The sequence below is a fragment of the Cavia porcellus genome, unplaced genomic scaffold (assembly GCF_034190915.1).
Source record: "Cavia porcellus strain 051 isolate PalLab524CR breed Dunkin Hartley unplaced genomic scaffold, mCavPor4.1 scaffold_19, whole genome shotgun sequence".
NCBI lineage: Eukaryota > Metazoa > Chordata > Mammalia > Rodentia > Caviidae > Cavia > Cavia porcellus.
In genome coordinates this window covers 62,929,459-63,001,547 of record NW_026947502.1, presented here as the reverse complement: position 1 = coordinate 63,001,547, position 72,089 = coordinate 62,929,459, and the positions used below count along the sequence as shown (strand labels likewise).

General features: G+C 37.5%; 1 pseudogene; it reads left to right on the top strand.

Annotated features, from left to right (window-relative positions):
* The first annotated feature begins 30,624 nt into the window (after positions 1-30,624).
* On the top strand, positions 30,625-40,566 carry LOC106026195 (olfactory receptor 5AL1-like; annotated as a pseudogene).
* The last annotated feature ends 31,523 nt before the right edge of the window (positions 40,567-72,089 follow it).

Here is a 72,089-nt window from a genome sequence, read left to right as displayed (position 1 = left end):
GTTATGACCAGAGGCCTAGACACAAGTTCAGCATTTCTGCTGGAAAAGCCATCATCATCCTTCTCTAAAGTTGCCTCAGATCACAAAACATTCTTAATTTAAGCAAAGAAGTGTAATTGTGCTCCCAGGCTCCTCTTCCCAGCATACAAACAAATCACTAAGTTGGAAGAAAAACAGTTCTAATGATAATTGTTCTGCGAGAAATCAGAGCCCAGCTGGACTTTGCAGTCATTGTTAATTTGTGTCCTATTTCTGATTGCCTTGCCTTGTTAACTAGACACCTGCAAAAAATTATTGGCTAAATAATAATGTTAGTGAAAGAGTAAACTTTTCAAGTCATGCAGGGCATAATCATTTGATGTTGAGACTTTTCATACATGCTATTTTGAACAATCTCATAATATAATGATGACAACTGTACAGCTGAGGAAAGCCTCCGACAGGTTACAGATATTACAGTGTCAGAAAGGGAAGTACAGTTTAATTTTAGTATCCTCCTGCTATCCTGTGTTGCCCAGGGCAGCATGGTGTCACTGAATGTTCATTTTCCACGCTCAGAGCTGCCAAGGCGACAGGAAGGAGTGACAAGGAGGAAAGAGTTGCCAAGGTTGGCTTCAAACTCCTGGTTTATCTCAGTTTACAAGTAGCTGGGCCTACAGTAATGTGCCACCATGCACAGATTTAATTCTTTTTTAATGGTCCTAAGGGATCATTAATGTTCAGCTTTCATCTATATTGTTCTGAAATTTAAGTGGGACAGGGGATCAACAGTACATGAAGACATGATGATTGTATTATAAAGCCTCAGCATGTGTCTTCATCACATTCTGGAATTTCTCATTTAAAATTGTAATGTGACAGAAGCCCACAATTAATGTTCAGAGACATCTCTTTGTCACCCCAAAGGCCCAATGCAGTGCACTGAGATGATGTTTTTATGTAAAAAGAGCATCTTGTGAAAAATCATGGCAATTACACTGTACTTGCAAGGCTTACTTAAAGTAAAAGACAAGGTCAAAAGCAGGGCCACTTAGCAAAACATCTGAACACTCACTTCCAAAATGTTCAAGGTTATTAAGTTTCTGTGTGCAGGTTCATTAGAAAGAAATCTCATGACTATGGCATGAGTATTCATGGCACATTATTGAGTATGCATGAGACACTTTGTGCTGCTCTGACAAGATTGCACACTCTTTAGATTCACTTGGTCTCCCACATTTAAAGATTCATGTTTCTTTATTTTTTACCTCACTGCTGCTAAGAATATCAGCACTTCATAAAAAAGCCAAGTGAGCCTGAGGACTGGGCACTGATGTGGAGCTGGGCACCCATTAGAAAATGACTCACCATGACAGAGATTTATAAGAGTGCTGGGAGGGGCATGATACAAATTTAAAATACTCTTTCCATAGATGGACCTTAGTATCAAACGAACTGATGATGTAACATTATTTATGTACCTCCAATTATAATTTCTGATGTGATAAAGTGAAATTGCACTATCTGCAAAGTGTAATGAATGTACTAATCCACAGTTAAGTATTTCTCTGTATATTCCTGGATTAAAATGACGACATAAGAATGGAGCTTAATTGTAAATTTCACTTTAAAATAATAAGCAGACTGGTGAAGATGCCACAGTTTGCTTCTTTGTAGGATAGGATTGTGAGAGTCACTTAGATGAAGGGCTTTACCTTGGACTTTCATGTAGCAAGCAGACATTTAGTATCATGTGGTTTACTTTAAAATTTTCCTTAAACTTGGAGATTTCTTGAAAAATAATTATTGTTTGATACATGCCCTATGAAAGCTTCCTTTTCTGTGCTATTTCCAAAAAAGCACTTATTGCGTAAATATTGTGGGAATCTAATTGTGTGTATTGATAAGTATAAGTAAGCAAACAGTACCTTTGGCACTTCTTGAGTGATGTATCACTTTATTTCACTTGCTGTAAAATGGCCATATCTAAAGTTTCAGTATCAGTGACTGAAGAAATTACTCACTTTAATCTTAGGAAATACTCATTTGAAAGAATTCCACATTTTCTTAGATTTTTAAAATAGACTTTAATTTGACAAAAATATTTTTACTTTTATTTATTTGAATGTTTACATTAATATTTATTTTTCTGACCCTATCATATACAGTAAGCAAAAAAAAGCCTAGTGGTCCCTTACTAAGATCATCTTCTTCCAGCACAGTGAGTTATGGGGACTCTTCCCATATGAAACTGCCAAAATGGTAGGCCTTTGTTAGCTGGAGAACTCTGAATCTACACTTGGCTATAAGTATTTCTGTCTCCTCACTATCAATATGCTCATATAATGGTATAGGTGAAGCCAGGGACCTCAGGTGAGGACATTTGGGAAAACAACCATAGTGAAAGTTCTTTAGTTCCTTTGTGATCAAGGTGCTCATGGCATCTGGTATAGATGTACAGGAATTTTCAGATGTCTTGGAGCTTGGAGGACTTCATATTCTGTCTTATTTCTTTTTTATGATGTGTTGTTCTATTGGTCAAACACAATACAGTGGTATTGAATTTAGTTTTCTCTGCTGCTGAAAACTTAGGTGCTACTAAAATCCTGTCCATGCAAAGTCTGACAAATTAAAGGCATACTGTAAAATTTGAGTTTTGTCAACTATTTTCTAAAAAGCTTTTTGTAAATGAAGTGCTTAAAAAGGAGCAACAAGTATCTCCATTCATAGAATTTAACTGGTACTACACTTTAACTCTGATACTGTAGTTTAGTCAACACACTTCTTGCTATTGCTTCTAATTTTCTTTTCATTATAGGTTACTTTCAGTTCTTCTGATACTATGCTTTAAGACAATGCCAAGTTTCCTTCTATCATGTAACTAAAAAGGACACACTTTTAGCCCTTGACGTGGTCTTGTTCATGATTCATTTCAGGTGGGCCTGTGTTGGACTTCTCATTAGAAAACATAAAAGTCTTCAATCTCTCTAAATATAAAAGCAAAAATGGAGAGAAATGGCACCTGTGTTTAATTTCTAGAAATGATTTCAAATCCTTTTAGGTCATATGCCTCAAATATGCAGCATCGAAATAGCCTGTTCAAGGAACCAATATCAGTAAATGTGGTTAGTATTTACTATGATAGTGATGGTATAAATGAAGTCAATATTGATATCTAGGAATATTTAGTGACTAGGGGAATCTGGATGACAGTCTCCCAATGGTATTCTGAAATTACTGCGAGAATTTACATCCTAGACTTCTTTACACTTTCATTTTTTAAAAACACCATGTTATTCATAGTTTCAAAAATTTTGTACAGACATCTAATCCTTCCAAACACCCAAAAGATACTTAACTCACTATGTTTTGCTCCAGAAATTCCATTACTTTTTCTCAGATTATGATTGTGAACTGAAGGACTGTACACCCAATGCCTTTTTTGGTAAAGCTGCATGTGAATCATTTTGACATAGCCATGAGTGCTAGGGTCTACAATATATACAATGTGTATGCCATACTTAATGCTCTCCATGAGATGCTTCTACTTCAAGGAAAAGGCCACTGAGGGGAACTACAGAAGCAATGGTGTTTTCTCCTTGGGAGGTAATGTGTCTTTCATTAAATGTCATATAATTAACATCAATGTACCTTACTTACATTATTACACATGTGCTCCACCCAAGGAGTTTAAAATCTTTCTTCAAGGGTAGAAGAGATTATGTACCAGTCTGATTTACTCATTCCTCAAAATCTTGTGTTTGGAAGGTGACTACATTGCAGAGCCCTATGTTCATCAGTAGACTGACTCCCACAGAAATTTAGTTATCAGGTGAGGTCTGGCTGGAGGTGGTTTGAGTGGGACTTAACTGAAAAGCTATGTCCTTGTCTCTAGGTCCCCATTATCTCTTTCCTTCCTCACTACCATGGTTGAAGAGATTTTTGCTTCCATTCTGGGTCTCTGCATCAGAACATGCTGATATTTAACTGAATCCATGAGACAGATTAAATCTCTCTTGTAAGTTGCCAGTGTTCAGTATTTTGTCTAAGCAATGAAGATGTGATTGAGACAGCTTTTGATACCAGAGAATTGGAGTGATTCATCTCACTGTATTTGATTGCATTGTTTGAAAACACTTGGAACTTGTTTGTGGGATGAATTTGGAAAGGATCGAAGGTGCCAGATACAGATGCCCTAGAATATAGAAACACAGAAAATAGAAACATAGTAAATAAGCTAAAAACCCAGGTGATTAAGAATTTATTTTAACAGATGAATCAGTCAAACCTGCAGCTGGAGCTCGATGCAGTTGAGGAGAACAAAAGGAGGGCAGTTGTATTTCCATAAGTTTGTTTCAGATGGTACAATGACAAGCTATTTTAAATATATTGAGATTTTCATGGAATATGTTGGAAGCATCTGAAGACAGCAGCAAAAGAATAAAATTCTCCAACTCTGCACCTTACTTTTGTGTTTACTCCCTCTATCTGCTTCTCTTTTTACTCCCATATATGTATTTATGAATTTTGTTTCTCCTTTTCTGTGTTTAATACCATTTGCCACTCATCCATTTGTGCTTCCTTCCAACCATCTTTATAACCAGTCTTTCAATTTGTTCAGTTATGGAAGTTCTTTTATTGCATATGCATACTCAAAAATCCAAAACTTAGGAGAAATATTTTCATTTTTTGAAAATAGATGGCAGATACTGTATTCAAATATACTCTCAACAGTGTCAAAGATCTGCACCAGGAGACCAATTAAAGTTTTACTCGCCAATAAGAAATCAACATGATTAATGAGATTCTTCAGTTTAAAAATTTAAATTGAAGTGGCTGGGGATTTAGTTCAGCGCCATAAGCGCCTGCCTTGCAAGCAGGCAGTCGTGAGTTCAATTCCCGGTACCGATAAAAAGGAAAAAGACAAAAAAAAAATTAAATTGAAAATGATAACTTAGAGAAGGAAAATGTGCTCCAAAAGATACAACAGTGTTTAGGGGTGTTAAATAGCTGACCATATTAATGTTTTTGGTTGGATCATTGAACACAACTGTTTGCAGTCTCACTGTTTGAATGTCCACTTTGTATGCTTTGATACTGTGACTTGAGAAACAATCTCTAAGATGATAATATGTAATTTATTGACTGGTGATTTCTCACTGTTTTTTTTTTTTTGTAGTTCTGTATTACTTGGACCCTTACACCGCTTTGTTTTGTTTTGTTTTTTTCTCTTTTTCCTTTTAAATAAAATTTAAAAAAAAAAGAAAAAGAAAAGAAAATGATAACTCAGAAGCCAAAAACTAGCCAAAGACTGGGCACACAGTGATCTATATCTATCAATTTACTTAATATTTTCCAACAGATGGGCACACAGTGTGCTATATCTATCAATTTACTTAATATTCATATTAAGAGAGACACTTGTTAATTCTGAAAGAATCCCAGGTTGTGCTCAAACTTCCAGTATCCAACTTCACTATCCCATATTCTAGGTTCACATGTGTGTACCACTGTGTCCAGAAAAAATTAATGTATATGCATTAATATGAATCTATAGCTACATAGAAAATTAGATAAGGTGTACAGCTGGGTTAGAGATAAACATCAGCTGTGGATTCAAATCTTCTAAACCCCAAAATCTTATTTTCTGACTATTACTTTAGTATATATCAGCAATATGAGTTCAAAAATACCTAAAGTACTTGCAGTGTTAAATAAAAATTTAGAATATATTCTGTTGGATTTATCACGGTTTATCTTAGTAAGTGAGTACAGGTTTTCCAAGTGTCCTTTAAGGGAATAGTGAAACATATTTACATAGGTAAAATATTGACATCCTATAGACAGAAGCAGGGAGCTTGCCTCTTATCTCCTTTTTCTTGTCATTTCAACTCAGCTCAAGAAATACCTAGCTAACAATAAGTATTGACACATAATATCTTGTATTTTGTAGAAATGATTACAATATTCTTTGGTAAGTCACATAGAACAATTGGACTGAGGCACATTGGTGACACTGCATGCCATCCAAAAGAACACATATTACTTGCGAGGGGGAAACATCATCTTGTCTATTTCTCAATTAAGGGCTTTGTATTTCTTCAGAAAGCATCACATGGAAGGTATAGGCCACAGCATACACATCATTGTGTATATTGTAGCTTCTATCACTCATGGCTGTCTCAAAACTATTTGGAGGCAGCCAAGCCAGAGGGGCATTAGGTGTACAGTTCTCCAATGCACGGTCAGATTCAGAGAAGGAGCAACAGAAATACTTGTATTGATACATAACAAAAAATTGTCTTCAGAGTATTTAAATGTGGTAGCTTTTGTACAAAAGTTTTAAAATTTAAAATCTCTTCATGCTGGTGTGAAAAAGTAAGAACATGGAATGGATCGTGTATGAAATTTCATCCATCCATGTCAGCTTGCCATTGTGAGTTTGTTATCCAGATTTTCCATGACTCTAAATGTTGCACTATATGTATCTCACATCACTTGGATTATCACTGTCATAGTAAATAACCACTACATTGACTGAAGATGTATCTGCAGGCAGGATACTATGATTCTGTATGCCTGAGAGATATGACACAGCCATAGTTGAGATCATTTTACAAAGGCTATCCAAATTCTGTTCTTATTAATCTCAGTTCTCATATCTGAGAGAAACTGAAGACCCTTATGGCCTTCTGTAATGAGCAGCCCCACCCATGTCCAGCAGAAATGAAGCATCAAGGACACCTTTCCAATGACCAAATGTGTATCCTTTGGGGCCACCTGATAGAGCAAAGAAAATTATCCATTTACAGTCATTGCAGATTAAAATGAGCCAAAGATAACCTTAAAGGAAAAGAAATCTGATCAATACCCTGAAGTGTTGGTGGGAAGCACATTGGTAGTGCTGAAGTGCACTGAGTAATATCTACAAGTTGTAGAAGGAGACACGTGTTCTTTCCATCATTCTAAACATCTCCCTCAGGAGGATTTTTTAAAATGAATTTCTTAGACATTCCCATCAACATACTTTTTTTCTTTTTTTTCCTTCTTAATTGATCCAAAAAAAAAAAAAAAAAAGAAAAGAAAAATAAAAGAAGTGTGCAAGCCAGGAAATTTGTGTACAGATTCTGGTTCATTACAACCTGTGAAAGATGCTAATAATCCAAATCATATTTAACTCTTTTGTTCCTTTGACTTGAAGCACTATGGATGTACTTCCATCATTTTCTATCCTACTGCGCCTTACCTGTGGAAATCTGTAGAGGTCTAGCAGTGGTCTCCTCTGAGCTGAGGTTCCTGGTGGTGTTTCTGTCAGTGCTGCTGCACACTTGCTTTTTCTCCTTTATGTGTAATTAGGGATCTCTTGTTGTCCTGTGAACAAAATAAAGTAATAGTCTAGTATCCTCCAGTAACTATAAATAAAATTATGGAACTCTTAGCCCAGAAAAATTTTAGGTAAAAGCTGAGGATTCCTGTTGATGTCTTCCATGGAAAAAGTGAACTCCAGGTAGTTCTGATAGTTTCTGGGTGTACACCTACATGCAGAGTACAGAGGTCCTTAAGGAAAAGACTGCATCAATGACTGTGTTCTTATCCAGTCAGTGCCATGTATGACTTGCATGCTTGAGTTCTTTCCACACCTTCATATAATTAGAAACTATGCATGAAAATGGCGTTAGAAGATTAACTTTTTAGAAGGTAATTGGAATTAGATGATTCATGGTTGTGAGTTTCACATGATAGACTTTAGTGGCCATACATGATTTTCTGGTGACTTGCTTCATCATTTTTTTTGTATTTGTTATGTTTCTCTTTCTCTTTCCCTTACCCTTTCCTATCCCCTTCCCCTTCCCCTGCTCCTTCTCCTTCTCCTTCTCCTTCTTCTCCTTCTCCTTCTATTTTTCCTTCTCCTTCTCCTTCTCCTTCTCCTTCTATTTCTCCTTCTTCTCCTTCTCTTTCTTCTTTTGTACCAGGGAATGACCTCGTGACCTTGCACTTGCCAGGCAGGCATTTATGCTGCTGAGCTAAATTCCTGCAAGAATGAAGCTTGTTTTTTAAAACTTTTTAAAAAAGAAAAATAAGTCTGAATACAAAAATGAAAGTGAAAAGAGACAATAACAACAAATCTAAAACAATCACAATATAGGCTTTCAAAACTGAAAGACATTTAAAATGTTTGTTATATTGCTTATTGTTATCTTTTTTCAAAGAAAAAAAGGGGGAAAAGGTAGGACACTACAAAATCCAAACAAAAGATACCATCATAAAATTTCTGGTTGATAATTTTTACATTATAATCTTAAAATCAGTTGCCAAATTCACAAAATCAAAGCATAAAGAGTTGTTAGACAACCAAACATTGACAATGCAAACTCTTCTGTTTATTGATCTAACAAAAATTTACTAACACGGTCACCTATCTTACAAAGTATACATACCACAATACCATTTAGAGCACTTTCCTTCCCTTTCTCTTTTATAATATCTATTGTACTTTTGGATCCCACTAGTCTGTCACTTTTTATTATTTTTTACACTAGAGAGACAATGTGATATTTATCAATGTGATTCTTTATTTCACTTATGAGGATATTCTCGTTTCCTCCATTTACCTATAAAGGTGTCTCAGTTACTTTTTTACTCATTGCTGAGACAAAATACCTGATGCTCAAAGTTGGGAAACAAAAGGTTTATTTCATATAATTTTTGGAGGTTTCAGTCCATACTCAGTTGACTCCAAGGCAGTGTGGCATGGTGGGTCCACAGTTCATGGTGGCTGCAAACATCAAGGCAGAAACCAGTAAGAGAGAGAGAGAGAGAGAGAGAGAGAGAGAGAGAGAGAGAGAAGAGAGAGAGACCTTCTTCCTGCTATTATGTTGTATGCTGGTTCCACTTCTAGGTGAGTGTAACACTGACACCATCAATCCAAGTGCTAGACAATGAACCAATCACAATGCACAATGGAAATGCATGAGGCTTGGGGGCCACTGACAAACCATGACATTCCACTTCTGGCCTCCGGGAATACCATGTATTCCAAGTTTCTATCAAGTCTTATAATCAACAGGTGTAGCTTTTTCTGCATCTATTGAGAAGATCATGTGATTTTTATTTTTGGTTCTGTTGATGTGTGTATTTTATTTATTGATATTTATTTATTGATATTTATCATTTATTGATATGTTGAACCAGTCCTGCATTATTGGGATGAATCCCATTTGGGCATGGTGTATAATCTTCTTGATGATTTGCTACATTCTATTTGCCAATATTTTATTGAGCATCTTTACATCAATATTCTTTAGTGATATTGGTCTATAGTACTGCTTTTTGGTTGGAGGTTACTTTGATTTTGTTATCAGAGTGATACTTGCTTCCAAGAATGATTTAGGGAGTATTGCTTTTCTTTCAATTTCATCAAGTGTTTAAGGAGTATTGGCATTTAAACTTCTTAAAGAATTTGTTTGTGATTCATTTAGGCCTGGACTTTTCTTTGTTGGTAAGTTTTTAATCATGTTTTTGATTTTAGCATCTGATATCGGGTTATTCAAAATTGTTATAGCTTTTTGATTGAGCGTTGGTAGTTCATATGTTTATAAAATCTTTATTTACTCTGGGATTCCCACCCTATGTGAGTAGAGTCTTTCAAAGTAGGTATTCATGATCTTTGGAATTTTCATGGGACCTGTAGTTATTTTCCTCTTTTTCAGTAACTATAGTGTGTATTAGAGTTTTTGTCTCTTTTTTCAAGGTTGGACAGAGGTTTGTCAATTTGGCTCATTCTCTCAAAAAGCCAGCTCTTTGATTCATTCATCCTGTGTATTATTTTGTGTTCAGTTGCATTAAATTCTACTCTAGTTTTTACAATTTCCTCTCCTCTATGAGCTTTGGCCTTGACTTGCTCTTCATTTTCTAGAAGCTTGAGATGTACCATTAGGTTATTTATTTTTGCTCATTCCATTTTCTTTATTATTTATTGCTATATATTTCCCTCAGTACTGATTTCATTTGTGTCCCATAGATTATGGTAAGTTGCACCTGCATTTCCATTGTATTGTAGGTATTATTTTACTTATTCTTTAATTTTATATGTAACTTACTTGTTCAGAATGTTGTTAATTTAATTTCCATGTATTTAGGCAGGTTTTGTAGTTGTTTTTCACTGATTTCCAAGTTCAAAGAGCTATAGTCAGACATTATGCATGGGATAATTTCACACTCTTTGCATTTACTTAAGCATGTTTTATGAGTTAATATGTGGGTTGTTTTGCTGAATGTCCCATCTGCAGCTGAGAACCATGTGCATTCTGACGTGGTTGGGGGGAGCACTCTGTAAACTTCCACTAAGTCCATTCTCTCACAGGAATGATTGAGTTCTCTTATTTCTTTGCTGACTTTTTGCCTAGTTGATCTATCTGTTTGTGACAGTGGGGTGTTATTGCATCCTATTACAATTGTGTTCTTGTCTCTTTGGTTTTACGTGTCCATTAGTATTTGTTTTATATAGTTGGGTTCTCCTGTATTTGGTGTGTATATATATATATTTATAATTATTAATTCTCCCTCTTTTAGTTTTCCACTTACAAGTATGTAGTTGTCTTCCTTACCTCTTTTAATCATTTTTTATTCAAAGTTCACTTTGTCTTCAAATAGAATAGCAACACCTGCTTTTTTCTGGGTTCCAATTACATGGAATATGGTTTTATCCTTCCATTTTTAGTCTATGACTTTTTATTCCGATGTCTTTCTTGTATACAGCATATTGTGGGTTCCTGTTTCTTGATCCATTCTCTCAACTTGCTTCTTTTGATGGTGAATTGAGCCCATTCACATTTATTGATATCATGGATATATACCGGCTTGATTTTGCCATGTTGTGTTCCTGCTGTTTATTTCCAGCTTTTCTCTCTTGTTTAATTTCTTTTCCAGCCTTCTGGTTTCTTTCTGTTGTTTTCCTAGAGATTTTGTTTATCTTTATCTCTATCTAGGCATGTCTTTCAGTACTCTATCTAGGGTTGTTGTAGTGGACATGAATTTCTTCAGTTGTTCTTTGTCATGGAAGTATTTTGCTTCTCCATTAAATTTGAAAGACAGTTTTTCTGGGTACCTCAGCCTGGGTTGAAAGTTGTTTACTTTTAGGGCTGAAATACTTCGCTCCAAGCTCATTTTCATCTGAAGGTTTGTGCTGAAAAGTCTGCCATGATTCTAATACTCTTTCCTTCATAAGTGAGCTGTGTCTTTTCTCTAACAGTTGTTACTATTTTGTTTTTATGTTGTATGTTTGGGACCTAAAAAAAAAAAAAGATATATACATATATGTGTGTGTGTGTGTGTGTGTGTGTGTGTGTGTGTGTGTGTGCAGTTTCACATTGGTTGTAGCTGTTTGGCATTCTTTATGCCTCATTTATTTGTATATCACATTTTTCCCAATATTTGGGAAATTTTCTGCTACTGCTTCTCTGAATAGTTATGTTATTTGAATTGACTTCTGCACCTTCACTGATGCCTAGAAGTCTTATATTGTTTCTCTTGGCATCATCTTGAAGCTGCTGGATTGTCATTTCATGCTGCTTTCTTGTTATTAAAATTTCTACCCTTTCATGATTGCTATCTGTTATCTTGTCCTTAAGGTCTGTATTTCTATCCTCAGTTTCACTTAAACAATTTTGCCAGTTTTCATTAGAAAATTTTGTTTCTTGGATTGCTCTTTGAATTTGTTTCATGGATTCTGCTTGTTTTCTTCTTTGGTCATTCAAAGTTTCAATCAATTTCTCATACTCCTGTATTTTTTAAATCTGTTTCATCTCTAACTATGTTGAGCAACACATTTACTAAGATTATTTCTGTCTTTTCATAAGATATTATTTCTAATTGGATTTGCTCTATATCCCCATGGATTTCTTTCTTTACTTTATTTGATATCTTTTTATAGATTTCTGGTGTATGATTTTTCTGTAACTGGTTCTTTCTCCTAATGGGCTAGACATTTGAGATTGCATTTTGCTTTTTCACTTTGTCATTTTACCTTCTGTGCAAATATCTGGTTATTCAATCCCAATAGGCATAACGATTGACATTGTATTTCTTAAGGTCCTACCATGTGGTTGATGTCCATCTGATTGTTGGATACATAGTGACCAGAATCTGCCAGAGTCCTCTGTCTTGACAGGGGTCCACCAAGTCTCCCATCAAACCAGCATGGCCAATCCACTGCAGTTCAAGGTTCTGGAAGAGAGAGTGGGAGCCAAACGTTCATAGCAGTGCTTGTGTAACAAATGAAGAGGGTAGTTGAGTAAAGAACCATGGTGAGTATGGTGCCAAGCTGGGGTGGATATGGTGAGCTGGGGTGGTATGGTGCTCTTCTGGTCTGGAGAGTGGAAGGAACACAACAGATCACAGTCATGGTGGTGATCAGAGCTGGGGAGGGGCATGGTGGTCATTCTCCTGGCTGGCATACATTTACAGCACTCAGGTGAAGGTGTGACAAGGTATCCATTGTTAGGGTGTGGCACAGATATGGTTTTCTGGTCCACAGTGTGTGGAGAATACTGGGGCCTGAGCCGGTTTGGGGTGAGGCAGTCATCCTCAAGGCTGATGTGCAGGGGGTTGCACCAGGTCACAGGCACAGCACTGAGGCCCAAGCCAGGGTGAGGCATGGTGGTAGTCCTTAGGTCCCAAGTGTGTGGGGGACATGCCTGGGTACAGGAGTGTCACAGTGGCGTGAGTTGGAGTGGGGCATGGCAGTGGTGGTCAACATGGAGCATGTTAGAGAAGATGTATAACAAGTGCATTTCATTCAAAAATTGTCAAACAGTATTTCATTTTAGCATATGAATGACTTAGTATTATTCTGGAATTTTTAAGTCATAGAATAAATATTCAGCAAGTTTGGAAAGAAAAAAAGAAGAAGCAAATGGCATTAATATATCATTAGGCATACAGTTATTCACCTACAAAATAAAATAAAATTGTGGTATGGGCCCCAAAATAAGACTGAGTCAATGAGAATAAAAAATGATTTCCAATGTAAAATTGGTAAATGAAAATCTTTGAGAAAAAGATATGTAGTGTAGCAATGGTCTTAACACCACTTAAAATTAGATATTTTAAAAAGCCATAAAGTCTAGAAAAGTGATAAAATAACTAAAAATTATTTAATAAATATTAATGTTAAACTACTATCAGCTTTGCCATTAAAACATCAAAAGAGATTATTTTTATGACAAATATTACACAAGTATCCTAAAATTTTCAAAATGTATAAAAGTAGTAAAACTTTCAGAACACAAAAAGTGCATGTTATTTAGAGAAAAATTCATTAAAGGTTTAGATGCATCAATAAGACAGAACAAAAAAAGTAAACTCAATATTTATCTATATATATTTTTCAATCTTTCTACCTGTCTGATAGTAACATATCATTTTTATTTTAAGATTTCTCCAGGAATTCACTGAAGATTAAATTACTTTATTCATAATGAAAAATAGCCTACACTATAGAAAAAGTGGCACTATGGAAACTATTGATGCATCAATCCATGGCCATCTCACCATTATCTACCTTGATTTCCAGGAAGAAAGCAAATAAATGAAGAAAACACTTACTGAAGAAAAAAGAATTCTCCAGTAGACTCTATACTAAAGGTACCGATATAGTACACGTAGTAATACAGAAATAAAAAACACCCCATAATCACATCTCCATCACACTGGTGCTCATTTGCTGAAGGCAGGATTCATTATCAGAAGTACACACAAAGGCAGGAAGTTACAATGGAAGGAAGAGTATAATCAAAGGAAACATCTTAGATGTATACGAAAGCTTTAGGTTAGAGAAGAGGAAACTTGCAGTGACTTCCAGGTAATGAATATGTTATTTCTATGTGATTCAGCACATTGTTTTTAACTCAGATGGACAATCTGATGCCCTTGCCTTTGTCAGTAGTTTCTATTCCATGGAGTAGTTTGTCACCATTGCCCCCTGAGCTCTACATTTGAGGTCTGATATCCAGGACAAAAGCACAAAATTGAAATTATTCTTGAGCATTATTTTCTCCACCTGTTGCTACCAAAATTTAATCCAGTTCCACTGATAGCAACATCACAGTGGTCACTTCCTCTTGGGTAAATTTCCTCCAAGTCTTTACAAATAAGCCTTTGTTATAGATGCTTTTAGATGTGCTGCTAAATAGATTGCACTAGGGTGTTTAATATTAGGGTATTTTTGAAATAGTCTGAAAAGCTTCAAGCTCAGATATTTTTTTAAAAAGCCATTTGGCATTGTACTTTCCAAAGTGGGAGATTAAGAGCTATGATATGACAGGCTCATGATCGAGAGTTGGATCCACAGAACATTTGCCGTATAGCTGTGTTGTCTGCATAACAGTCATGTGTTGAAACTCACAGCCACACATGCCATACATTTATTTGGCTGCAAATAGTTACACTATTGCCAGGAAATCATAAGCAGTTACTAAAGATCACTGAAGAAATCTAATGCCCTTTTGAGATGTACAGTATAGTCGACTTCTCTCTTGCTTAGCTCTTTTAAGCATCATTATTCTATGATTTAATACATTGTCCTAGTCAATTTATACTCCTAAAATCTTCAGGATCAGTATATTATTCTGAATAACATTTTATTAGTTCAATCCTTGTCATCTTGTATGTGAAAAGATGTATATATTCAGCACTAAGTATGAGCATCATGATGAATTTAAACTTGACTTGTTATACAGGTGTAAATATTGGCTTATAAACTGTGGAAAGTTAGTAATGTGATTTTTTTAAAGATACAAAGGGTCGTTGATTTTTGAAAGGATAATCTTTAAAATTTAAAGTGTATACATTATGAGATGTTGGTCTCATGTCACCCATAGCATTACTAAGTAGCTAGTGAATTCTTCCTTTGACCTAAGTGTGTGTTGCTGGCAAGAGGTGTAAGTCTGCAGTCTGCACCTATTCCATTGTGCTCAGGGCAGTAATGCTGGTGAAAAGAATGTGAGTCTGCATTCTGTGCCTGCTCCATTCTCCTGGTATTGAGGAAAGTTTAGATCTTTACTCTTCACTTTCTCCATTGTCCTCAGGACAGGGGTTTAGATGAGCAGAGTCTAGGTCCTTATTCTGCACTACATCCATCACCCTGGGACAGCACTGCCAGTCAGTGGAGTGCTGTCTGTGCCTTCTCCATTGCACCAAATTTGTTGTTATGCTGACAAAATCAATGTGAGTCCACAGTTCGCAATACCCTGTTGACCTAGGAGGGTTAGAGAAGACATCCCTACATTACATACTGATAAGGTTATCTAACATCAGAAATCAAAATTCAAGCATCAAAATAGTCTACTTAGAAAATGACAAAACAAAAGAGAAAACCTCATCCACCCAGGACAAGTCCAGAACACAAAAAGATTGAGGAAATTGGAAGCCGACAAATGGAACTTTCTGAAATTATAACAGTAGAAATGAAAGAAAATGGAAGAGGACATTGAAAAATAATTTTTAAAGTGCAAAAAGAATTAAACATTAAAATACAAGATATCAAAACAAGCACTGATGAGCAAATGGAGGATGTAAGGTGAATGATGGAAACGAAGAATGCCAAGCATGAAAAAGAATTGGAATTCACAAAGCAGAAACAAACAAAAATACAGGAGATTAGAAACTCCATGTAATTATACACAGCATATTGAATGATGGAAAATATAGGATATCTTATCTAGAAAACAGGAATGTGACTATATTTTAAAGAGTAAGAGACCATAAAAATCAATCCAAAAGCTACAAGATGACACAAAGAAGAAAAACACAAGATGATTGGAATCAGTGAGAAAACTGGAGACAGTGCAAAAACCATTGAAAAAATTATTTATAAAAACAATTGCAGAAAATTTCCTAAACATAGAAAAAATTGACATACAAATTAGTGAAGCATATAGGACTTCAAATAGTCACAACTAAAATAAATCTACATCAAGGTATATAACAATCAAGATTTCATAAATTCAACACAAAAACAAAATATTAAAAGCAGCTTGAGAAAATAAGCTTATCACTTAAAAAGTTAAACCTATATAATCACAGTAGACTTACCAACACAAACCCTAAAGTCAAGACAAATTTGTAGTGAAATATTTCAAGCTTTAAGGGAAAGCAATCTTCAGCCATAACTGATGTGCCTTCAAAAACTATTTTTCAAGAATTAGAGAACTAAGATACTTCCATGACAAAGAACAACAGAAGAAATTCATGACCGCCAAACTAGCTCTACGTAATGCTCTAAAAGACATGTTAGAAAGAGAAAGTGATGATCTCAAACACAGAAACACCAACAGAAAAAAGTCACCAGGCAAGACAAACAACTAGTAGAACAGAAAGACAGGGAACTATCCTGTTAGAAATAGTTGTTCAAATTACAAAATGAAAGCATACAAAGTGGACATTCAAACACTGAGACTGCAAATAGTTATGCTCAACAATCCAACAAAAACTTAGTAATAGGGCTATCAATTCTACACCCTTAAGTATACATGCAATTATATCATTAGAGTACTTTCTTTTCCTCTCTTTTTTACAATGGCTATGACACATTTTGGGTTCCATTACTCCCATAGTTCTTATTACTTTCCTTGGAAGAGAGTAAAACCAAATGTTACATAACAGAACAGAATCAGTCAAATCAAAAGGGTGGACATAATAGATAATGTAAAAACATAATAAAGGTGATAAACAATGGTTACCACAATGCCTCTTGCTATCTTAAAAAGAATTGCCTATATCATCAGTTATAATAAAATTGAAAAAAGCAGTAAAGAATGAAACCAACAAAACCAAAACATTGGAGACATTACAGGTCTTCAAAAGTAGATAATAGTCAACCAGAATGGGCATCATAATGAATCCCACTATCTTCAGAGCTGTTGCCTAAACTTTCAAACCTGATACTATCAAGTAAAACAAAATAGAGGAACATCATTCAAAACAAGAGGGTGAGAGCAATACAAGGCATCAAATCAAGTTAATAGAAAATCAAAGTGGGTTACTATAATATATCCTGCTATTTTTTATTTATTTTTCCCATAATTAAAAGGATAAAAATAAAAAAGTAAATAATGAAATGGAGATTGAGATAAAAGAGGGCATAACAACAGAAAAGTGCAGATCAAAACATAACCATTTAAGCAAAATAGTGTTTCACCACAGGAAATCCCGACATAAAAGTAGTTACCATATTGTCTCTTTCCTTGAAATCTTTGAATATAACTTCATACACTGTACTATCAAATATATCCAAACAATGTAAAACCATTCAAGAGAATGAAAGTGTTATAGGGTATTTAGAATCAACTAACAAAATGAACAATAGTTTCTGCATAATCTCCTTGTCTATAAAAGTTTTTGATTATATTATCACATATAATAAAATACAATAAGATACAACATGTTAAGATATATGGAGACAGAAGAACAAAAGCTTGATGGTACTTCAAAACAAGATGATATTAAATCAGCATTACCTATTATGACATCGTTTTCTCCAAAATAGCTGTTCCTACCATCCAATCTTCTCTGCCTCATTTCTGTTGAGATCTTTTTCTGTCATTAGTTGTCAGTTTGTCTTCTTCATTTTGTTTTCTGCTCCATTCATTGTAGCCTCCCTGCCTCTATTTCTGGAACCTTGGTATTATTCTTCTTTAGAATATCCTGCAATATTCTCTGTAGAGTTGAATTGGTGGTTGCATACTCCCCTAGTTCCTCTTTATCCTGGAAGCACCTTGTTTTACCATCAATTTCCTGGGAAGGTTGTGCAGGATATATCAATCTTGGCTGGAGGTTATTATCTTTCAAAGCTTGAATTATTTCCCCCACATGCTCTTTGTGATTTGATGGTTTGTGCCAAGAAGTCTGCTGTAATTCTGATGAGTGTTCCCTTGTAAGTGATCTGTTTCTTGTCTCTGATGGCTTTTAATATTCTGTTTTTATATTGGATTTCTGGTATTTTGATTATTGTATGCCTGGGTATAGCTCTGTTTGGGTTGTAGGTGGCTGGGGTCCTGTATGCTTCATACATCTGAGTATCTTTACCTTTTGCTAAATTTCAGGAAATTCTCCTGCATTATTTCTGTGAGTAGCTTTTGTAGTTCATTTGTTTGTGTCCCTACCTCTTCTTTTATGCTAATTCTTAAGTTATAGATCCTCTTATCATCTTCTAGCCTTTGTATTATTGCTGTTTGTTTCTTTGTTATTTTTAAGAAGTTTTTCATTTCATGCTCCCATATTACAAATCTTCCCTCCAGTTCAGATAATCTATCCTTAGTTTCTTTCAAGCTGTTATGCCAGCTTTCAATAGAGTTTTTAGTTTCCTGATAATCTCTTTGAACCTGCTTCATGTATTCTATGTTTTCTCTATTTTCTCCATCAAACAATTCTCCCCTTTTTTTTTCTGTTCTTCCATTCCACCATCTGTTTTTTCTTGGGCGGTGCTTAGCATTTCTCGAACTATTCTGCTTATGTCTTGCTTCATGTCATTAATAACTTCATTCCTGAACTCGCCTATGAGGCTCTGGAGATAGCGCTTTATGTCTATTGGTGCTGTGTCTTCAATTGCATGTTTCTCAGGATTGGGGGACAAGGACCCTTTCTTGTTGCTCCCTTTTCCCATATTCTTTGTTCCTTATATATAAACATATATAGGAGGCCCAGCTTCCTTCCCTATCGGCCACAGTCTGTTTGAATTGCACCAGCTAGGTGTTCCTGCCCACAGCAGTGCACTAGAGAGATCCATACCAGGCAGTCTATGTGGGCCCCACCCCTCCAGGTCAACCTACCAAAGGCTTCACTGCTAGGGTGCACCTCCAGGTGCTGGGACCTGGATTGGGCTAGCCTATTGGGTCTCAGCCAGTGGTGTCATGCACCTGGGGAGGCCAGGCACTCCCCATCAATCCTGCTTGAGAGGGAGATATGTGACTAAAGTCACTGCAGCATCTCATTCCGGGAAGTCTGCCCTGTCCAACTATGTCCTCCGCTGAAGCCAACTTCTCTATGGAAGGATCCTGGTAGGTTGATGCAGAGCACCCAGCCTGTCCTGCTCCCAACTGCATTCAACGCTTCCCACTCTCAGAGACTTTGCGCCTCTCTCCCCACCATGCTGACTAGGGTGCAGCAGCAGCTGCAGGAAATTCAATCACAGCTTCCAGTGGCGCAGGATCCAGCTTCTGTGCTGAGACCTTATCTGTTCCTGCTGTATCGCTGAGATTGCATTTCCAGTTGGTTTTTCTTAATTTAGTTCATCCTTGGGTCGGCAAAGAATATCCCCCCTTGCCTAGGACTTCCTGCCCGGCACCATTCCTGGATTTCAAGTGCGGTTTCTCAGAGAGCCTCCGAAGCTGCTGCTATCTATCCACCATGTTCTTCTGGAAGTCCCTTCAGTTCATCCAACTTTTTAAATGTGTCTTCTTTAGATATGTTCAGCATCTCTTTCATTGCTTTTATCATTTCTTTTTTTTTACCTGGGAGATTGTTTCTAGTTTGAATTCCTTTAATGCTTACTGGAGTTGCTTCTTTATTTAAGTTGCTATTATTTCAGGTGTATGGCATATATTTTCTTCCATTTACATGTCTCCTAAGGTTTCTTGGCATGGGTTGGAGGTTTGAGCTTGCATTTTGGTCTTTCATTTGGTCATTTTCCTATATTTTTGTTTTTCAAGTATTGTTCCAAGGCTTCCCTGAATGTGTTGGAAATCGTCTCTTGTGCCCAGGTATACTGGGACTGAATGGAGGTTGCTAAGCCTGATCCAGTTAGGCCCTCAGGCCCTCCCATGCCACCTTCAATGTTCTAGGTAGCTGGGCAGGGACCTAACCACTGTGGATGATGGACTAATGCTCTCCCCGGGTGAAGACCAATGCCCTGGAACTCACTTCTACTCTCAAATCCTGTAATTGAAGAAGGTCATTGGGCATAATATAGTTGGTCCACAATACCTACCATGGCTAGTTTAGTGTGTCTGGGCTCTGTACCGGTCCTTGAGCTCCAAAAGAGATGATCTTAAAGTCTCCTGGGGGTTCAGGGTGGCACACAGACTTACTCCAGCTGTTGGCTTAGTTTCCCATTTGAGATAAGGTCACTGGGCATGTCCTGGGCCTAAGAGCATATTTCAAATTTGAGCTGAAAGAAAGCATTTGCTATTTGAAGTAGAACAGAACAGTATTTAGGGTAAAATCAAAATATGTGGTATTTTCCAAAATAAAGCTAAGTAAGATTTCTTTTAATTTTATCTCAGTTGCATGTGTATAGTTTACTATGTAAAGATTTGAAAATTTCTGGAGAAAAAATCTATCAAATTTTTAGGAAAAATTAAAGACCTAATTGACTGGACAGAATAAAATCCATGATAAAACTGCCCTCAGTTCTGCAAATCTGGATACTGTATACTGTATAAAAAGCTCATCAAAACTAAGTAATTACTATGCCAACTTAATATGTTTCATATAAGAGCAGTAATTCTTGCAAAAATTCATTGGGTATTTTCCATTATGAAATATTGTGAAGGCTCTGCACCATGATATAGTTGAAAAAGTCATGATTTCTGTGCATGCAGTCTGCTGTGTGGCAAGACAAAAAATGGAATCAGGGGACTGCCATGTGTGTGACGTGATATCTAAATGAGTTATGCTGAAAATAGTCACATAACACACAGGTGAAATGCGGTAGCATGGCTTAAGAGTTAAGAATCAGAAAGGACCTGCAGTATAAACAGGGGTTTTCCGTCCAACTCTCTTTTCACCATTCACCTGGTAGAGATCAAAATAAGAAAAAAACACATGTAAAAGCAGGGAAGGCAGCTGGGGATATAACTCAGTGCAGAGGGCTTGCCTAGCATTCTGAAACCCTGGTATCTACACACAGTGTTCAGCAAATGAACAGGTAGTTCAGAGACATACATAGATGATAGATAGATTGATAGATAGGCAGACAGACAGACAGACAGACAGACAGACAGACAGATAGATAGATAAAAACTGATATTTTCCAAGTTTCTCTGAGTTTATGCAGTTTCTAAGCACCTCCTGACTATATTTCAAAGTATTGCCTATATGTTTTTGAGACTTGCAAATAGATTCTTAAAAGCTTAACAGTCTACCTATCTCCTGTCATAAGCAACGGCACTGACCAACACTTTTCTCCATAGAAAATCATAGAACCAGACACACATGCATTCTCAAAAGTTTGTGTTGATACCCTCTGTGTGGTCTAAGAACATCTGACTTCTGATATAATTTTTCTTTCACTTCATGATGTAATAAAATATATTTTAAAGCTATAGATTTGATTTAAATTAACTTGTTTTTAGCTTGTATTATGTTTTAGAACTGAAAGTTGTTAATAATCTCATGTCTTCAAATTAAAAGACATTTTGCTATGAAACTTTGTATCTACTGCCTTAGTGAAATATTGTCTGTGCTCTTACTGCTGACTGACCTCTACATTCAACTGCTGGAGGTATCTTACCCTCAAGCCAATCTCATTAGTATTCACAATTCTCCTGTAAGTTTTAAAAGTGATTTTATTTATTTAAGTGTCCACCTACCTTTTAAGATATCAGTTGTTGAAGTTTTCCACAGTTTAAGAGACCAAAAAACAAACTGAACTTTTAATGTGCTGAAGTTTATGTAAGTAGTGCATGACAGAAATAAACTCAATCCAGATCAATCACTTCTAAGTACATGGTCAATGATTTTATAACCTGATTGCTTAAATATCAATCAGATACTATCTTTCAATAGATATCTATTATTAGAAAAGTGATTGTTTATTGCAATGCTTGAAATTCCACAGTCTGTACTTTCTCATAGATGTAATTAGTAGAGAGAGGAGATAGTTCAAGGCCAGCAGCTGCCTAGCAAGCCTGAGGCCATGGGATCAACTGTCTCCAGTACAAAGAAAAAAGAAAGAGAAGCATGTAAGAAGGGACAGAGGGGAAAAAGAAGGGAATAAATAGAAAGGGAAAGGAAGAGTGAGGGAGAGAAGGATGGAAACTGTATATAATGATATGCATCAAGCCAAAAGGAAATATTATATTTACTATTTTTGAAGCATCATATGTCTATTTGATATTAAATCACATAAGCCAAGAAAGTGTTTTAACTAAGAAGCACAATTACCAATCCATGTTGCCACTGTGAAAGTTCTACAATCATATGTCTTAATACTACTGTAAAATTTTTTATCATAGTGATGAATGTTTAATGTAATTTTCAAAGCAAAGAATTCGGGGTAGGAGGACTATGTTGCATGTTATATTGTAACTGATGATGAGAGATGTACAGTATTAGGACACTTGATTGATCTGATTCAGAATTTTCTAAACCCTATTGAACACTTAGCTATGTCCTAGGGAATAAAAAAATTTCCATTACACAAAGACAATCATGTTTCATATTTTGATTCAATGTTAAATAGTAGTTGACCTTCAGATCAACATCTCTGTGCACTGAATGTATACAGGTGCATAACACATTTCTAAAACACTCCTGTATTTATTCTGAAGTCAATAATACTATAGGAAATGTCAAATGCATAATATCTCATGTGGGAGAAACTCTTGAAATAGTATTTTTAAGTGATTCATTAATCAACCGAGGAAGGAAAACCATTCTTCTTAAAAATCCTAGAAGGTAATCTTCCCTTTTAATAAGAATGTGGGTTAAAATTGGTTACTAAAGGTATTAAGTGCAAGTAAAGTCATGCTTTCCACCAGCAAAGGAATGGAAGAAATCATCATGTGTAACCAGAGGTTTTCTGCTGGGAGTGGTTGTAGGGAAGCAGTGTGTGTTTGAATTTCTGAAGTTGGTGGCAAAACTGGAAGGCATAGGATAGGGAAAGGAATGGAGCTGATCTGTACTTTAAAAAGTCTCCATGTGGTGAATGCCCTACATTTTTAATGATTTCTTTAAAAATAAATATGGTGCATGTTAGTAGCATTTCTAAATGTGGATAGCATATGTCTAGAGATGAGAGTATCATTCTGGATACATATTAATATCAGCATCCAAATTGTGAAGAAAGTCTAAAACAATAAGTAAAAATAAGAAGATACTCCAGATTAAATGAAGCAAGAATGAAAAAGATTAGATAATAAATGTAAAATAAAATTATAAATGTCATGCTTTTAAGCAAATGGCAACATCAGGATCCATGCAAATTGATGTAAATTTATTGGATGAGAAACGTTAGTTTTATTTTTAATAAAGTAGTTTTGAAGTGTTGCTATTCATTTTATTTGATTGGATAAGTTTATTTTTTACATATGCAGATTAATACACTTGTGGCAATATTTAGATATACAGTGATCCAGTACAGTGGTTACTCAGACAATGTAACAACGCAGTGCAGAGAATCCTGAATCAGAGCTTAGACTTATGTTCTAGCCGTCTCATCTTGATTCCTGTATTTCACCTGTTTGAAGCTTTTCTTGCTCATCTGTAACATGGACATAAAAAAATGAACTAAACCAATGCCAGCAGGGCATACTAGAATGTGTTTTAGAGTCTTACCATTTTCAATGTCTGCAGGATGAAAGATGTGCAGAGAGCCACAGTGGCCTTGCGTGGTAAGCAATGAGTGTAAAGTTATAGACCACTGTGAGGGAGTCATTTCAGTAATGTGTTCAGTGTTCTGGGATATCTAATGGAGAGTGATTTCAGTAAAGCAGGTTCATTTTCACTCATGTTAGTAATGTCAGCATTTTCAGTAAAGCTACAGCTTTACCTATTTTTAAAGTTTAACATTATTATTTTTTTATCGATACCAAGAATTGAACTCACAGCCATGCACTTGCGATGCAGGCATTTATGCCACTGAGCTAAATCCCCAGCCACAAAATTAAATATTTTAAAACGCCCAAAGCTTTTAAATATGGACCAAGTCCATATGGACTAACTCTTATCCTACAAGTCCTATTTTTACAAATATGATTTGGGAGGACAAAAAATGTATTTTCCACAAAATATCTCCTTTGATCTTCTTTAGATGTAAAGGGCAAAAAACTTGTTAATATTAGATCACTATATTCATAATAACAATAAATTATACAAAAAGGAAACGTGATTAGACTCTACTCTTTACCTAGATGCATTGAAGCCACATGGCTCAGACAAATTGCTCACAGGTGACAGAGTTTGTACTCATTGGTGTCATGGAACAGTAGGCACTGAAGATGCCCCTCTTTCTGGCCTTCTTATCCATCTACATCTTCATGGTCATGGGCAACCTAGGTTTGATCCTGGTCATCAGAACAGATGCAAGACTCAACACTCCCATGAACTTCTTCTTGAGCAACCTGACTTTCATTGACTTCTGCTATTCATCCATCATCACTCCCAAAATGCTGGGGAACTTTCTGTAGCAACAAATATTATATCCTTCCATGCCTGTGCTGCTCAGCTAGGCAGTTTCCTGGCCTTCAGGACAGCTGAGTGCTTGTTACTGGCCTCCATGGCCTATGATACATGGCCATTTGTAACCCTCTGCTTTATATGGTCTACAGTTCCTGGCCATCTGTGTGCAGCTTGTAGCTGCCCACTATGGCTACAGCTTCCTGGTTTCATTATTCCATGCCACCCTGACCTTCTGCTTCTGCTGTTGCCACTCCAACATCATCAATTCCTTCTACTGTGTTGACATGCCTCTGCTCAGGCTCGCGTGCTCAGACACTCTTTCCAAACAGCTGTGTTTCTTTGCCTATGCATGCATCATATTCTTCTCCTGACCTCTGATCATCTTCGGATTCTATATGTTCATTGTCTCTGCCATCCTGAGGATGTGCTCAGCTGAGGGAAGGCAAAAAGCCTACTCCACCTGCTGCTCCCACATGCTGGTGGTGACCATATTCAGAGACCCTGATTTCATGTACCTGCAGCCAGCTCTGCCCTTTCCCTGGACATGGACAAGGTGGCCTTGGTCTTCTATACAGTGTTCATTCCCATGCTGAACTCTATTTATAGCCTCAGGAACAGGGAGGTCAAGGAGGCACTGAAGAATGCTGTGGGCAGCAGCAGCCAGGCTTATGTGCTTGTGAGATTTCAAAAAGGGCTTTAATAAATAAAAAAATGGACAGTTTTGTGTACCTATTGTTAGCACTCAAATACTGTCTGTGTGCCTTGTATACAATGTCTTTTATCTCTGAACATTTTCTCAAACTTCCATGTACAAAGTCATTTTGGACATAAAGATAATTGTAAGATTTTATGCTTCTCTCATGTTTCAACTGGAACATGTATGAAAATAATTATCTGAATTTATACCAGCTTTTCCATTTCTTAGATGGAAATTCATTTAAAAGAGTATGTACAAAGATATACAAAGCTATGTGCAGAGCAGTTTTAAAAGTTCAGAATCTGTTAGTCCCTAAGTCTAACTTGCAGATTCAAGGAATCCACCAATAAAGTACCAAGTGTAAAACAAAGTGCACACCTTAGTTTTCTGATTTTTAAATTTTTTAACAAATATAAAAGCTGCTTATATTGATATATTTCACATATTGTTTATGTTACCTAGACAGCTCTCATTTCATTAATCCAACGCAGCCTCCTGCTGCCCTAGGGTCTTTTCAGAGATAGGAATTCTGATACTTCTCTATCAAATTGCAACACAATTTTCAGATTATCTGTTGAAAAGAAGTAATTCAGAGATAAACTCCTTAAGTGTAGATGGAGTCACATTCTAAAGAAATACATTCACAATAATTGAAACATCCTTTTGCAAGTATCAAGAATTATAGGCAGTTGTTGAAGACAAGTTGTGCTTGCATGAAGTGATTATAATTTATCAAACTGTAGGTTAGAACGTACTGCCTAGTAGGTGATGTAGCTTGGTGAAAATTGACTGTGCCTTGAAGTCCAATGCACCTGTATTGTCTCAGCCACTTTTCATTAATAATGAAAATTACATGGTACTCAATCATAATCTTTTATGATCTCATAAGCCATAATAGTGACTCGTATACTGTCTCCTATGTCTGAGAGCCTAAAGAATTGATTTTAGTTCCAAATATACTTAATTATAATCAGTGTGAGATTGAGCAGCAATTTGATGTTGGTACACACCTGTATTTCTAAGACTCAAAGCCAGCCTGAGGCTGAGCAGTTTCCAGATGCATGACATCTAAAGACAAATTGTACCAAATGCGAGGGGCACATTTTGCACTCAGAGTGATCATATTCACTCCAGGGTACTTTTTCTCACTGCTCCATTCATGGTAGTTTCACTTGCAAGACACCTTGTCAATCTGAGTTGTTGCTTTCTGAAAGAAAGAGAGAGAAGAGAAGAAAATGAAGAGATTATGGCTGCTTGCAATCCTCACTAAAACATCTATCTTCCTAAAACTTCTAGAAAAAGTACTGGGAAACAGAGTTCTCAGATGAACTCTGTACAATAATCAGAAGTCTTGGTTACTCTGAAATAAGTCAACATATGATTTGTTATTTTCCAATTAGCTACATAGATAAATATGCAGATGTATCAAAACTTTACAGCAGCATTTTAGTTTTTTAAAACAATAGATAATTACCCCAACTCTTCATTCAGTGATAAAGGACTGCATGATCTCTTAAGGTTGTGTAGTTACAGATCCCGTAAGAGGACAAATCGCTGGAAGCACTTCACACCATTACTTCTCACTAAGTGTTTTACACAACTGTGTGTTTGAGACTACCTTGCATACCAAGTTTGTAAGAAAAAGCTCTAATCTCAGTGAATGACCCTTTTTTTTTCTCCATCCCATTTGCCTCACCTGCAGAAATCAGTAAATATTCCTTTTTGCTGAACTAAAAGTGAGGTTAAAGAAGATCACGCAAGTAAAGGATATGATCTAGTTTCCAGCAGGTAATAAGCACTTCATAAGTGGTGCCTTTAACATTTATTTAATCTTGTTTTATCAATAATGTATTAAATAATTAATTGTTTTAAAGTAACTGACAATATGTGAAATAATTGGTAACATGTTCTTCACTTTAAATTCAACAACGTGAGATTTAAAAAGTCATTTTATTATGATTTTAAGTAATTTATTTTTTGGAAAAAATTTGCAAATGTGTTCATCAGTGTATTTTAACATTAATTTTATAGGTTCTCCTGCACCATTATTAAATGTATGCAGATTTTTCAAAAAAATATGACTCTGTTTCAATTAGTAAAGATTTGATTAATGTTATGAACTTACTTATTTCTAAACTTCAAGGTGAACTTAACCTGCTGCTTACTGAATACTTTTCATGTGCCAAGCACTGGATAAAGAAGTGTCTTAATGTAACTGAGAAAGTAAATGGCTCTTACAGACTAGAACTTTTTTCTTAGAAAGAAAATCTAGTTCTCTAAACTTCTTCATGATGAAAGTGCATACAGCACATCATCCTTGCCTCAGTTCAAATCAATTAACAATTCCTCAGAAAATTAGGACACCCACTTACAAAGAATGTGACCATGTTGGTCTTACAGGTCAGTATTCAGATTGGTTTTCACAAAAAGAGAAGGAACCACTGATGGCTAAGGGGTAAAACAGATTGAAAATGTCTTGTCTATTATCTCTTTGTATTCTTCCCCTCTCACTCTTTCAATAAAAGCCAGAGACATGTGAACAAGTATTTTAACAAACTTTGATGTTCAAATATATACTAATATCTTTACTGTCATGCAAATCATTTCTTGATAATATTTCAAATCCCAGTAGCAAGTTAATTTATCTTAATCAAATATATACAATGATTTCTTACTAAAATTTAAAAACATAACAGTCTATAATAAATACATAAAACAAAGTTAAAAGCAGCCAAAATATTTTGTTCCACATATAAATTCTTCACTACAAGTACAGTCCCTACTTTTACTGATTACTTTTCACATGCCAAGCACTGGATGAAGAAGTGTCTTAATGTAACTGAGAAAGTAAATGGCTCTTACAGACTAGAACCTTTTTCTTAGAAAGAAAATCTAGTTCTCTGAACTTCTTCATGATGAAAGTGCATACAGCACATCATCCTTGCCTCAGTTGCCATTCAAGTGATTAAACAAATTGGTTCACAAAGATCAACCACAAATAACGCTGTTTGTGAAACTTCATTATATATGTGGTCCAGATATTGTTTTACATGACGTAATCTAAAAATATTACTCTAGAGAGACAAAGAGATCATACAAAATAACCTCATAACATTTAAGTGATGTTCAGTGTCACTGATACCTGCAGATTTTACCTCAAGACATATTGGCCTTATTTTTGTGGGGTTTGTTGTAGATTGTTCAAAAAGGATACTTGCTGAGCAGAAAAACCCAGAGTAATTGAAGTACCAAACAAAGGTATGGAGGAACATAATTTTTGTATTCATTTACTTAATAATTTAAATATTATTTGAAATGCCTATGAATTTCTGATTCTTGCAAGTTATAAATATGTATTTTATTTAAAATATAACACGGAATGAGAGTAGTATACAATGAAAGATTTATTAATCAAAAGTTTAATTGTCAAATTTAAAATCTAGGGCTCAATACCAAGTTTAGTAGGACACAGAAAATCACAATTCATGTATTAGGAAGCACATGTCAAGGGGCCATCTACATGGAAGAGTCAATGAAACTGAAGCTAACATAGCAATTAGAAAGCCATAATTCAGAGCTGGGATTTGAGGCCTCAATAGATAAAATATAGAAAGTCTTCAAAAGTAGACATGTTTGAAGAAAGCAGTTAAATAATTAATATCGTTTGATAATTATTCTTACTGGAAGTTAGAAGGTATGAAACATATTTCTTTCACTTTCCCACTTGTAAAGCTTCAATTGGAGATGTCACCATTCCAGTGGAACACAGTGTATCTGAGGGATATGAATTGGATACAATCATTTTAAATTAATGAATTATCTTCTAATATGCAAATTATGGGTACTTTGAGAATGTCTAATTCAAGTGGCCCTGTAGGCAAGTAGTTATATATTCCTTAGATTCAAGGGAGAAATTTGCAATGTTGGAAGTGTTCTGATCTGAGCAGGTTTTCAAGGAGGAGTGATGTTCCACTTTATATTTTATTTTACTATTTATTTGATTATATTTATTTATTTATTTATTTTTGGACTCACCACCTTGCACTTCCCCGGCAGCTACTGTGCCACTGAGATATGTCACTGACTATCAGTGTTCCATTTTAATAGAAGAATGACAATACTGAAGGCTTTGGAGAGACTGGTTATATGTAGAAAAGCAAATGGTACAAAGATTTCCCGGGTCATCAGTATACGAACTAAACTGGGAAGATAGCAAGGATTAGAAACTTCACATTCACCAAGAATGAAAGACTATTTTAAAGTACTGCAAACAATATTAAAATCTAAAAGTTATCAATATGATGACATCACACACATGCCTCTGCAAAAGAAGCCTCAATCAAAACAAAATAGTCTATAAAGAGCCAAAGTTGAAGAATTCGATATCAAGTATGACACATTTTAATCACCTGGAATGAATGAACTAGATTGTTTTCCAAAGTTGTCTGAATGTCTAGCTAATAATGAAATGTCTGCCTGCCTGAAAAGATATAATTTACATAAATTATAAATTTAGGTTAGAGACTCAATAACTGCTACTTATATTGCTTTATGAATATTTATTAGGGAAACATTAATAGAGAATAATCTCTATGCCTCAGCTTCCATATCTATGAATTAAGAGTATAGCCACATTTGCAATATATAGCTTTCACAAATTGCAAAAAGCCACTCTACCTCTTCTGGTTAACAGAAAAACTTTAAGAAACAAACAAAGATTTTAAAAAAAGATGTTTAAAATCTGCCCTGTCTTGATTAGTGAAGACCCAGTAGGTAAGTAAACTCTCCTAGATCTTTTCCTCTCTTATGTCACATTCAAATATTTGTAGACAGGTGACAAATAAGACAAATAAGCTTAATAATTACTTAATGTGTTTTTAATACTGCTCCATATAATTAAAAAAATATGCGTGTTTGGCAAGCATAAGGTCATGAGTTTGATACCTGGTATCAAAAAAGTACAATTCCCAGGCTTCCTATGTTATAGTTTTTGTAATTTATTTCATAAATACTCATAAGGATTACAGAAAAATTTGCAATTATATGTATAAAGAAATGAATAATAGTTAAAAACATTCCAAAAATATGGTAAAGAAATTTCCTATCCAAAATTTTAGTTTGAATTTCTGTACAATCTATTTGAGTCAATTTTTTAAAATTTCTTACCAATACTACTGAAAAATAGCAACGAGAAATAGTATTTTGAAGCATTCCAATATTTGTAAAAAACTGTTCTATCTGATGATGCAAATCTCAAACATTTTTTTCTTTTAAAGTATAGAAATGAGATAAATTATAATTCTGAAAATGTTAAAATACCCATTCATATCTTCATGAAACCCAACATAATTGCAAGTTTGAGATTTTTGTCTAGAAAAAAATCATTCATCAGACAAAGCAGAAGGAAATGTCTTTGAATATCTTCACCATAGACCAACCAAGAAGAATCATCCTTTGACCTCCACCTGATTAGCACCTAAGTGAAGATTCCTGCGTGAAAGGTGCTCACTAAAGCATTTTATTGTTGAAATTATTTTTTAAAAATCTCATCCATGGATAAAGGCAATCACTCAGCAGTGTCTGGATTCATCCTCCTGGGCTCACAGACAATCCAGAACTTTAGGTCATTCTCTTCAGTGCATTCTTGATTGTCTACTTAGTCAGTGTCACCACAAATCTTGGATTGCTTGTGCTAATCCAGGTCAGTCCTCAGCTGCACGCATCCATGTACTTCTTGCTTAGTCACCTGGCTTTCACTGACTTTTGTTTTACCTCCTCTGTCACCCCAAACATGCTGGTAAAGTTCACGTGCATGCATAGTTAAAAGCATGACAGTTTTTGCATGTACCATCCAAGTGTGTTGCTTCATCACATTTTCAGTGTGTGAAATGTACCTGCTCTCCATCATGGACTATGATCACGATGTAGCCATCTGCAACTACCTGCTTTATACTATTTTCATGCCTAGGTGTCATGGTTTGTGTTAGTGGCCCCTGGGCCTCATGCATTTGCATTAAGCATTTATGATTGGTTCATTGTCTAGCATTTGCATTGGGGGAGTGAGTGCTACACCAGCCTCGGGGTAGAGCTAGGATGTAGTGTAGTGGCAGGAAGAAGATGTGTGTCTCTGTTGCAGGTTTCCTTCTTGCTGTTTGCAGCCGCCATGAACTGCGGCCCTCCCATGCCACTCTGCCTTGGACTCAAATGACTATAGACTGAAACCTCCAAAACCCGTAAGAAATAAACCTTTACTTACCCAAAATTGGTCATCAGGTGTTTTTTCCCAGTGATGAATAATAAGTAACTAAGACAGAATTTGGTACTGAGGAGTGGAGTTGTTTGCTATGACTATACCTGACCATGTTTTTCGAGAGGCTTTGGAAATGGCTTGTGAGCAGAGTTTGGAAAGGTTCAGTCATGTTGCCTGCATACATAAGCTGGAGCATCTTAGGCTGTTCTGTAGAGGAAATTCTGGTCAGAGCTCAGGAGAGCAGAAGGCTGATAGAAAGCCCGATGGTAAAAACCAGGGTTGGCAGTTTTCTGCTGAGAAGGACTGCATTGGTTATTGAACTCACCATGATGTGTGTTATGGCTTGGCAGAAAGTTTATCTGCATTTTTTTTTCATGCCCAGAGATTTTGCCTGAGACTGAGATAAAGGGAAATGGAATGATTAATCTGGAAAAAGAAATTTCAAAGCAGTCGAATGTTGAGGCTGTGTCAAGGCTATTGTTGGGGGGCTTTTAGCCATCTTTATGTTGCAAATCAAAAGCAAAGAGCCCAGCAGGATAATGCTGTGAGTTTGGCCAAAGGAAATTTCTAGGAAAGCTGTGTATGTTAAAGACAGAGTTGAGACTTTGATTGCTGTGGAGAAACAGAGATATGCCCCTGGGCATGCCAGGAATCAGCAGGTCTCCACCCTTAGCAGCCCAAAAACCACAAAAATGAAAGAATTTGCTCAGAGGAAAAAGTTTCAGAGAACCATGCTCCAGAATGGTGAAAGAGATCACAAGAAGTTCCAGAATGGTGGTAAATACATTAGGACCCAGAATGGTGGCAACATAGAGAAACTTTTCTTCACATTCAGGTTCACAGAGCCCAGCAATCCAAGCAATCAACCCCTACAGCCAGAAGAGAGAAAAGCCTGGCTGTTGACAGCAAACCTTGGCAGCATTCACGTGGTGCTGATTTTAGGTGCAAGGAAAATGCACAAATTCTGAGGGAAAGACAACTTCCATCTTGATTGCAAAGGGCCTGGGAGGCCAAGCAGTGTGTCCCTGAGAGCACAGTTTGTAAAGAGGTAAGGGTGAACTCAAAGGTGCAGTGGAGACCCCAGAAGTTTGGAAAAGCCAGGAACGTGGATCATCCAGGCAAAGCTTCAAGAAGTCAGCAGAGAGGGTTTAAGAGAGAAGCTGCAGGAGCTGATATCCTTGGAAGTGCCTTGGGGGTGAAGTCATCCAAGCCTTTTGAGGCTTCCACTGTGATAGCTCGGACCCTGGAATAAAACCCAAGGAAGCAAGAAATTAAAATTTGGGGAGCAAAGGCTTTATTTTAGGTCAGGCCTGGCATCAGTCTCCAGGAGCCAATTTGGAGACTGCGCACCTTACAGTTAGAAAGGTTGGGTTTTAAAGCCAAAAACCACAGGAATGTTGTAATCACTGACACAGATAGGTAGCATCTGGACTTTATAGAACTTCCTGTAATTTCCTTGAAGTTAAGCATTACTTAAAGAACAGCACATTTTATCACAGATAGCCGGATGAAGGGTAGGGTAGGGGGTTACAGGAAACTGATACCTAAGGCTTTTACAGCTTTCTCAGGAATTGAAACTTAACCTAGATAGATAGGAAGGGGAATGGGGAGGGGGAGGCAGTAAGACACATACAGAACACAAAATGAGGCACAATGGTTAAAACTAGGTTACAACATTCCCCTCTGATGTTGTGACTGAGGTCAAATCTTGGACCTAATTTTTTAGGATTTTGAGGTATGGGCTGGTAGGCGTGCTGGTGTAACATCATCAACTTTATGCCTTTCAATTGTTGTCTGACATATGTAGCTATTTTATTGAGTATACAAGGACCTTCTGTGACCAGGAGCAGTACTCCTAACAATGGTCCAAGCAAGGGTAGGAGATACGGCAGAATTTCATTTTAGACACTCCATAAAGGGTTGTTATATAGCTCTCTCCTCCTTATAACTAGGTCTTCCTGTAGTCTCTTGATTTTATCTCGGACAATGCCAGACTTATTTACATAAAAGCAGCATCGTTCCTGCAATGCCACACAGATCCCTCCTTATTCTGCTGTTAGGAGGTCTAGTCCCCTTCCGTTTTGGAGAACTACTTTAGCCAACGAGTCTATTTGGTCTAGAATGACCTGAATGGTACTAGATGATGCCTGCACATCACTAACAATCTGGTTGGAAAGTTGGACAGAAACCCCTACACCTGCTGCCCCCATACCTAAGGCTCTTGATATTTCTAGGCCTACCAGTAAAGGGATAAATTGAATTGCCCTCTTTGAGCAGTCTGCAATGTAATCTAAACTAGGAATGGGGACAGGCTCATCCCCAGGTAGGATCTCTATAACAGGCAATAGAACAGCTGTTACACATATCCCTGTCCAGTTAGTTGGGAGGAAAGTATAGGCCATATTTTCTCCACAAATAAATACTTGTCCTTTGGTGGAATAAAGGGAGGTAGTCCAGTTAACTATGGAACTACAATTAGTAAATGCAACAAACCCCACATCAGTTTTGGAAGTATCATTATGAAAACCTCCTTGGAGACAGAGAGAGTACTTGAAGCCTACTGGTTGTACTCTAAAGGGGGGGGGGAACCAGCACTACAATTTAAGTAATCTTGTTCCTCCAGCATAGTCAGAGAAACATTGGTGGGGATCTCATGGGGCTTGGGGGAGCCCTGTGTCATGCATAACCAGCAATTCTTCAGCCAAAGTTAGGTTGGAAGCATTTAAGGCTTTATGAGTGGCCTCTAGAATATCAGAAGTTTGAGCATCCAGATCAACTCCCCGCAATTTAAACAGCATCAAGGGGTGCTAAGGTATCTGGGGAAACATAATTTTTACTAGCTTCTTGACTCGTTCCTCAACCATGAGTATTTTGATCTTATCTTGTGGGCCACCCCCATCAGACACATGTATAGGGGCCACCCTGTCCCAGCACACTGACTTACCAACCATGTCAAGACATGAGGCTTGGGCACACTTTGAACTTCCTATTACTGTTGGATTGGTGGACCAGTCACCTATAACACTTTCAGCCCTTGTCCTCAAAAACCTCAGCAGTGAAGTAAGTTTTGCTATCTATGCCTATACATTCTTGTACAGAGTCATAGCAGGAGGAACGCATTTCTGAATACTAAGAACAATTCTGAGGGCATGGCCCTGGCTGGCTACCTTTGTTAGGTATCATGCAGGGCTTTAACATACACATCCAACTTTTAGTCAAACCCCCTGTAACTGAGGGTATAGCAACAAGGAATGTTAACTTGTCCCCACAATCTGTCCGAAGACTGTTATGTATACAATTTATCATTTGTGTGGGAAGGATCTTGATCCTTGTTTCCTATTGTATGTATAATTGTCCCCCCAGTTGGTGTCTTTACCTTTAGTAATATAGCCGCCTCCACAATCACAAGGGTTTCAATACAAAGATCTTAACAATTGTTCTTTGCTCACAGGGGGACCAAAGCCACCGTGCAAGGTCAGCATTAATATTATTAAAATCAAAGCAAGCAAGCTAAAACAGTTCATGACTGGCATAATCTAACTATGCTTTAGTCAATTTTAGCTTTAAGGGGTTACTAGTCTGCTGTATTGTCCACTGAGTATGTCCCTCCTTGTCTGCTCTTTCCAGTGGTTTTTCATGAGTGTAGTGAATCCACGCAGTTTTTCCTGCTACCTTGATGGCAGTAGGGGTACTGAGCACCACAGTGAAAGGTCCTTCCCAGCAGGGTTTGAGGGAGTCACGGTGGTGACATTGCACCAAGACTGGAGTCTCTGGCTCAATCGGCACCTTGAGAGGTGTCTCTGAAGGCAGATCCAGGTGTTTTTGTCTAAACAGCTGGTGGATTGAAATCAACATTGGTTGGAGAGTCTGCCGGGACTTAATGAGATCTTGATTAGTTATTTTAGCTAGTTTATTTTCTGACAATCTTGGAACCAATGGCGGGGACCTCCCAAACATGGCTTTAAAGGGGGAAATTACAGAAACATATGGGGTACATCTAGCTCTTAACAGTGCAAAGGGAAGAAGGCTCACCGAATTATCCCCAGTTTCTAAAGACAGCTTAGCTAAAATGTCCTTGAGAGTTTGGTTCATACGTTCTACTTGCCATGAGTTTTGTGGTCGATAGGCACAGTGGGGTTTTTCAATTAATCTTTAATGCCTGGACTAACTTTTGAGTGACTTGGGCTATGAAAGCCATTATCGGACTCCATTGATAGTGGGAGGCCAAATCAAGGTATGATCTCATGCAATAGCTTTTTAACTGCCACTAAGGCTGACTCAGACTTAGTAGGGAAGGCCTCTACCCAGGCAGTGAAGGTGTCTACTAATACCAAGAGATAGTGGTGCCACTGTAAACCAGGCTTTACCATGTCTGTGAAGTCTACTTCCCAATGTTCTCCTGGAACAATTCCTTGATGTTGGGTGGTCTCCAGCATAGAGCTCTTGGTTGAGTTGACTAAGGAGCACTGTGGGCGTCTGGAGCTCAAAGAGGTGGTCAGTTTGCAGAGTTTTTTGAACAAAAAAACAAGTTCTGAACAATTTCACAAGTTTAGTTCCCCCTAAATGGGTAGTCTGGTGAGCCCGGTGTAACAGCTCTCACCCTAGTGCCTCTGGTAACAGTACTGGTTTATGGGGTAACTGGTATCAGCCCCCTGGGGTGGGGGACTTTGCTCCAAGTTGAAATGCTAACTGCAGGTCTTTCTTTGTGTAGACTGGTTCTGACAAGGTCGCAGGGACTAGCATCAGAGCAGTTACTTCCTGGGTTGGCCCCTCTGATGAGGTTGCTATTTTTTGAGTGGCTTGATCTGCCAAACTGTTTCCTAAGGTGACAGTGTCATCTTCTGTTTGGTGAGCCTTGTAATGAACAATAGCAACTCGTTGAGGAACCAGACAGCTACCAGCAAGTCTAGAACCTGTGGAGCATTTTTAATCTTAGTCCCAGCTGAGGTTAAGAGACCTTGCTCCTGATAGTTGGCTCCATGTACGTGTACAGTAGCAAAAGCATATCTACAGTCAGTATAGATGTTTACCCTCTTTTCTGTGACTAGTAGTAGTGCCTCAGTCAAAGCAACGAGCTCTGCCTTTTCAGCAGAGGTGCCAGGCTCTAACTGCTTAACCCAGAGTACCTCTTTTTTGGTGGTCACTGCTGCCCTGGCCACTCATTTGCCATTCAGGATGAAGCTGCTTCCATTGATGAAATAGTTGTCGGCATTTCCCAAAGGCTAGTCGGTAAGATAAGCCCGTAGGTTCTGCTGCAGTTCGAGGATGTCAGCCCACTCATGGAGAGGTGTCCTTTGTTCCTCCAGGTTGTTATCAGGCATAAGGGTGGCTGGGTTTAAAGCTGAAGAAGTCTTGAATATCACTGACTCTGGGTCTAGAAGCAGGGCCTAACAGAGTAGAATTCTGGCGTTCGAGAGCCACTTTTCAGGAGGGGTTTTGATAAGAGTCTCTAAACTGTGGGAGGTCACTACAGAAATCTTCTGTCCAAAAGTGAAGGTTTTTTTTTTTTTTTTAATCTCTTTAAGTAACATTGCCACAGCAGCTAGGATTCTCAGGCAGGGAGTCCATCCTCCTGTCACCAGATCAAGTCTTTTGGAAGGTAGGCTATAGACCTCTTTTAAGAGCCAGTGTCCTGGGTTAGGACTCCTTTGGCAATGCCCTTGAGTTTATCTATGAACAAGGTGAATGGCTTGGTAACATCAGGGAGTCCCAGGGCTGGGGCCTCTGTCAGGCCCACTTGAGCTGCTGGAAGGCTCATTCACATTTATCAGTCCAGTTCAGTGAGTTTTGAGTTTCTCGCTTACAGGAGTCATATAGAGGTGAGCTTTTCAGTAAAATTTAGCCTACAGGATCCAACTGCTTTTCTCTCATAGAGCAATTTTAACACCTTGGTTATCTTTTTGTTGGTAGCTTCTTGTAAATTCTCACAGTTCTCAAAGACCTTTTGTGCTATCTCTATTAACTGGCTGGGGGTATTTTTTCAAATCTCTCGAACTTTGCAATTTTCATCTAACATGTGGGGCCGACTGAGTTGCAAAGAGAACAACTGGTGATACTGAGGGAAACCTCTTACCTCTGGCTGTTCAATCGGGTTGGGACAAAAGGATAACATGATTTTGGCATTCTGGATCAGAGAGCAGGCTTTATCTGATGGCACACCGCTTTTTGTCTCAGGGTGTCACGTGGCAGGCCATCATTTTACTGAAATTACATTCTTAACAAAAAAAGAGGGCTTTTTCATAGGTAACAAAATTGTGCTGCATAATCTCCCAGAAGTTCATAGCACATGCAAGAACTTATCTCTAGTATCACTTATAATCTCAATTTGATGTAAACATTTTGTAGCAAATGTTTACCAATCTTATGAATAAATCTGCCAAGACTGATCTAATATTGTCAAATTCTGAACATATTTACTTCTTGTCAAACCTATTATTTGCAGTACTATAAACCAAGACAAATAAAATTTACATCCTCTTGAGCTTGCTACAACTTACAGTACACGCCCCCCCAAGTTGAGCATTTATCTTCTTCCACATTCTGGCACAGCCAGACATTTTTACTTGAAGACAAAACCACTTTCTTTGTCCCTCTTTTTCTTACTATTACCAGTCAATTACCTTTCCTCTCACTTCTCAGACAGCATTAAAACGCTCAACAAAACCCTTGAAGTCACCTTTTAGTAGTCTAAAACATACTTAATTATTTTATGTCTTTTTACTGCATGAAAATGCTGTATTTAAAAAAAAACTGTAACTTTTTAACTGGCTCAAATATAGTATGACCTGGTTTTCAAATATAGTATGGCCACTTGGTAAAGTTGACATGATTCTTAAAAACCATAAATATACATATATATGTGCACATATGTTTACATTTTAACCAGAAAGAAAAATACTCTTTTTAAAAAGCGTGCCGAGTTTGCAAGTTATCAATTTAGGACTAAAACATTAAACAAGACACCACAACATTAAAGACACAAACAAAGGTTGCTTCGTGCACAGTTTGGTGAGCTAAAGGAAATAATTCTCTATTATGAACCTTGATAATAAGCCATATGGATCCTGGAACAGAAAGGGGCAGCAAGCCCCTAAGTTATTAACAAATTTAAACAGGCAGACAATTCTAAAGTACAAAAACACTGAACATAAATATCTAAATCTCTTTGTCCATTTTGGGCTCGTAGAAGGGGTTTCTAGGAGAGAATGTTCTGTTAGATTTGGGGTAAAAAAAGGAGAACAATTAGAACAACTGGACACACAAATAGACATACAAGACAAGACAAGCTGCAGCAAAATGGCCTTTGCTCAAAATTTGGTCAAATTTTGGAATCTGGAGGAATTAACAAATTAACGAACAGAGCGATTCCCCACCCAGGGCAGAGTCAGAGATGAACGAAATTCTTCCTGAAAACTGCCCAAAAAAACAATTAACTCTGTCCTCGGGAGGTCTCTGCTTCCCAAATTGAGGGTGTCTCCTGCCCAAGAGTACAAACTGACCGTGGCCCAAACAAACTCTCTAGAGTACTTACTTTTAAATGTTCAGAAATGAGTCTGGGGTCTTGCTTCCATCCTGGACGACCCCAAATGTGATAGCGCAGACCCCAGAATAAAACCCAAGGAAGCAAGAAATTAAAATTTGGGGAGCAAAGGCTTTATTTTAGGCCAGGCCTGGCATCACAGTCTCCAGGAGCCAATTGGAGACTGCACGCCTTACAGCTAGAAAGGTTGGGTTTTAAAGCCGAAAACCACAGGAATGTTGTAATCGCTGACACAATTAGGTAGCATCTGGGCTTTATAGAACTTCCTGTAATTTCCTTGAAGTTAAGCATTACTTAAAGAACAGCACATCTTATCACAGATAGCCAGATGAGGGGTAGTGTAGGGGGTTACAGAAAACTGATACCTAAGGCTTTACAGCTTTCTCAGGAAATTGAAACTTAACCTAGATAGATAGGAAGGTCAAAGGGGAGGAGGAGGCAGTAAGACACATGCAGAACAGAAAATGAGGTGCAATGGTTAAAACTAGATTACAACATAACCAGATTCCTTCAAATGCTGAGCATTAAACTCTAGAAATTAATGTTCACCCTGCTGGATGTTGGATTTGCTTTGTTTCCAATGCTTTATATTCCACTGTTTGTAACATTTGAAATGGCAATATTTATCTTGTGCCTTTGCATTTCAGAAATGTTTAAACTTGTTACATTTGTACAAGGGATTACAGTTAAGAGTTCACCATAGATCTTGAAGGAGACTTGGGACTTGGAGTATTCAGCAATTCTGAAATTGTTAGGACTGGGAACTTTTGTAAGTGGATTAAATTTCTTTTGTATAAAAGATATACATGAGTCCTGGAGGCCAGGAGTGGAATGCCATGGTTTATGTCTTTGCCCCCTAGGCCTCATGCATTTGCATTGTACATTTGTGATTGGTTCATTGTCTAGCTCTTGGATTGGGGGAATGAGTGCTACAGCAGCCTAGGGGTGGAGCTAGGATGACATGTAATGGCAGGAAGAAGGTGAGTGTCTCTCTTGCTGGTTTCCTTCTTTTTGTTTGTGGCCAACATGAATGTAGCCCTGCCATGCCACCCTGCCTTGGAGCCAACTCACTATGGACTGAAACCTCCAAAACCTGTAAGAAATAAACCTTTCCTTTCCCAACTTTGGTCATCAGGTATTTTGTCTCAGTTACGAGTAAAACGTAACTAATACACTAGGAGACAGTGTGTTCATATGATCTCTGGCATGTTCATGTATGCATCCACTGTGGGTCTTGTTCAGACTGTGGCAATGTTGTGACTGTCTTTTTGTGACTCCAAGATGGTCATCCATTTCTACTGTGTTGATGTTCCCTTAATTGCTTTGGCCTTTTCTGACTCTCACATCGAAAAGTTCATGTTGTTCATCATTGCAGGCTTCAATACCCTTTGCTCTACAATTATCATTGGCATTTCTTATTCTTTTATCATCTTTGCTGTCCTGAGGATTCATTCTTTTGCACAAATCCAGATAGAATTTTCTACTTGTGCCTTTCACCTGACCTACATCCCAGTATTTTATGGGGCAATTATCTTTATTACCTGCAATTTAAATCAATCCACTCTCTGAACAGAGATAAAATTTCTTCTATGTTTTATGTGATAGTGATTCCCATGTTAAACCCACTGATCTATATATAGCTTAAAGAATCAGGAGGCAAAGAATACTCTGAAGAAAATTATACAAAAGGTGGGTCTTGTGTAGATTTGCAATTTGGAAAATGATTCTGAGCACAGTATTCACCATGAATATGTCCATGCACTATGTGTCATCCCCAGTTTTTCATTTTCAGGAATTCTTTTCAAGCATCATTTTTTAAATGTGAAGTTGATGAGATTTTCCTGGCAACCGGAAAATGAGGATAGGGAGAGAAGGGCTGGGGCCCCAGTATTCCTATGTGGGTCATGGCCCACATGAGCTGGATTATTTCCCTCAAGCCCTACCCCCTTGAGATTTTGCCACCTCCCTAGGCATCACAAAAAGTGCCTTTGGGGAATGTTCCATATACAAACTATAGGAAGAACAATAAGAATGCATTTTTTCACCACTGCTGTTTTCACAGAATATTATCTTTCATATTACAAGTATATAAATAATGTAAAGTATTAAGGTTTGTTAAAATGTGCCCTGTGAATTTAAGAATTGGAGTTATATATGCAAAAGCATGTATGTGTGTATGTGTCTGTGTATGTACATAAGTCATAGGGTAAAATTGTGAAAAGCATAAATATAAAGAGCAACTTTCATTATAAAATCTCCACATGAGTATAGACAATTAGCCCTATCAGTGTTAACCACCGGCCAAATGTCAGCTTCTCTATGCCACCATTGCCTAACCCATCAACCCTATAGGGGCAGCCTACTTCATTTTGTGACAGTCATCCTATTGTCTTAAAGTTCATTTAAAAGGCATTTTCACAATTAAACTGAAGTCTACGTCTTAATCATCATCAATTACTCCTCCTTTTCTGAGTTTGTGCAAAACAATTTCCCTCTCTCTTCTATAAGACAACCCTTCATTATTCAAGTATTGTGACATAATTTTCTTGAGGTTTTAAGTCTTTCCTTCAAAGGCTAGATAATCCCAAGAGACTCTGTGCTCTTCAAGTGTAATAGTTGACTCCCAGCTGTGTGCAATCACAGTATTTCTGCCAACTGTCGGTCTGCTCCCTCATCAGATGATTCTATCATAACTTCTAGGATTGCTTTCCCTCACCAGTGAGTATCCATGGGGCTCCTAGAGTAGTGAAGTCCACCCCAAGTGAACTGATGAGACTTGGTTCAAATATCATAGGTTTTTTGTATTCCTTGAATTCTTATGCAGAAATTATATGATACATTACTATATATTTTGTTATCTTCTGCTGAAAAATACAGAAAGTTGAGTAATGGTCACAACAATGGTTGGAAAGTTATCTTTTCTCTGTTTTTTTTTTTTATTTTAAAGATATTAAGCAAAAGAGGACATAACAAAGCAGATCAGAAGAGAACAATGTAAGCAACACAGTATTTCACAAGACAACCCGTAATTAACAGTAACTACCATAATGCCTCTTTCTTTGAAATAGTTGAGCATAACTTCATATACAATGGTGTCATTTTTCTACTCCACTTAATTCATATGTTAAATATACTTTAGAAAGCTAAGATTAAAGATATTAGGTGACTTCCCTCTGTCATGTTTTCTGTCTTAAATTTGAGATGCTGTTAATCAGAGGAAAATGTATCTTATAGCTGTAGTCACTTCTATAGAACATTCAATGTCTTCCAATGTAATTTTCCTATTGAACAATATTCTCATGAATGACATAGGAATTTATTTATTTAACCATATTTTACAAACATTCATAGATATTCTGTCATTCTATAAATATGGCATCTTGTTGAGTAACTCAATTTATGTACATAAAGACATTAATTTTATCACTCTAAGAAGAATAAGGTAAATAAGAAGTTAGCAGTACATAGCTGACTTCCCTCAGCATCCCAGTCAATGAGCAGTGAGAGTTGTGGTTCTGGATTTAGGAAATTTACTCAGGAAGAAAGGGCTGCCTGCTGCTTTGATCACATTCCTTGCCCTGAAAATCAGATTGCCAATGCTCTGGTAGAAGCATAACCTAATAATATACTTAGCACCTCTCATTTATATCGTCATGACCCCAGGAAATGGCAAAATGTTTTAAAAGGTCAGCAAGGATAAAAGTGTTTTTCCTTTGATTAGCAGTTTAATTTTACTCAGCATTAAGCCCTCTTCAAAAGCTCTCAATGTGTTAAAATTATCTCTGCCTCCTTTGTCTTTTCTTTCCTTTGTCTCTTTTGACATTCTCATCATTTTTATTACTGGAGGTAGAGCTCAATGATTTCTATCACTGCATTGCAACCCTAGATTATTTTTATTGGTGTGTGATACATAATGATCTCTTCACTGTGGATAGTAGACACATGCACATGACAAATCTTGATTCCTTCTGTGTGCCCTGTCCCTTCTTAAATTTGCCATCAATTCTATTATTTTTACATAACTTTGATGATTTAATCCATTTTATCTTGTCTCTTACCCTTGTTTCTCAATTACTCTTACTAATTTTTGATAAACTTTTTTCTCACCATGATATTTCATGAATCCTAATAAATATTATTTTCTCTTTAAAAACTGCTATGATTTTATATACAAATTGCTTTTCATTTAAATGGTTGGCTTTTCCTTTCCTTTCTTGCCCTCACATCATTTCTGATGTTTTCACAGATGATTAGCCTTGCATGGCCCTGAAAATTTTAGAGTTATCTGATCATAAACTAAAACCTCTGAATTTAATATGGAGATGTATTGATATCTAAAATTAGGGAAGGGCTAGTTAGGTAAAAAGTTATGCTTTCCTATTTTGAATTGAAAAATTTTTCCATTTATCCTGTTTATTTATCCTTTGTTATTGGGATTCATGTGTATATTTACTATATCTTTCTTTGTGAATTTTACATATAATGCAATTATATTGCTATTTTTTAGATTTTGCTGCATATGTGAAATAAAATTATTTATCTGTCACATTTTTATGTTTCATTTATGACTTATAAGAAAATCAAGTTTAACCTAATTTCTTGATTCCTGTGTTAGTGTTTGCCAAATCTTTTGGACTTTTAATTCATATGATCTTGTAGTAACATTTTATCATCTCTTCAACTCCTTATGGATTTTCTTTCTGCTTTTTTTATTGCTAATATAGCATCGTAATGCAAAGTGACTCTGAGCTTCTTTGCATTCCTTCTCTTTTAGTTGGAGAAGTATTGATGCTTTGCTATCAAATGTTGTATCTCCATTAGCTTGGGGAACTATATCTCATAACAAATGGGTAGATATTGTTACATTTTTAAATTGCTTAGAATTTTTTTAAATCAAGTTATAAGCAAAATATTTCCTGGTTCCTAAAAGATCGTGTTTTTATTTAACCTAGTAATTGTTAGCATTTTGTTAACAATGTAGAACACTTACTACACACTGCAATTCTAATCTTTCATGGTTTGTTGTTCTTTTATAAGATTGTTTGGAGTGTTTTGCATTTATCTTTAAGGGATTAGCTAGTAATTTTTCTCAGCAAAATAAATTAAATGAGATTTTTTTCTGTGTCAATATTCTATCAAAAGAGATTGACCATCTAATGGTAGGTAAGATGACTAAATGAAAGTTGTACTAGGTTTCTGTCTTCAGACCTGTGTTTCAATATTGCAACAGGCTGGTTGGCTTAGGGATTATGGATAAATAATGCTATTACTCAGAGTGGACATAACCTGTCTCTTAGATACAACAGAATTATTAAATCCTCCAAACGAATTGCACAATTTTCTGGAATATGATCCACTGAGAAATGCTCATCAAACTAACTGAACACCATGAAGACTTAATTTGAATTGAAGACTGTATTTCATACCTTAGTAATATACTTATTATTCCTTTGCATTTTCTTTAAATTCTGACACTTAAGTCTGTTGTCAGATTATTTTTGTGGGATATATTTATGTTGTATCTGAAAAAAAGTGATGTCTGTAGGAAAAACTTACTCCAGAGACTCACTGGTTCAGAAGGCATCACACAGATGTTAAGCATCTGGTTCACAGAGTATCATGTGATCAGAATTTTCTTGAACTTGAAACCTCCACAGGAAGAGGGTCTGGAAGTAGCCTGCACAGTAACAGCACTGAATGGGATTAACCACCTTATTGCTCACCACTTCCCTCAATTTTAAATTTCTTGAAATCTCGACTTGGCTTATACTGTTTGTTACATTTTGAACTAAAATGTCCCCCACCAACCCTCAGGGCTTTTTAAGTAGGCTTTTGGAAGATAAATGGATTGTGAGGTTATCAAATGCATCTCCACTAATGAGTTCAGTAGCTAGCTGTCCTGCTGAGAAATGGAGCCTTGTTGGAAATGGATCATTTAGTTGAGAGATAGAAGGGTGTGTTTTTTCTTAGGCTCCACCTTCATCTCTCTGCTTTTTGACTGTGATGGATTTCGTATTTTTTCTCTGCCATATCCCTTTGCCCTAGAGCCAGCCAACCATAGCATGAAACCGTGAGCCAAAAAACTTCTCATACTTATGGTCATGAATTGAATATTTTGTACCAGTGATAGGAAAAGTGACTAAGATGTTATTCTCAACACTAATATTGATGTTGTTGCTAGTACCTACATGACTTTTAGCTAATTGTAATTCAACTTGGGCATCTCTAAAAATTTCCAAGCCATATTTTGCACTATCATTTACAGCACTGGAAGATGTTTGGCATATGCCATTTTCAATTGTACCATAATGCAATGGGTACTATTTTACATGTGACCTGTAAAAATGCTTCAATTCTTTAAAAATAAAAAAACCCTCCAAAATCTGAAAATATTTCAAGTTCTAGCATTTTAGCTAAGATAGTACAATCTACTAATCTTTACAACTAAATCACTATTTTAAAGTATTCCAGAACTTTCCACCAAATAAAACTCATCTCTGATGCTTGGACAAAATCCAAAATATTTTTTATCATGCTTGTTCACATTCCTGTGCTAACTCATTAAGGATAAAAGGCAATAACTTGTTTGTGGACTTTAAATTGTGTGGCTCTTTTAGAATTTATTGATAAAGCATCTTTTTTCTGCAGAACCTGATAGTAACCCAAAATCTCACTGTGAGAAACCACCAAGCTGCACTCTCAAAAGTGAAGCACCTTGCCTAGAACTTTTCCTGATCTCACTTTCAACCCAGTTTACTGAGACATGCAAACCAGCCTGGATTGAAACACGTATTCTTAATTGACTAAACAAGAATTGCACACCTCCCTGCCCCGACTGCTAATGGCTAAAATGGGGACTTGAGTAGGAGCCTGTGAAACTCCAGGGCTGAGATGTGAGATAACAAAATCATCTGAGGCTGTGGGACTCAAAAAGAATTATATTTTCTTGGCAGTAACGGTGCCATTCTTGTATACATCAAGCAATTAGTGTGTTGCTAATTGGAAGCCTTTGAGGCTGGTACAATATTTCTCTATTTATCTTTACAGTCAATGCTTGCAAAATTTATTTTCCCTAGCATTTTTCCATAATTGCCACCCCCTTACTAATTAATACCAATAAATGGCCATGAGACTTTGGATACATAGCCTTGTGTTCCATAGAGAAAACTGGTCATCCTAGAGCTTCTCAAGTGCAAAATTCTCTCTTTGTATTTATTTTGCATCCATGTGCCATACTGCTGGGTGGAAGACTTGAACCTTCCACAGGAGTTTTGTTGTAATAATGTAACTTTAAAAAATAGGTGACAAGATCATTTCTTTTGCATAGACAATGAGGCTTCATGGTTGGGTAAAAATAAAGCAGATGACTGAATTCAAAAATTACTTTTTAAACTATTTACCAAGGCCTAAAAATATGAGGCTCTATTTTGGGTGATAGTCTTGTTTATTTGATGCTTAAATGAATGTAATTTGTAAAATATACTTCAGTAGCTGATGCCTGCAGCGGCACAGAGCAGGTGGCAGCATACCAAAGTCCATCATTATGCATAGCTTTTCACTCTTGGATGACTGTGATCATGATCAGAAAACTAGACAAAAGTCCAGCATTTCTGCTGAAAAATCCATCGTCATCCTTCTCTAACCTTGCTTCAAGCCGCAAAATATGCTTCATTTAAGCAAATAAATGTAATTGTGTTCCCAGTCTCCTCTCTCCAGCAAGCAAACAAATCACTAAGAGGAAAAATAGTTCTAATGACAATTGCTGTATGAGAAAAACAGATCCCAGCTGGAGTCATTGAAAATTTATGTCCTATTTCTAATCGCCTTATCTTGTTAACTAGCTACCTGCAAAAGAGTGTTGGCTTAATAATTATGTCAGTGAAAAAGTAAACTTTCAAGTCATGAATTGCATAATCATTTGATGTTGAGATTTCTCACACATGCTATTTTGAACGATCTCATGATGCAATGAGGATAATTGTTCAGCTGAGGAAAAAGATTCAGACAGGTTAAGGATATGACAGTGCGAAAAGGTTAAAAACAGTTTAATTTTAGTGTCTTACTGCCTTTTCCTGAACTGCCCAGGGCAGAATTATGTCACTCACTGTGCATTATCCACACTGAGAACTGGGAGGTCAAAAGAGGGAGTGACAGTGAGAAATAGTTACCAAGTTTGGCTTTGATATCCTAGGCTATCTCAGCTCCCCAAAGCTGAGTCTGCAGTTACGTGCTACCATGAAGACTTAATTAATTTTTGAATGAACCTAAGAGATCATTAAAGTTCAGACTTCACATATGCTGCTGTTCTGAAATTTAAATATGACAAGTGGTCAATAGTACAATAAAGATATGATGATTATATTACAGAGCCTCAACATGTATCTTCAACAGTGTGGAATTTCTCATTTAAAATCGTAAAGTGACAGAAACCCACAATAAAAGTATTTTCTGACATCTCTTTAAGGTGCCAAATTTGATTTACTATAACCCCAAAGTCCCAAAGTAGTACACTGAGATGTTTCTCTGTACAAGGAGCACCTTGTGAAAAATAATTGGCACCCTGCACTGTATTTTAAAGTACAAAAGCTCATTTAGAGTAACAGGCAAGGTCAAAAGCAGGACCACTCCCCAAAGCACCTGCACACTCACTTTCAAAAGGTTCAAGGTTATTGTTTCTGTGTGCAGATTCATAAGAAATCTCACCACTATGATATGAATCCTCACCATGTAGCACCACACATTACTGAGTACACAGGGGACACTTTGCGTAGCTCTGGGAAGATCGCACACTCTTTTTAGATTTATTTGATTTTCCACATTTAAAGATATATGTTTGTTTATTCTCTGCTTCACTGCTGCTGAGAAAATCAGCACCTCATTCAAAAAGCCAACTGAGCCTCAGGACTGGGCACTGAAGTGGAGCTCAGTACCCTTTGGAAAGTGACTCAGCATGGCAGAGGCTATGTGAGAGTGGGCACGTGAGGGCATGATACAAATGTAAAATACTCCCTCCATAGTCAGATCTTAGCATCAAATAAACTAAACAAATGTGGTATTATTTTATGTACCTTTTATTATATTTTCTGCTATGATAAAGTGTAATTACACTGTCTTAAATATTATGAATGTACTACTCCACGCTCAAGTAGTTCTCTGTGTATTCCCACATTATACTGACTATGTAAGAATGGAGCTCAATTGCAAATTTGACTTTAAATAACAGGCAGACTGTAGTGAAGATATCCATTGCTTGTTTTGTATATTTGGGAGTGTGTATCTTAGATGATGTTCTTTACCTTCAATTTTTGTTTAGCAAGCAGATAGTTAGTATCATGTGGTCTAATTCACAGCTTTCCTTAAACTTGGGGATTTCTTCAAAAATAATCATTGATGAAAGCATGGAAATTTGTATCCCATAAGATATCCTGCTTTTCCATGCTATTTCCAAGAGAGCACTTATTAGAAAAGAAAAGTGGGGATATGATTGTGTGAGCTTGTAAGAAATCAAACTGCTTTTGGCATTTCTTGAGTGATGTACCGGTTTATTTCACTTGCTGTTAAATGGCCACATCTAACGTTTCAATGAGAAATTTAAGAAAATAAACATTCATTTCAGTCTTATAAATGAGAGTACTCAATTGAAAAAAATCCACATTTTCTTAAATTTTTACAGTTGGTTTGAATGTGACAAAATATTTTTATAACAAATATAGTATTTCATAGCAAAAATAGCCCAGTGGTCACCTTACTAAGATCATCTTGTTCCAACAAAAGTTCATGGAAACTGTGCCCAGACATGATCATTCAAATGGCAGGTCTTTGTTATCTGAAAAACTCTGGACCTACACTGAGATATAAATATTTCTGTCTCTTCATTACCAGTAAGTTCATTCCTATGTATATAATGGTATAAGTGAAGCCAGTGACCTCAAGTGAAAACATCTGGGCAACTCACCATGGTGAAAGATCTCTAGTTCTGCTGTGCTTAAAGTGCTCAGCGAATCTGGTATAAATGTACCAGATGTATTGAAGGTTCATGGTTTGTCTCTTTTCCTCTTTGCAAGCCCAATAGCACTGGTACTGAGCTGGTTTTCCTTTGATGCTGAAAAAAAACATTCAGGTTCTAGAAAAATCCTGTCCAAGTAAAAGCCTGACAAAAGTAAAGACACACTGTGGAAATTTGAGCCTTGTCAGCTATTTTCTATAAATCTTTCCATGAATGAGGATGGGAGCAACCATTATCTCTTTTTATTGCATCTAGCTGTTACTACTGTTAAATCTGGTACTAGAGTTTTCTCAACACACTTCTTGATATTGTTACCAATTTTTTTTTCATTTCAGGTTACCTTTAGTCCTTTGATACCATGTTTAGAAACAATGCCCAGTTTCCTTCTATCACATATCTGAAAAGGACATCTTTGGCCTTGCCAAGGTCTCCTTGATAATTCATTTCAGGTGGACCTGGACAGGACTGCTCATTACAGAAGATCATAAAAGTCTTCAGTCTCTCTCAGACATAAAAGCAGAGATGGACAGGAAAGACGCTTGTGTTGAAAATCTAAAAATGACCTCAAATCCTTTGGTGTCATATGTCTCAAATATGCAGCAACAATGTATCCTGACCAAGGAACCAACATCAGTAACATATTATTTACTATGACAGTGATGGTCTAAATGAAGTCAATATTGATATCCCACAGTATTTAGTGATTTGGACAGTCTGAGAGACAATCTACCAATTGTATGTTGACATGCTTGGGAGAAATTTCATCCTTGACTTCATGGTACTTTCATTTTCTTCAAAAAAGCATGAGACATCCAGTTTGAAAAATTTTGTCCAAACATCTAGTCCTTTCAAAAACCCAGAAGATACTTACCTTACTATGCATTGGGGCCCCAGAATTTCCATTGCTTTTTCTCAGATTCTGATTGTACACATGCAGAGAACATTTTGATATTGTATCTAAAATGTCAAGCACTAAATATTTCTGGTTCATAAAAATATAATTCTCAATAATGTATTGTTTATATAGTTAATTAAGCTGTCACTAATTCAAAATATTGCTTATCAACTCTTGTGTATTGAAAGTAATCTTGTTCACTTAGACACAAATTTACAACTACACAACCAAAATAATTTTCACTATATTAGGAGTAGTAGGAAACTGTCTATATTAAGTAAATGGTATTTGTATTTCCCTAAAAAATCACATTTTGTGGTTCAAATCTGAAAACAAAAATGAGACCATTTATCTATATGACCACTTCTACCAGACATTCTCCAAAGATTTTGGCAAATGCAGTAAACTCTAGAAAATAAAAAAGGGCAAATATATATTTGAAAGGAAAAAATATACTTCACATGATTTTCTCAGAACATTGATGTGGAAGAATCCAGTAAGTGGATAAATTAATAGTTAAATTTACTGGTGATGCAATGCTAGTTCAGTGTAAAAAAGAAGCTATTTCTACAGAATGTTCTGATCCTCCTGGAGCGATAAGATCATGTCACTTACCTTCTTTATTTTAAGGTTTCACAGTATACTCCTTTGGGAGACTGAGAATCTTGCCCTGATACCGATTTATTCAGGTAAAAATACAAATAGATATTTTAAAAGTATAAGAAGCAATGGAAAGGAAAGTATAGGACAGGACTCATAAATCATACTTGGGCTCAACAAGTCCATTGAGATTCTGGGGTGGGCCTGTGAATAAGAGAAAAATAGCAAAGAATGAAAATTTGAATTCATCACTAGTCAAGGAGTACTGTGTGAATTGTCTAGATCATCAGTATGGCAACATTTAGCAAAACAATTATTTGCAAAGTGTGGATTTTCAGAGTTACAAAGGCCCCTTGGGGAAGAACCTGGTTGTTAGAGGGTTGAACTTAACAGTTCTAACAGCTGCTCTTGTGAAGCTTTTTGTGAAGCACTCCCATTGTCAAGGCCAACAACTGGGCTTTCAACTACACCCTGATCCTCCCTCTCTCACCTTCTGTTTACTTTGCTCTTTCTCTTCATTGACCACCCCAACAAATTCACCTGAATCCTCCAGCACACCACATTTGCAGTTGTCTACACTGTGGCTGTTTCCACTATCTTGGCCAAAACCAATTCTGTGGTGCTTGCATTTAAAATCATTGCTCCAGGCAAAAAGATAAAGGCAGTTGCTGGTATTAGTGGAACAAACCTACATCACCCTCATCTGCTCCCTGGTTTGATTCACTCTCTGCAGTCTGAATGGGGACAAATTCACCCTACAGTGATACAGGTGCATACTCTGAATGTGGCCACATCGTCATCATGTGCAATAAGGGCTCCCTCACTGCCTTCCGCTGTGTCCTGGCATACCTGGACTCCCTGGCCCTGATCAGCTTTCCTGAATTTCCTGGTTAGGAACTGCCTGACACATTCAATGAAGCCAAGTTCCTAACATTCAGCATGGTGGTATTTTGCAGTGTGTAGCTCACCTTCCTCCCCATGTACCCCAACTACAAGGGGAAGGTGATGGTGACTATGGAGGTCTTCTTCATCTTGGCCGCCAGTGCACGTTTTCTTGGCTGTATCTTTGTTGCTAAGTGCTACATTATTTTGTTAAGACCAGAAAGAAACTATTTGTATGAGTTCTGAGATAAAAAAGAAATTCTAAAAGCATTAATCCTACTGAGGTTTAAACATGTTTCTGAAAATGCATAGCAAGGCTACATGATTTTTACCATATTTATTAGATTATACTTTAAGATTTATTTCAGCCAACAGTGACTCTAACTTCTGTCTGCAATGGTACTGTTACTATAGTTTGTAACTATCATCTTTTTCAATGGAAATTTACTCTGGATATTTTTCCTCTAAATTAATCCACAACCCATACTATTATTTCGTCTTAATTGTGATTATGTTTTCAGTTTTATCTCATCTTTCTCTTACATTTTGAATTGTTTTTTAAATTCTTTAATATACTAAATCTGTGCTTGTGCACCACTTATTTTTTCTTTTTAAAATTTATTTAAATAAAGGCAAAACAAAATAGAAAATGGGAAGAAATAGTACATACTTTCAAAGAAAAGAAATAGACAGCAATAAATCACTAACTGATGTATACGTATTGTCCCCCTATAAATAGTTGTTCAAGGTACACAAGTGGAACATATAAATGGGATTTCAACCAGGGAGACTGCAACAGTTATATTCAACTATCCAACAAATCTAAGTATTATGGCTATCAATCCTATACACTTAGACATGTATGCGTTTATACATATCTTCATTTATGTTGAGACCTAACACAGCTTATTAGATTAAAATCCTTCTGAGCAAATATTAACAATATTGCTGGATTTCACATCATAACACTCCAGAATCAGGATTAGGTACTGCAGTGCCACTTTCTTTCTTTCAAAGCTTTTGTTCATTTCATCATGTATCATCAGATCTGTTCTCATAAACTGTTTATAGGTTTTATGTAAGCATTAATCTTAACATGTGTTTGCATCCTTTCTATATTAGAGGGAGAAACATAACAAAGTAGGACATAACTAAACTTTTTCCTATAGACATATAAAACTAAAAAGACATATAAATCTGCTGTATAGGGAGTCCTACCCTCCCTGGTCACTGTGCTGTTTTGTGTTATCTTCAACAGAATTTGCTATATCATCAGATAAAGTATAATTGAGCATATCAGTATATAAGAGAATTAACAGAAATCTTGGCTGTATCTTTGTTGCTAAGTGCTACATTATTTTGTTAAGAGCAGAAAGAAACTATTTGTATGAGTTCTGAGATAAAAAAGAAATTCTGAAAGCATTAACCCTACTTAGGTTTAAAAATGTTTAAACCTAAACTTTGTAGATAGTGTAAAGCTACAAAAATAGGTATTAATCAAATCAGAATGGATATTATAGTGAATCATTGTCATTTTCAGTATGGTTGTCTATACTCCTCAACTTATTACCATCAACCTTTCAGTTCTGAATAAAATCTGTCAATAATAAGCAGCAATCAAACAAGTCAGATTTAACTAAAATCAGTTATGATACAACAGTATAAGTCACACGTGGATCCTGATTGAGTTAATAGAGAATTAAAGATGTCCCCTATGCTATGGACAGCCTTCTGTGCCCCTCAGATACAGTGCTTGTATACAAACTAGGACAGAACGAGTTCCAACCAAGCATAGTGGTGTGAGTAATAGGGGTTTTAATTCCTGATACACTATTAGCTATATCTTCTGCTGTTTTTTTTTTTTTGAGGACTATCCCTCCCCTTTACTCCCCCAGAATGAACTGTATATTTTTGAGTCTCCCCAACACTCATTGTTTTGTAATAGGGGGGAAACCTGCTATTTACCTGTTTCTGAACTTTCTCACTCCTGGGTTGGATTTCTAGTTATATTTCTTCATTTATTAAAGCCTGTCTGTTAAACCTATCCATATATACTGGTCTAGTTACCCCCTATTACCCTCTGGTTCCCTATCACATTGAGTTCCACTTTCTCATGTTTGATTTTGGTCCATATAACCTTCTTCAGGTTAATTATATTTCTGAAAAAGAGCCTCTCAGTAGACTCTATCTCTTGATCAACTCTGCCTGCAATTCTCTCTTTTTTCCCTTAAGTTAGTGTATCTATGCCATCTATATTAGAAATTATATACAACCTTCTCTGCCTCATTTCTGTTGAGCTCTTTTTCTGTCATTAGTTGTCAGTTTGTGTTCTTCATTTTGCTTTCTCCTCCATTCATTGTGGTCTCTCTGCCACTGTTTCTGGAATCTTGGTACTTTTCTCTTTTAGAATGTCCTGCAGTATTCTCTGTAGAGTTGAATTGGTGGTTTCAAATTCCCCTAGTTCCTCCTTATTCTGGAAGCACCTTGTTTCTCCATTAATTTCTAGGGACATTTGTGCAAGATATATCAATCTTGACTGGAGGTTATGTCTTCCACAGCTTGAATTTCTCCCCACGCTCTTCATGATTTCATGGTTTGTGCTGAAAAGTCTACTGTAATTCTGATGGGCGTTCCCTTGTAAGTGATCTGTTTATTGTGTCTGACAGCTTTTAATACTATGTTCTTATATTGGATTTCTGGAATTTTGATTATTATATGCCTGGGTGTAGTTCTGTTTGGATTGTAGGTGGCTGCCATTCTGTATGCCTCATACATCTGAGCATCTTTACCTTTTCCTATATTTGGGAAGTTCTCCTTGATCATTTCTGTGAATAGCCTTTGCAGTTCATTTGTTTGTATCCCTGCTTCTACCTTTGCATTCTTAATTCTATCCTCAGGTGGAACATCTATGCTCAGCACGCTGCTGATTTAATTCAGCTGGTGTTAAGTTGACCACCAGTTTTTAATCTATAACATTTACGAACTTTATTTCACTTTGAAGCAGCATACTTTTAATATGCTGATTACAACATTTTTGGTACATGATTTTGTATTTTTATTTCCAAGTTTTACTATTGCAATGTGTCTGAAGGTTTCTTTTTTTTACAGTATTCTCTCCTATTGAGTCTTTAGAATTCTCGAATTGGCTGAGCATACATAATTGTAAATAATTCTCATTTTGGAGAGGATGTTATTTAGTTTATGGGTTAATTTAATATTATAGTGTGTGTCTAGATGTTCCTCAAAGCCACCTTCAGTCAGAAATAGATCATTTCAGAAAGGGTGGGATTTACAGTGTCTGATGCTGGGATGGAGAGAGGTGCTTCCTACATCAGTTAACTTATTGGTTCAGCGCTGCTCCAATTCCAGTTACCTAGTTATAATGTAAAAGGTCAGAACGAAGCTGCTAAGGTCCTTTCCTTGTTCTCTTTTGCAAGTAATAAGTGTAAAACTTTCTCCACTGATGTTTCAAAGTCTTTACAAATGAATTTAATTACACAAATAATTTTTTATTATTTTGACAGAATCAGTAATTAATAGTCACGTAGTAAAATAATTGCATAATATATGTGCACTTTTAGATAAAATCTTATAATATCAAGCACTCAGTGGTGGACCTTTTATGTCACAAAACAAAGCCTGGTTCCTTTTCACAGGCTGTCACAGTGTGGCCACCAACATGGTCCTTACCTCATCTGAGAGGAATGCCTTGTGCATGTGAGAGCTCACCATATCTGAGCACAAACCTACTGCCACATAGGGAACCATTTATCTGGACCAGGATTTGGCATCCTCCCAGACCCCAGGAGCAGTGCCTTTCTTAGTACATTTCCTGAAAAATGGGACGGTTTCAGCACAGGTAAAGAAGGCCATCAGGGTGAGGAAGTGCTAAGGCTGTGAGTGCTGCTCCATGCACACATCAAGGCCCACTCCCCTCCACTGCAGACAGTACTAACCGATGGCAACCAAAAGCTTGAACTATACCTGATCAGGTTCTGTAAGTAGCAGCATCTGCCATTCCACAAGGCCAGTGTCCCAACTAGAGGGTTGTGTGTGGACCTTGCAGGATGACTCTTCATTGGAGCAGAAGTACCTTCCTGTTCTCATTGCCTCAAATACTAGTGATGGGTCATTTTGTGTCAAAGTGGCACACACCACAGCCCTGCTCCTAAGCGGGTCTCCTGCCACTGAGAACTGCCCTCTTCTTCTGTGACTTTAGCCCTGGGTCAGCTATTTTATCACCCAAACATCCTATCCAGCATTATTCCAAGCTCTGTCACATGGATAGTAAAAGCCTGCAACTGGCCCTGTTTATCATCTGATACATTGGCTTCTGGGAGATGAAAGCTTAAAAAGTCCCTCTGAAAATCCTCTCCTGAGGTAGTGCGAGGTGAGACTTCAGAGTAAGGATTTCAATCCATGTTGGCTCCAAGAACTGATGCAGAATGAGAAGTAGAGGACATGGTGGCTTTCCAGCCTGACAGAAAGGACATGTTTCCAACTGTCATGCTGCTTTTCCAATCCCTGAGATACTCAAAAGGATACCAAAACACAGATGTGTTCCAAGGATCCAGAATGGTGATTATTTGGGTGGGGATGAGGAGGCAGCTGAGAGAGCAGATATAAGATGGGGAAGCCCACACTCCAGACCCTGTTTTGCCCTTGCACAAGCATAGGCTACTACAGTCCACGTGCTTTCCCTGGGCAGCCCTGGTTCTGACAGTCACCACCTGGGTGCCTTCATGCTAGTCTCTTAACCTCTGTGTGTCACAATTTCCCCACCTCCAAAATGTCGATAGTAAGAGATGTCAGTGAGCCTGTTACAAAGCAGAGTTTCAATAAATACTAGCCACTACCAGTGATCCCAGGACTCAAGCAAAAGTCTAAGCAGTCAGTGCCATTTCTCACATTCCTCTTCATGGGATAAAATAGAATGACCTGTACCTGAACTTATGACAGAGGTAATGTGCACTGACTATGCATAGTATGAGGGGATAATGACAGCTACATGCTGACCATATTCTACAGACTTCCTATGTACAATTGTCACCACTGTCCTAGCAGCCAGACACTACTGTCGACCTCATGTCACTGATGTGGAAAAGAAGGCACAGGAACGTGAACTCACATGTCTAGTAACAAAGCTCTAGCCACAGAGCTGAGATTAGCTCCCCAATATCCTGGCTTTGGAGTTCACACTAGGCACCGCTGCATTATCTGTGCTCCCTGGAGAAAGGCAAACCCACCATGCCTGTCTCTCAGTGCTGTTCACATTTCTTGACAGCCATTTTCCAACATGTGCTCACACACACACACACACACACACACACACACACACACACACACATCTGATATCACTTTAATGTAAGCATATACATCTGTAAAGTTACCAAAAGGACTACGTTTTGGTATAAGAGTGCACCCAAATTCTGAGATCCCTGTGACTACCTGCCACTTCCTCCTAGTCCTGCACTTCAACCAATGTAAGGTGCTCCTCAAGCAGCAAAACACAGAGCAAATGAAATAAAGTGAGTCCCAGAGGCCTTGGTGCTAGATCACTGAGTCCACTGTAGCTGCCTATGTTGATGACAACCCTGAGAGTGACCACACCAACAACCATGTTCCTTTAAGAAGACAACCTGAAAACCCTAAATCCCATGGATCTTAAAAGGAAAATCCCCAGGTTTTCAATAGCTTCTTGTCACTTTTTATGCTTGGAAACAAATGTGTGCCCTCACACTCACAAGCTCACCAACTTACACCCCCATGCTAATTCATTCATTTACAAAGCTCAAGATGATCACAAGGTCTCACATTAAGCTGCAGATATTCACAGGACGATCACTCATCTACACACACATTTATTCTCTGGTCACCACTGTCAGACTCCAGCCTAACAGAAAAGAAATACTCTGTGTACAGAGCCAAGTGACCACAGCTGCAGAGACACAGCCCCAACAGGGAGCCTGAGCTTGGAAAAGGAGATGGATAAACAGATACAGATGTCACCAAGACTCCAAACTTCCCCAGGGCAGACTAAAAATTTCTCACTCCTCCTCGCGTTACACTTCCCCTATTCAACGTTCCCTGAAAACCTTCCCCTGCCATTCTCTCAGGGATAATCATCTTATCACCCTTGGCCCCCCTGCACCCAGGCTCCAATAATCTTCGCTTATTGATTCAAACTCCCCTGACTTAGAAGTGTCCATTACAACTCTGTTTACTGTTGTGCAAGAAGAGCTTTGTCATCCTGTCCTATGCCTGTTACCCTAGTAACCTTGTAAAATACAGCTGTTTTCTGCAACTGCCACCCTGGAGCACCGACCACATACATTAACTGGAACACCATCATACTGTTCTACATGTATCATCACTCTAGTAATCTGTTTTCTGTGTCAACCTTTGTTTCCTTTGTTCCTGGACAAATGTTGCTGGAATTAGCAGACCAAGGGCTGTGAATTCCTATAAGGAAGGAAAGGGCTAACCACAGACTGCAAGACAACTCTGACCTCAAGCAAAGGGGAACAAGGGCCTTCCTCATTCCTGCTTCCCACCCTTTTTTTCTCTTCTTTGCAGTTTTTCCTTTTAAAATCCCCTAGTAACCTAACCTGGTTACAGAGCTTTGCAAACTCCACTTGCAGTGTGTTGCTGGTGCCAGCTTAAATACAAGCACGCTTTCTTTTTAAAAGACATCTTGCCCTTTTTTGGACAACATCTTGGGACTTGTTTTGGGGGTACAACATTTACCATAACAACCACCAAGGAATTGAGCTTGATCCTGGACAGCTGGCTGGGTGGGGAAAGCCAAAGAATCTGTCATTGTCTCAGGCATCCCCCCTCCATGGCTGTGGCACTCCAGCTACCTGCAGGTGTTTTCTGCAGTGCATGATAGAGGGCCAGAAGTCACCTCAGAGCAGTCTGCAGTTTGTGGTCTCTAGAAGCCCACAGAGACTAAGGTACAAAGGTAGTTTAGGAGACGTTTGGAGTCCAGTCCACCCACATCACGCAGAGATGGAGTTAGGGCCGTCATACTGTCAGTCTCTGAAGGTTGGAGGAGGAGACCAGGTAGGCAAAAAGTAGGACCCAGACATTAGCACTGGAGTCCAGTGCAGTGCGCATAGGTCCAGAGCTCAGCAGAGCAGCTAGTGGTCGAGGGCTGCAGGGGAGCAAGGTAGTGATGGTGGAGCAGCTGCAGCATACACTTAGGGACTTGTGTGGAATCCAGACAGAAATCCAGCCAGAAACAAGACCACACAGTGCCTTCTATGACTATTTTCAGAAGAGAGGGAGAGAGTGGGCGGGGCTGAAGCAGTGGGCGGGACCTATCAGACAATCTATCAGGGCACATCCAGCTGCAGGGAGCACCAGAGCCAGCCTGAGGGGTGAAGCTGTGAAGGCCTAGGGACCTGACTGGATCCAGGGAAGCTGCCCTGGATTGGAGGTGTGTGGGTTACAGTGGAGCTGAGGAGGTGAGAAGGGGTGGGTGGGACCTCCTGGAGGGAGGAGAGAGACAATGCTCTGTAAATTCTGTCAGGAATCACCTTGGACTTCACCCTTTAAGATCCAGGGAGAAAACAGTTTCCTGGCTCTCTTGGTTAAGATGTAATCTCAGACAGACTCATTTCCTCAGTTTACCCATTTATGAACATAGAGAAATGGAGGGAGGCAGAAAGATTTCATTGTTGCCTCCCTTGATTCCATGGGCTGGATGCTGCATCTTCTACTGGAGTCCAGCTCTTTGGGCCAATTAACATGGGAGAGTCTTGGGGAATGACACTTCAGAGACATGTTTTTCCCGAAAGATAATTGTCCCTAATTCCTCCTGCAACTGGGATATCTGAGAGTAATTGTGGGTTTCAAACTCTCAGGCTTCAGTCTGGTCAGGTCCCCAGGGTTGCCTTGTTTACACCCACATCCCACTTTCTTTTGCTCAAGCAGTGGAAGGACATACATGGAAGCTGGGCATGGTCATTTCTAGAGCAATGTCAGTCACCTCACATTTGGCATCTGGAAATGAAAATGGCTTTCATGCCACCTGCTGGTGGGAAGCAACCCCGACTTCATCACTCAGAAAGAAACAAGGCTTCTTGATGGATGGAGCATGGGATCTGTATTTTCACAGTGTAATAATTTAGTCTTGCATAGAAAAATACTCTCCACTTCTACACAAAACACTTATGTACGAGGCATTGTTCTAGGCAACCACGACAATAGAGGCAAGCTAATCAGCCAGACATTTCTGCTTCTTTTCTGCTAGAAAGCTGCTGCTTCAGTGGTCTGACCCAAGAGTGCAAGCAGTACACAAGCCTGGAGGACTCACTCCTTAGGGATCTGATCTTTCGTCACCACTCACGACTACCCTTCCATTGCTGAACTGGACCAAACCACCTCTTACCTTGTCACTTATCTGGAAAAACCCCTTTCTTGCCTAGGACATGAGCAGGAGGTGGTCCCTGCCTACTTCTCCAGTGCTTTGTCCTCCTCAACCCCTCAGATTTGGGGAACACCTGGATGCTTACCCCTCCCAATGCATACCTCTGTCCTCTGTTCTTTGTGAAGAAATTGGCAAACTACATGTGAGACACCAGAGAACCAGAATTGTGTGTAATTTCTTGTCTAATGGTCATTGCAGTCTTGGCATATGGCCTTGGTTACTAGCAGTTTTGGGAAAATTCTTAGCACTTTTTAAAAGTAGCCTCTATTTTAGTGAAATTCCTGCTCTGAATAGGAAAAACAGTATTATGACATGCCCTGCCCTTTATGTTTTACTACACTGCTTTGTGAGAACAAAAGCCATACAGTTCATTCAGCAGCCAGGTAAGGGTTTGATTCACTCACGTGTGGTTCTCTAGTCCTTGTTGGTGGGGTGCTTCATAAAACTGTGTCAAGATGGGGGGGAACCCTTTCTTTCTGATATGTGCAGGTTTTGATAAACCATGAAACAATTAAATACAGTGACTTTCCCTCCAAAATTTCCTTTCATTCTAAAATAAGTAGTAGTTAAAAAAAAAAAAAAACAAATATTCTGCTCTGCTCTCTTAGCAGAATTTCTTTTGTTTCACCTGCATACGACTGTATACTCTTTCTCATTTTAGAAGGGATCAGCAGAGTTGTGTTGCTTACAGAATCAGTTTGTTTTACTTGGTGTCTGTTCTCATGGCATGAGAGGATATTTCATATTTTATACATGATTTCTCTATAGACACAGTCTATTAAGTTGAAACAAACAGTAGAATGATAGTAATAGTGTTTATTTTACTTTCCAATGTAGACTTTATCTTGCTGGTTCTGTAATACAGTGTACATAATAGACATATGATGTCTATTTTTCCATGTGAAGCAAAGTTTATTCTTAGCCAGGGCAAATGGCTAAGAACATTAGTGAGTTTTTCCAGAGTATTCTAAAAAATTTCAAGGGAAGTCACTGGTCCTGAAGTATCCCGTATAAGAATAGCTCTTTTAGCTTTTATACTGTTCCACGTCTCATTTTCAGTTTCTTTCTCAATAGAATGATGCTCATAATCCCTCTTGTTAGATCTGTGACAATTCAGTGGATCCTAATGCATAGAAAGACTTTGAAGGCTGTGCTGTTGTTAACATAACAGGCAGGTTCCTGTTACATTTGTGTGCACTTTGGGTGCCATGGAGGAGGTGACCATGCCTCTTGCTGGAATGGACCTGTGACGGGGTGCATGGCTTTGTGAGTGAAGCCTGTTTGTATTTTAGTGCCCTACTGCCCCTGTCCATGTAACCCAGGTCACAGTCTGTCCATGGGTTATGCCTGTTGTGTGGCTAGAGGCCAGATTCATACAGATGAGCTTGCTGACTGTCTCTCCCAGACATTTTCAGCTTCTTCTTCCCTGGGCAGTGGAGCCCAGCCCCTTCCCACTGTCTTGTCCAAGTGCTTCTCTGGCAGTCTCCTGTATGAAGATTGATACCTGCAGCTCAGTGTATCTGCACCGGATGACTTCCAGGGCACCTTCTTGTTCTTTTTGCCACAATTGGCATCCCCAGATTCTCTTTCTCACTCTCTCTCAAAAAATGAGCTTGTGTGGAAATATACTGCTCAGCTTCTTTCCTCCTAATGCATGCAAGTTCTAATTAAATTACCCAGGTGCCAGGCTATCACACATAGGATGTAACTTGATTGTTCCTCAGAAGATGACTTTAGAACTACCAGGATCTGTGCTATAGTGACAAGTTACAATTCATAATTAGAAAGTTGAACTGAATTCCACTTGGAGGAGGATGGAGGCAGGGACAATGCCTGGTCAGGCCTCAGAGTGACCTCTATGCTTGTAGAGACCATTTCTTAGGACTCCTCCCCAAGTGTGTTGTCTAGCTGTGGTTTGGAGTTCAGCATCCATCAAATGTGTCACATCTCTGCTTTCATTCACCTGAACAGCCTCCTCTACTCTTAGAGGTAGCTGTATGGACCCAGCATCACTTCCCTATGAATCCAGAAAATGCCTACCAAAAGCCTCCCATTTTTTACCTGTGCCAGGATGTAAGAGTGGAAGCCAGGTCTGGTGAACTAAAAGGTGCTTGGAGGAATGGAAACCCTTTCCAGTGAAGAGACTTCAAGGGGTCATCATCCCCTTATCATGGTTGATTTTTTCACCTTGAGTAAAAAATGCTTGGAAGATTAAATCAGCACAGTTCTGAGTGTCTCGTTGACTGATTGCACTAATGACAGAAAACCCACCTTGAATGTAGTGGCAACAACCATTAGGCTTGTAGCCTAAATGGCATAAAAAGGGAAAGAAAGAAGTTTCACCTTTGCCTATTTGGAGGAGGAGGAGGAACTCTTTTTAGACATCCATCTCCAGGCTTCCGGTGCAGACTCTTCAGTCTTCCTGTGAGGAACCTCAGCTTCCTGATTCAGGACTCACAGGGGAAGAGGCGGAGGAAAGACATGAAGACAGGACAGAGAAGAGGGAGCCTTTTGGTGGGAGGTCAGCCATGTAGCCTTGCTCAGTGAGAAGCATCTTGTGGATGAAGCAGAGGTCACAGAAGAAGGTGGCAGTCAGGGAGTAGTGCATGTTGTCCTTTAATTTTCATGCTGTGGGGCTGTTTCCTTACCAGGCTGAGCCCAGACACATGTTCCCTGAATGCCTGAATCTTCCAGTTGTGTCTTGAGTGTCTTTGTTTGGATGTGGGTATCACATGTGGCATTCTGAGCCCACAGAACAGTGAGGTGCCCTGGCACAGAGCTTGCAAGCGCCATCTTTTGTCATCTTTATGTTTTGTGAATAAATGTATATTTCACCTTGTGTCATTGCATATTCTTCATTCTCTGATCCAGTGGCTTTTGGTTGTGAGAGTGAAACTATGCTGCACTTTGTTGTTTGTGGTAAGATGTGATAAGTATTTCCTGATATTGTCATAGTACAAATGTCTTCAGTGACATCACAGGGCAGTGAACTGTGTTATTTCAGACAGAACTGAATGTTAGTTCCTTCCCTCTGTGGTGCTGGAATTGTCACGCAGGTCGGGGACAGAGGACCTCAGCCAGGCTTCTAATTTTCAACTCAGTGATAATCCATGCCATTCTTCATGGAGCACTGAGTTATGGGATCCTTGGAAGCACTGCTGATCTTGTTACTCTAGAAGGACTCTGAGGGTTTACAGCCATTGCTCTGGGAGTCCATTCTCTGACTCTGGTGACAAGAGGAGAATCAATCACGAAAGTTTTGGGAAGCAGCGGGATCCATCACTGCTCTACCCACAACCTCGTCTTCTCATCAGACTCCTAACTCACCTGCTTCCCCCACAGGCCACATCTATCAGGCCCCTATTCATGCTGCCCCTTGGCTTGGAGCTCTCTCTCCACAGGCATCCCCTTGGTTGGCACCTGCTCAAAAATCACTACCGCAGATGGCCCTACTCCCATTTCTGCCCTGTTCTGTAACTTCAGGCTTCATCTGTTATCAAGTGAGTTTTTCTTCCTGTCTTTCCCTTCTAAATACAGTGCCTTGTCTGAATCCCTCATTGTGGTGTCCCAGCCCCAAGCTCTGTGCCTAAAATATAGTAGAAGTTTGAGATTTGACTGTTGAGGGAAGGGACAGGGCGTATGATGATTGGTGCAATAGGTGTGGGGCAAGCAGATGTCATATAGATTCTTCCTCTGCTGAGCAGGAGAGAAGGAGGGGTCACTCAGGGTAGACTCCAATTCCAGAGCAGGGCACCTCTTCCCGAAGGCCCAGGCAGTGGCATAAGAGCCCAGTGTTCATTTGGGTACCCTGGGTCAAACCTTGGAAAAGGAATGTGGAGAGGGAGTCATGAGGACTAGAATGGATACAACCTTGAGGCAGGAAGTTGTTTAGGCTTGTGCCATGCTCTCTGGACTTGAAGCCTTGTAGCTCATATTACATGTCTGGGCCTCAGTGTCCACTCTGTAAAATCGGGACAATGGTGTCCACACATCATGGTGTTTTTGCTACTTTGAAGTGGAGTAATCTCTAGAGTGCATACAGCAGACCTGAGCAGTAATGAGCATTTTAGAAGACTTAATGATGCCTTTTATGAACTGAGGTTTTGGGGCCCTTTCTGTATCATTTCCGTTGTCTCATTACCATCCTTGCATATATCTCCCATGAGACTTTTGTGATCTTCAGGATAAGGCTCAGTGTAGAGCCTAACCTAGGTGGCTAAGAGGGTCTACATTAGAGCAGCATGGAGGTCAGGATGTGAGGAAGACAGTAGGGGTGGGTGGGACACTTGTGACCTCTGGATTGACATTCTGCAGATCTCCCTGTGTCTTTGCTTCCTGACTGACATAATGAAGCTGTTCAGCATTTGCCATCTTTCCAAGCTGCCTCTCTGCCTCAGAGCCTGCTGACATGTAACTGAATCTATGAGACCGAATAAAGCTCTCTTGCAGTAAGTTGCAGTTCAGTATTTTCTCTCAGCAATGAAGATGTGACTGAGACAGTTCTTGATACCAGAGAATTGGAGTCATTGTTGTCACTGTATTTGACTATATTGTTTGAAAACACTTAAAACTTGTCTGTGGGAGAAATTTGGAAAGGATTGAAAGTGCCAGGTAGAGAAGCCCTGGAATGCAGAAACACAGAAACACAGACAGAAACATAGTAAAGAAGCTAAAACTCAGGTGATTAAAAATTTATTTAAACAGATGAAACAGTCATGCCAGCAGCTGGAGCTGTGTAGAGTTGAGGGGAACAAAAGGGGGCAGTTATATTTCTAAGTTTGTTTCACATGGGGCACTGACAAATTATTTTATTTTGTGTTTTAAATGTATTGAAGATTCCAAGGAATATATTGGAAACATCTGATGACAGCAACAGAACAATACAATTCTCCAAGTCTCCACTTTGCTTTTGTTTTTGCTCCCTCAGTCAGCTTCTTTCTTTACTCCCGTCAATGTATCTATGAACTCTGCTGATCCTTTTCCACATTTAGTACTCTTTTTCACTCACCCATCCATACTTCTATCCACCCATCTTTATAACCAGTCTTTCAATCTGTTCATTTGTGGAAGTTTTTTTTTTTATTATTATATGTGTATACTCAAAAATTTAAAATCAAAGAGAAATGTTCTCTTTTTTAAAAAAATAGATGGCAGATACTGAATTCAAATATACTCTCAACTGTGTCATTTATCTGCATCATGTGAACAAGTAAGGTTTTAATCAGCAATAAGTAGTCAATATGATTAATGGGATTCTTCATTTTAAAAATTTAAAGTGAAAACAATGACTCAAAAGCCAAAAACTAGATATAGACACATAGTAAGCCACATCTATCAACTTATTTAATGTTCATTTTCAGAGAGATGCTTGTTAATTCTGAAAGAATCCCAGATTGTGCTCAAACTTCAGATCTCTAACTTCATTATCCCATAGTTATGGTTTCACATGTGTGTACCACCATACCCAGAAAAAATTCATATACACACATTAATATGAATCCATAGGTACATATATAATAAATAACATAGGACAGGGAAAACATTTCGTAAGACATTATTATGTAAAAATCCTTGAAAGTATCTGAATATAAACATGACAAAAAACTTATTGTATAAACTATGGTATAATACTTATGTACATTATTCACATGTGTAGCTGTTAATAATAGATTATTAATAAGGACAAAAAGAAATGCAAATCTAGGGTGAAAAAACTTTATACTGCCTATCTACAAGTTCTTCCACAAAGTATTCTATAAATTAAATACATGGCCATCAGATAATCAACTGTATTTATACTTGCATGTGACTTAAAATTTCTAGAATCCTAAAAGCTGTGTGAGAATCAACACTTAAAATTAATGTAACTAATTACAAAAGGGAAAGATGAGAAAAGAAATAAAACTATCCAGTTGTACTGTAATCAACACATTGAATACAGGATACTCCTTCAAGAGGAAAAAGCAATACAATATGTTAAAGAATTCAAAAACATGGTGACATACAGGAAGGAATTGATTATCTTTTGAAAATGAGAAAAAAATATTGTGAATGCCAAAAGGAAGACAAGAGTAATGTGAATAATATAACCATACAAACAATAGAATGAATTCTAATTTAAATAGGGAACAAAAAGTCTAGAACAAAATTCAACTAAAAGACATGAGGATTTCAGTTGCTAGTGACCATTGTGCTATTAGAAAAAGAAGTTGCATCACTCAGTAAGCTTATAAGTACTGTAGTAGAACATAGTATCTGACTTTACACATGGTTCAGATTTGACATCGAGAACACTGTTGGCATATTGAACATTTTTAATGATGAGAAGGTCCTTTTCTTACAGAATGTGTTTTATATCTGATATCAGTAAGATAATTTTTCTCTGCTCCTAACAATATAATGTAGCACTTGGGGGCAAAGATGCACCCAGCAGCCCTGCTCCAGAGGGCAAAATGGAGAAGATCTCCACATGGTCACCATCAACTTCCCCTTGCTGCTGTGGTACATGGGGAGGAAGGTGACTCACACACTGCAGAACACCAGCATGTCAGGAACTTGGCTTCATTGAGTGTGTCAGGCAAGTTCCTGGCCAGTAAAGTCACAATGAAGCTGACCAGGCCAAAGGAGCCCAGGTATCCCAGGACACAGCAGAAGACAGTGAGGGAGCCCTTGTTGCACATGATAATGGTGTGACCATGTTCAGTGTGCATCTGTGACTATGTAGGGTGGATTTGTCCCCATTCAGATGCCACAGAAAGTGAGTTAGACTAGGGTGCAGATGCGGATGATGGAGTTTGGTGCCCCTGATACCGTAAATACCTCATCCTTCTGCCTGGAGCAGTCAGTCACCTTAAAGGCCATCATCACAGTGATGATTTTGGCCAAGACAGTGGAAACAGCCACAGTGAAGACAATTGCAAATGTGGCCTGCTGGAGAATGCAGGTGACTGTGTTGGGACAGCCACTGAAGAGTAAGGAACAGAGAAAACAGAGGTGAAAAAGTTGAGTAGGGTGTAACCGAGAGCCCTATTATTGGCCTTGACCATGGTAGTGTCTAAGTGTTTTACAGAGAGCCCAAGGATAGCAGCTGTGAGCACAGTGAGACTCAGAGCAGTGCCAACCAGAGCTTCCCTAGAAGATCTTCATAAGACAGAAATGTCACAACTTTTCTTTGAGTGTTGGCAGATTGATGATCTAAATACCTCATATAGCACTCTATATCTAGTAAAAGTTAAAATTATCACTTCTCTAGTTTTTTATTCCTCTTTTTCAACCCCAGAAACTCATTCAATTAATTGTTTGTGTTTTAAATTTTTTTTCCGTTTTTCCTTTTTCACTATGTGAGATTGAGCTCAGAAACTTTGCTCTGTGAAATATTCTGAATCCTTTAAATTTCATTGAGAAATGATACCCCAAGGCTGTGCTCTGATTTAAATTCCTCTTGCCTCAGTCTCCCAGACCCCTGGATTCAAAGTATGCATCACCACACCTCACTTTTCCATTTGTTTCTACATACAAACAAAAGAACAGTATATCAAAAATAATTCCTTAATAATACTCTTCGTTGTTTATTTTCCTTGTCAAGTTGGAGTGTCATTAAAACAATTCCATTTTTACACAGTATTAAAGGTTCTACCCTTATTACTTCCTTCATTTATTTGGTCTAATTAAAATCTTTAGAAATGATTCTTCATATATCCACTAACCAATCTCATATTAGGAAGACAACATAATTTGCTAAGTTCCAGGGAAATACATCTGAAGAAACATATTAAATGAGAAGTAGCTCCTTAGTGAGCCTCTCTATCAGAGAATGTGTTTTCTGCAAACACATTTAATTTTTATTGTCAAAGGAGTATTTCAATAGTTTAATTCTGGTATCTTTTAAACCATTACAGGACATATGACTGCATATTTAATGATTTTTAAATGTTGCAAAAATCAGTTATCAAAAGTTTATATATGAGTGCTCATGATTCAGGAGCGAAAACAGTTTTCTATTTTGTCATACTCTTACATGCCATAACCAGGAAATTCCATATAATTTTAATCATTTCTATGAATTTAATACTTAAAACTAATATCACTGGAAAATTCTATATTCAAGTTTCTCCTTTTCTAATTATTAGTGTGTGGGTGTGTCTGTGTGTGTGTGTGTGTGTGTGTGTGTGTGTGTGTGTGTGTGTCTGTGTCTGTGTATGTTTTGTTAATTGTATTGACCACGATGTAGAGTGTCATGTCTTGCAGAAGTATGAGATGGAAAGCACTTATCTCATTCTTACTATCAAAAATGAATACAAGGTATATAGTGTGCAATACAAAAACTTTTGAATGCTTATAACTTTAACTGTTTAAATTAATCAACAAAAATTTGGAATCAAATATTACATGTTGGGCTCCCATCTGTTAACCGACATGGTATTGTAGAGATGTCAGTACTGTAGAGATTTTTAATTAATTTTAGTACAGTTTTTAAAAAATTTTCCTGTGTCTTTAGAGACTTCAAGGCATGGATTGATGTCAAATTACTAATAATTTCATGAGTAAAATTTTCTATATAAATTTACTAATATACAAATTTCTTTCATGACAGGTTTCAGTGTTTTGCTTCTTTTTTATTTTTATTTTTATTTTAAAGAGATTAAAGGGGACATACCAAAGCAGATCAGAACAGAACAATTTAAGCAACACAGTATTTCATGACAAGGCAACCATATATAACAGTATCTACCATAATGTCTCTTTCCTTGAAATAGCTGAGCATACCTTTATACACAATTCTATCAAACATAACAAAATAGTATAAAACCATTAAAGAGAATGAAAGTATTACAGGGCATTCAGAGCCAAATAACAGAAAATGAACAATGGTTACTATATTATCCCATTGTCCATAAATTTGTTTATTCTATCACACATAATGGAATCCAATAAGATACTACATGAAAGAACCAATGGAAACAGAAGAAAAAAGTATGGTAGGACTTCAAAACAAAATGATATTAAATCATCACTGGTTATTATAATGTTTTGTTTTCTTCAAAATAGCTGTTCACATCATCACAGATAATAAAATCAAACAATCCAGAATAAAACCATTCCAATTAATGAATGAGAACATTATAAGGCTTCAAAGTAATGTAATGGGGAATCATGATTACTATAAATTTTATGTACTCTTACCATTTCTTACAGTAGGGAAACAATACAGTATTTACACATGTGAGTTTGATTTATGTTGCTTATGTGTATGGTCTCAATTTGCATCCATTTATTTATAAATATTTCAATGTGATTATTCTTTGTAGCTAAGTAGTACTCCACTGTATAAAAAAGACCACAGCTCCTTTATCTATTCCTAACTTGATGGACACTTAAGTTGTTTCCAAGATCTGGCTATTACAAATTATGCTGCTATAAACATGGGTACACATAAATCACTGTGGTATGATGTTTTCAGTTCTTCTGGGAATATGCCAAGAAGCAGAATAGCTGGGTCAAATGGGAATTCCAATCCCAGCCTTTTGAGAAACATCCAGATTGACCTCCACAGTGGTTGTACCAGTCTCCACTCCTACCTACAATGCAGGAGAGTTCCTTTTTCCCCACAGCCTCTCAGCATTTGTTGTTGGTAGTTTTTTGATCCTGGCCATTGTTTCTGGAGTGAGATGGAATCTCAGTGTTGTGTTAATTTGAATTTCTCTACTGACTAATTATGATGAATTTTTAAAATGTATTTATTTGCCATTTGTATTTATAATCTATTCTATTGATCTTCTTCTTCTTATTCCAGTACCAGGTTGATTTTATTACAGTTGCTTTGTAGTACAACTTCGAATCAGGGAATGTGATGCTTACTGCCTTGCATTTGCTGCTTAGGATTGTCTTTGGTATTCTAGGTCTCTTCTGGTTCTAGATGAATTTTAGGAGTGATTTCTCTAGATCTATGAGACATGTTGATGATACTTTCATTGGGCTTGCATTGAATCTGTATCACAGTTTTGAAAAATCACAATCTATTTTCACAGTATTTATTCTCCCTATGCTTGAAGAAGTGCTGGCTTTCCATTTTTTGAGATCATCCATTATTTCTTTTTCAGGGTATTATAATTTTCCCTGCATAGATCTTTTACTACTTTTATGAGACTAATTCCTAAGTATTTTATTTTTTGATGCTAGTGTGAAGTGTGTAGCTTCTCTTATTTTTCTGTCAGTGGTTTTACTGTTAGTGTATAAGAATGCTATTGATTTTTGAGTTTTGATTTTGTATCCAGCTACATTGCTGAATTTATTTATTATATCTGGGAGACTTTCAATGGAGTTTTCAGGGTGATCTTCATAGACTATCATGTCATCTGCAAATAATGATAATTTTACTTCCTCTTTTCCTATCTTTACCACGTTTATTTCTCTTTCTTGTCTAATTGTTCTAGCTAGTATTTCTGGAACTGTGTTGAATAGGAGCAAAAGCCTTTTTTGATTATTTTATATGATTCTGGCTGTTGGTTTGTCATAGATGGCCTGTATCATATTGAGGTAAAGAACATCTGTTCCATTTTTCTGTAAGATTCTTATCATGAATAAATGTTGGACCCTATCATAAGCTGTTTCTGCATGTATAGAAACGATCATGTGATTCTAACTTTTGGCTTTATTGATATTGTGGATTACATTTGTTGATTTACATATATTGAGCCATCCCTGCATGCCTGGGATGAATCCCACTTCATCATGGTGTATAATCTTCTCGATGATTTGCTGCATCCTGTTTGACAATATTTTATTGAGCATTTTTGCATCTGTGTTCATTAGGGAGATTGGTCTATATAGTTCTCCTTTTTAGTTGGGTCTTTTTCAGGTTTTGGTACTAGAGTAATATTTGCTTCTAGGAATGATTTAGGAGGCATTGCTCAGAAGAAAATGTATTGCACTAATTTCATTGTATCCCACAGATTCCAGTAAGTTGTATTTGTATTATTGCTTGCTTGTAGGTATTGTTTAATTTATTCTTTAATTTCCACTGTGACCCACTGATCGCTCAAGAGTGTGTTATTGAATTTCCATGTGTTTGTGGGAATTTTGCAGTTTCTTTTTTCATTAATTTCTAGTTTCAGGGGGCTATGATCTGATAACATGTATGGGACAATTTTCACTCTTTTGCATTTATTTAAATATGTTCTGTGGGCTATTATATGGCCTATTTTAGAGAATGTCCCATGTTCTTCTGAGAAGAATGCATATTCTGATGTTGGATGGAACACTCTGTATATGTCTATCAAGTCCATTTGTTCACAGGTGTGATTCAGTTCTGTTATTTCTTTGCTGTTTTTCTGCCTGGTTGATTACTCCCTTGTTGTCAATGGTGTGTTAAGTTCTCCTGTTATAATTCAATTATTGCTTATTTGGTTTTTCATTTGTATTAATACTTGATTTGTGTAACTAGGTGCTCTGGAATTTGGTACATATATATATTAAAGATTGTTGTCTTTGGCTCTTGAGGTTTTTCCCTAACCAGTATATAATGACCTTATTTATCTCTTTTGATCATTCTTGACTTGAAGTTCACATTGTCTGCAAACAGAATAGCTACTCCTGGTTTTTTTTTTTGGTTCCAGTTGCATGAAGTATTGTTTTCCATCCTTTGACTTTCAGTCAGTGAGTTTCCTTTTGGACTAGATGGGTATTTTATAGAAAGCATATGGTTGGATGTTATTTCTTGATCCATTCTGCCAGTCTGTTTCATTTAATTGATAAATTGAGACCATTTACAGTTAGTGGTTATAACTTATATATTGGTTTATTGTTGACATTTTGTCTTGCTGCTGTTGCATCTTTATCTTTCTATTCTGTTTAATTGTCTGCCTTGGTTAGTGTTTTTTTCCTATGTGTATCTAAACTGTCTTTCAGTATTCTTTGCAGCGTTAGTTTGGTAATCATGAAGTTTTTCAGATGTTCTTTGTCATGGAAGTATCTTATTTCTCCATTGATTTCGAAGGTCAGTTTTTCAGGGTACATAATTCTAGGTTTGAAATCATTTTCCTTTGGGATCTGAAATACTTCACTCCATGCCCTTCTTGACTTCATTGTTTGTGATGAGAAGTCTGCTGTGATTCTGATAAGTTTTCCTTTAGAGGTGATCTGTCTATTATCTCTGACAGCTTTTAATATTATATTCTTATTTTGAATTTCTGGGATGCTGATTATCATTTGTCTGGGTGTAGTTTTATTTTGGTTATGGCTATTTGGAGTTCTATATGATTCACTGATCCTGATGTCAGTTTCCATTTTCATGTTTGGGAAATTTTCAGCTCTTACTTCTATAAATAGCCTCTTGATATCATTTGTGTTGTCCCTTTCTTTTTCATTTATCCCTATCAATCTTTTTTGTTTTTATTTGCATCATCTTACAG